Source organism: Eretmochelys imbricata, chromosome 25 (genome assembly GCF_965152235.1).
Source record: "Eretmochelys imbricata isolate rEreImb1 chromosome 25, rEreImb1.hap1, whole genome shotgun sequence".
NCBI lineage: Eukaryota > Metazoa > Chordata > Testudines > Cheloniidae > Eretmochelys > Eretmochelys imbricata.
The window spans coordinates 1,883,060-1,954,725 of record NC_135596.1 but is presented as its reverse complement, the minus strand read 5'-3'; the positions used below and the strand labels follow the sequence as shown (position 1 = coordinate 1,954,725).

Genomic DNA, 71,666 nt, shown 5'->3' with positions numbered 1-71,666 from the left:
CACCAGAGAGCATTCCATAAGTGGAAAGAACTTGACATGAGACTAGGGTTAAAGGCCACCATAGATTATCAGCACCAAGAGAAGATTGCATTAGAATCTCTTTACTGGCAAAATGATCTGAAAAGGCTCATTGCCATTGTGAGAATGCTTGCTCCCCAAAACCTAGCACTGCATGGCACTTCAGATCAGCTGTATGTGCCAAACAATGGAAACTTCCTAAACTTCCTAAAATTGTGGAGCTGATGGCAGAGCTTGATGCTGTACTCCAGGAGCATCTAAGAAGAGTCACCACCCAAGAAATGTACACACACCACTACCTTGGAAAAACAATGCAAAATGAGATCATACAGTTATTGGCAACAAAAGCCAGACAGAAGATTGTGACAGATCTGAAGTCAGCAAGATATTACTCTGTTATTCTGCACTGCACACCTGACATCAGCCATGCGGAACAAACAACTTTAATGGTGCGTTTTTTAACAACAACAGAACCTAGTGAAAATGTCCCTGCAATGGTGACTGTCCGAGAGCATTTTCTAGAATTTATTGACATTGATGATACTACAGGAGCTGGTGTGACAAATGTGCTTCTTAAAAAGCTGGAAGAGACGGGAATTGCGATGGCTGACAGGAGAGGTCAGGGCTACAATAATGGTGCCAACATGAGAGGAAAGAACAGAGGAGTGCAGACATGGATCCAAGAGTTAAACCCTGGAGCTTTTTTTCTCCCATGCAGTTCTCATTCATTGAACTTGGTGGTCAGTGATGCAGCATCAGCTTCTAGTGAGGCTGCTGAATTTTTTAATGTAATTCAAAGCATCTATGTATTTTTCTCTGCATCAACTCATCGATGGCAAATTTTGAAGCAACATCTGGGGACATCCTCTCTGACACTGAAACCACTGAGTGCCACATGATGGGAAAGTCGAGTGGAGGCAATAAAGCCTATCAAACACCAATTTGGGAAGATAGATGATGCCATAGTTGCCATTATGGAGGATAATGCTATGACAGGAACTGTTCGTGGGAGAACAGTGGCAGAGGGAAATGGAATCACCAGAAACATACCTAACTTCAAATTTCTGTGTGGCTTAGTGTTGTGGCATGACATACTGTTTGAAATAAATGTTGTAAGCAAGAGACTCCAAGGTGTTGACCTTGATATATCTGGAGCAATGGAACAACTGGACAAAGCAAAGTCATACCTACAATCTTACCGGTCAGATGAGGGATTTCAAAACATTCTGGAGAGTGCACAGAGGTTGGCAGAGGAACTTCACACTGAAGCTATTTTCCACCCATTCAAGAATGCAAGAGTCACCGAAGAAGACGACATTTTGATTATGAGGCATGGGATAATCCCATAAAAGACCCCAAACGACAATTCAAAGTTGAATACTTTAACCCAGTGCTAGATTGTGCAATACAGTCAGTTGAAGAACGTTTCATGCAGCTCAAGGAACACAGCAGTATATTTGGGATGTTGTATGATATTCCAAAACTCCTCACTATACCTGAAGAAGACCTATACCAGCAATGCAGGGAACTAGAGACAGCGTTGATGACACATGATGACTTGTGCGATATTGATGCAAGTGATTTAGGTGATGAACTGAAAGCCCTTTCAAGACACATTTCAGAAGGATCAACTCCAAAGCCTGTTCTGGGAATATATGTGCACAGATGAGATGACCACCCTCTTTCCAAATGCTTTTGTTGCTCTGCGCATAATTCTAACACTCCCTATAACAGTTGCCAGTGGAGAACGCAGCTTCTCCAAGCTGAAGTTAATAAAAACACAACTATGTCCACAATGACACAGGAGAGGCTGCTCGGCCTTGCAACCATCTCCATAGAGCATGAGCTGGCCCAGACTGTAGACCTTCAGCAGGAAGCAGTTCAAATCTTTGCAACCAAGAAGGCACGGAAAGCACCACTTTGATTATTCAAACAGATACAAATGCCAATGTTTACTATGCAGACAAGAAAAGTTACATTTGCTGTTCAGGCGTTTGAAAGTGAAGTGTTCCTTAAAATGTTTGAACAAGGCATTTTAAATTGTTAGTTCTCCTTTATTGGGGTAGGTGCAGGGCAGTACCATGAGAGGAGTAGAGCAAGAAGAAGGCAGAATTGAGACCTTTCAAAGTTTTGGCCCAAACAGGGCATGGGGGCATCATATGAGCTCCCCACCTCAGGTGCAAAAATGTTGTGGGCCAGCCCTGCTCTTTGCCTCACAATATTATGCAAGACACAATGGGTAGCTATAACCATTGGGATATTTTTCTCACTGAGATCCAATCTAGTGAGTGGAAACAGCCAGTATCCCTCCAGTCTACCAAAAGTACATTCAACTTTCATTCTGCACCTGCTGAGCCAGGAGTTTAATCTTTCCTTGGTGCCATCAAGATGGACAGTGTACAGCTTCATGAACCAGGGGAGCAAGGGGGAGGCTGGGTTCCTCAGAATCACTGTTGGCATTTCCATATTGACAATGGTAATCCAACGGTCGGGAAAAAGGGAGCTGCAAGCAGGGACATTGTGTTCTTAAAGGTGCAAGCATAATGCACCTTCCCTGGACACTGGACGGGTGGACTTTCCCTGTGAGGATCATGTACCTTCCCTGGACACTGCTCTGAGGTTGTACTGTGAAGTCTCTCTCTCAGGTGCTGGACTGGCTGGTTCTTGTGCATGTGCTCAAGGTTTAACTGATCACCTTATGTGGAGTCAGGAAGGAATTGTCCCCATATCAGATTGACAGTGACTTTGTGGGGGGTGCACCCTTCACACCATATTCCCCAGAACATCACCTCTTTATTAACTAGGTGGCTGGTGGATGGGTTAGGTGTAAATCCTGAAGTTCTGAGGGTCTGCAAGACCGCTGTGATGTGCTTTATATGTTCGTTCCAGGACTTGATATAGATGACAATGTTATCTATGTATGCAGCTTCATACTGGTTGTGCGTTCAAAGCACCTTATGCATTAGCCTCTGGAAGGTGGCTGCTGTATCTTGTAGGCCAAAAGACATTGTCTTAAATTGGTACAAACCAAACGGAATGTAGAAGGCTGTCTTCTTTTGGGACTTTGGGGTCAAGGAGATCTTCCAGTAACCTCTGGTTAGATCAAGGGTGGTGATATAACTGGCAGCCCCTGACCTCGCTAACAATTCATCAACCCTTGGCCTCGGGTGTGGGTTGAACTTTGAAATCGCATTAACTTGTCAGAAGTCGATGCAGAAAAGCTGGACCAATTTTGGTACCAATACTATCGGGCTCAGCTGTTCACTGTGCAACTCTTCAACTACCCTGGTGTCCAATATAGCCAGTAGTTCCTTCTGCAGTGTTTCCCACATCTCTCTCAACCAAGGTAAAAAACTCTCTTTTTTTTCTGGCTCAGTCTCTGTGGTGAAACATCAGGTGAATCTGTCCAGGCAGTTTGGAAAAAGACCACAGAGAAGGATAGAGTGAATTTTCAGATCAGCCACTTTTGTTCCATCTGCAGGTCCTCTCCCACCAGAACTTGATCAGAACTGGGGGACAAAGGGGCCTGTGGCCCAAGTTCTGGTTCCGGAGGAAATGGCATTACCAGGAGTCCCTGTTGATCTTTCCAGGCCTTTAGCAAGTTGACATGGTACACCTTAGTGTCCTTCTTCTTGTCTGGCTGGTGGATCTCATAGTTTACCAAGCAGATTCGTCTGATCAGTTCAAAGGGGCCCTGCCATCTGGCCAACAGTTTGGATTCTGAGGTGGGGAGCAGAAGTAATCCCCAGTCCCCTAGTTGGAACCCCTGAGTGTGGGGTCTCTTGTTGTAGGCTTGTGCTTGCCCTTGTTGTGTGTTCACTAGATTCTCTCTCTCGAACTCTTAAAAAACTCTTTAAAATCTCCAAGGATGGAGATTCCACAACCTCCCTAGGCAATTTATTCCAGAGCTTAACCATTCTGACAGTTAGGAAGTTTTTCCTAATGTCCTACCTAAACCTCCCTTGCTTCAATTTAAGCCCCTTGCTTCTTGTCCTATCCTCAGAGGTTAAGAAAAAAAATTTTTCTCCTCCTTTTTGTAACAACCTTTTACGTACTTGAAAACTGTTATCATGTCCCCCTTCAGTCTTCTCTTTTCCAGACTAAACAAACCCAATTTTTTCAATTTTCCCTCCTAGGTCATGTTTTCTAGACCTTTAATCATTTTTGTTGCTCTTTTCTGGACTCTCTCCAATTTGGCCACATCTTTCCTGAAATGTGGCACCCAGAATGGGACACAATACTCCAGTTGAGGCCTAATCAGTGCAGAGTAGAGCAGAAGAATTACTTCTCGTGTCTTGCTTACAATACTCCTGCTAATATATCACAGAATGATGTTTGCTTTTTTTGCAATAGCGTTACACTGTTGATTCATATTTAGCTTGTGGTCCACTATGGACCCCCACATCCCTTTCCACAATAGTCCTTCCTAGGCAGTCATTTCCCATTTTGTATGTGTGCAACTGATTGTTCCTTCCTAAGTGGAGTACTTTGCATTTGTCCTTATTGAATGCCATCCTATTTACTTCAGACCATTTCTCCAGTTTGTCCAGATCATTTTGAATTTTAATCCTATCCTCCAAAGCACTTGCAATCTCTCCCAGCTTGGTATAGTCCGCAAACTTTATAAGTGTACTCTCTATGCCATTATATAAATCATTGATGAAGATATTGAACAGAACTGGACCCAGAACCGATCCCTGCAGGACCCCACTCGTTATGCCCTTCCAGCATGACTGTGAACCACTGATAACTACTCTCTGGGAATGATTTTCCAACCAGTTATGAACCCACCTTATAGTAGCTCCATCAAGGTTGTATTTCCCTAGCTTGTTTATGAGAAGGTCATGCAAGACAGTATCAAAAGCCTTACTGAAGTCAAGATATACCACATCTACTTCTTTCCCCCATCCACAAGGCTTGTTACCCTGTCAAAGAAAGCTATCAGGTTGGTTTGACATGATTTGTTCTTGACAAATCCATGCTGTTACTTATCACCCTATTATTGTCTAGATGCTTGCAAATTGATTGCTTAATTATGTGCTCCATTATCTTTCCGGATACAGAAGTTAAGCTGACTGGTCTATAATTCCCTGAGTTGTCCTTATTTCCCTTTTTATAGATGGGCACTATATTTGCCTTTTTCCAGTCTTCTGGAATCTCTCTCATCTTCCATGACTTTTCAAAGATAATTGCTAATGGCTCAGATATCTCCTTAGTCAGCTCCTTGAGTATTCTAGGATGCATTTCATCAGGCCCTAGTGACCTGAAGACATCTAATTTGTCTAAGTAATTTTTAACTTGTTCTTTCCCTATTTTAGCCTCTTCTGATCCTATCTCATTTTCACTGGTATTCACTATGTTAGACTTCCAATCAGCACCAACCTTCTTGGTGAAAACTGAAACAAAGAAGTCATTAAGCACCTCTGCCATTTCCACATTCCCTGTTATTGTTTTTTCTCCTTCATTGAGTAGCGGTCCTACCCTGCCCTTGGTCTTCCTCTTGCTTCACTATCCCTTTCCCCTTGCAGAATGTTTACTTGTTACCCTTTATGTCTCTAGCTAATTTCCTCTCGTTTTGTGCCTTGGCCTTTCTAGTTTTGTCCCTACATATTTGTGTTATTTGTTTTTATTCATCCTTTTTCATTTGACCTAGTTTCCCCTTTTTGTAGGATTCTTTTTTGATTTTTAGATCATTGAAGATCTCCTGGTTAAGCCAGGGTGGGGTCTTGCCATACTTCCTGTCTTGGAGATAGAAAGAAACAATTCAAAGTTGTTGGTGATGTTCATGGACCAGCTGGAGACGGTGGAACACCAATTCTGTGCCCAATAAACAAGCACTTACTGGTGGAATAGCATTGTTATGCAGGTTTGGGATGATGAGCAGCAGGTACAGAACTTTCAGATTTGCAAGGCTACGTTCCTGGATCTGTGTGCTGAACTCACCTCAGCCCTCCAGTTCAGGGACACCAAAATAAGAGCTTCACTGACAGTTGAGAAGTGACTGACATTTGCACTGTGGAAACTTACAATGCCAGATTGCTACTGGTGAGCCAGAAATTACTTTCCAGTTGAGAAGTTGTCATGCAAGTGTGCAGGGCTATTAATCGTCTCCTGCTCTCAGGACTGTGACTGTGGGCAACGTGTAGGGCATAGTAGATGGTTTTGCAGCAGGAAGTTCCAAAATTGCAATGGGGGCAATAGATGGCACGCATATCCCTATTTTAGAACCAGATCACCTTGCCACTGAGTACATCAACAGAGAGGCCTACTTTTCTATGGTTATGCAAATGCTGGTGGATCACCAGGGATGTTTTATTGACATCTGTGTGGGCTGGTCAGGGAAGGTGCATGACGCATGCATCTTTAAGAACACAGGACTGTTCAGAAAGCTGCAAGCAGGGACTTTCTTTCCCAACTGGTGGATTACCACTGGGAATGTTGAAATGCCAATAGTGATCCTGGGCGACCCAGCCTAACCCTTGCTCCACTGCTTCATGAAGCCGTACACCAGCTACCTCAACAGCACCAAGGAGCTCTTCAATTACAGGCTCAGCAGGTGCAGAATGACAGTTGAATTAGCCTTTGATCATTTGAAGGGTCACTGGTGTTGTCTACTTACAAGATTGGACCTCAGTGAGAAAAATATCCCAATGATTATAGCTGCCTGCTGTGTCCTGCATAATATCTGAGATACAAAGGAGGAAACATTTATGTCGGGGTGGAGGGGAAGGTGAAGCAGCTGTCTGCTGAATTTGAACAGCCAGATACAAGGGCTAGAAGAAGAGCTCAACGTGGAGCTATACAGTTTAGGGAGGCTTTGAAAGACTAGTTTAATAGTGAGCCAGAGTTAACCATCTCACTTAGCCTTGAAAGAGAACTTGATATGAGAATTGGCAAAACCTCTATAACCTTTGACAAATTTAACTTTGTGTTCAGGATTAGCAACTTGTTATTCCAGATATGTGAGGTATCTGTTTATCAAACTTGTGTCCTCAGTATGCCCCTTTGTGACTGTGAAAACTGGGTCATGTACTCCAAGCAAGAGCAGAGATTGAACAGCTTCCACCTTTGCTGTCTCAGAAAAATTCTTGGAGTCACTTGGGACCAACGGATCACTAACAATGAGATCCTTGAGAGAACTGGCCTACAGTCTATGCAGACTATGCTGGATGCTTACAGGCTTCGCTGGCTGGGCCACCTGGAGTGTATGCCTCAGGATCATCTACCAAAGGTTGTACTCTACGGCCAACTCTAGAACTGCAGAGGAAATCCAAAGCTCCAATACAGCAACAAGGTCAAACAAGGTCTCAAAAAATTCAGCATTCCCAGTGACACCTGGAAAGCACAGACACCAGCTTTCTCCGCACCCCGGGGGTGCTCAACCCCCCACTCTGACCCAGGCCCCGCCCCCTTCCCCCAAGTCCCCGCTCCGCCTCTTCCTGCTCCCGCTCTGACCCAGGCCCCACCCCACCCCTTCCTCCAAGTCTCCACCCCTGCCCCACCTCTTCCCAACCCTGCTGTGCCCCAAGCCCCACCCCCACCTGACCCCTTCTCCCAAGCCTCCCCCCTGCCTCTTCCTGCCCCCACTCCACCTCAGGCCCCGCCCCCACCCAGCCCTTCCCCCAGCAGAACAGCTGATCGCAGCAGGCGGGAGGCGCTGGGAAGGAGGGTGAGGAGTTGATCAGCCAGGCTGCCGTTGGGCAGGAGGCGCTGGCGGGGATGGAGGAGCTGGCTGCCAGTGGGTGCTCAGCACCCACTAATTTTTTTCCATGGGTGCCTGGAAGAACCCTGCCCACAACCACTCAGTCTGGAGAAGCCAGATTAAGGCTGGTTTAGTCATCACAGAGAGCCAGGCTGAAGCCTGCAGGCGAGCCAGGAAGCAGAGTGTGCTCCAACCTCCGTCTGGTGAGTGGACCTGTACCCACTGTGGGAAGGTCTGCTGCTCACTCATTGGCTCTTCTCCCAATGTCAAGTACCATTGACTGACTGATTTTGTCTTGTTCCCTTTCGTCTGTCAAGATATTGGATGGCCTTAGAGTAGTGTGTGGTGCTGTAGTGTGCTCTACTTGGCCTTGCTCTTTTGTAGATCTTCTAGTGATTTCTGTGTAGGTAGGAATCTAACATTGTGAATGATGTTACGGGTTCTGTGACACTGTGCAGCAACAGGAAATTGATTACTGTCAGACTTGGTCATCGCCACCCAACATATGGTGTGAACTACTGACGAAGAATTATGTTCCAAAGTAGAATTTTATTCTGTAACATGAACCAGGCAAATAAAAAAAACATTTAGAACTTAGTAATACTTAATAAATGAAGGGAACAGAACTTATGAAGGGGAAAGAAGAGTCATTTCCATTTCAGGTACGCATACACCAACCATGGCTTTCACAGGTCAGCGTATGTGAAGCTATTATTTTCTTGAATGTCCTCTCATGTGGAGTGGTAAAAGTAAATATGGCAGGCGAGCAGCTTGGCTTAACAGTGAAATCCTTGCTAATCTTAAACACAAAAAAGAAGCTTACAAGAAGTGGAAGATTGGACAAATGACCAGGGAAGAGTATAAAAATATTGCTCAGGCGTGCAGAATTGAAATCAGGAAGGCCAAATCACACCTGGAGTTGCAGCTAGCAAGAAATGTTAAGAGTAACAAGAAGGGTTTCTTCAGGTATGTTAGCAACAAGAAGAAAGTCAAGGAAAGTGTGGGCCCCTTACTGAATGAGGGAGGCAACCTAGTGACAGAGGATGTGGAAAAAGTGAATGTACTCAATGCTTTTTTTTGCCTCTGTCTTCACAAACAAGATCAGCTCCCAGAATGCTGCACAGGGCAGCATTCTGGATGGGGAAGAGGTGACTAGCCCTCTGTGGAGAAAGAAGTGGTTCAGGACTATTTAGAAAAGCTGGACGAGCACAAGTCCATGGGGCCGGATGTGCTGCATCCAAGAGTGCTAAAGGCGTTTGCGGATGTGATTGCAGAGCCATTGGCCATTATCTTTGAAAACTCATGGCGATCGGGGGAAGTCCCGGACGACTGGAAAAAGGCTAATGTAGTGCCAATCTTTAAAAAAGGGAAGAAGGAGGATCCTGGGAACTACATGCCAGTCAGCCTCACCTCAGTTCCTGGAAAAATCATGGAGCAGGTCCTCAAGGAATCAATTCTGAAGCACTTAGAGGAGAGGAAAGTGATCAGGAACAGTCAGCATGGATTCACCAAGGGCAAGTCATGCCTGACTAATCTAATTGCCTTCTATGACGAGATAACTGGCTCTGTGGATGAGGGGAAAGCAGTGGACGTGTTGTTCCTTGACTTTAGCAAAGCTTTTGACATGGTCTCCCACAATATTCTTGCCAGCAAGTTAAAGAAGTATGGGCTGGATGAATGGACTATAAGGTGGATAGAAAGTTGGCTAGATTGTCAGGCTCAACGGATAGTGATCAATGGCTCCATGTCTAGTTGGCAGCCGGTATCAAGTGGACTGCCCCAAGGGTCGGTCCTCAGGCCGGTTTTGTTCAATATCTTCATAAATGATCTGGAGGATGGTGTGGATTGCACCCTCAGCAAGTTTGCAGATGACACTAAACTGGGAGAAGAAGTAGATATGCTGAAGGGTAGGGATAGGATACAGAGCTTCTAGACAAATTAGAGGATTGGGCCAGAATAAATCTGATGAGGTTCAACAAGGACAAGTGCAGAGTCCTGTACTTAGGACGGAAGAATCCCATGCACCGCTACAGACTAGGGACCGAATGGCTAGGCAGCAGTTCGGCAGAAAAGGACCTAGGGGTTACAGTGGACGAGAAGCTGGATATGAGTCAGCAGTGTGCCCTTGTTTCCAAGAAGGCCAATGGCATTTTGGAATGTATAGGTAGGGGCATTGCCAGCAGATCAAGGGACGTGATCATTCCCCTCTATTCGACATTGGTGAGGTCTCATCTGGAGTACTGTGTCCAGTTTTGGGCCCCACACTACAAGAAGGATGTGGAAAAATTGGGAAGAGTCCAGCGGAGGGCAACAAAAATGATTAGGGGACTGGAACACATGACTTATGAGGAGAGGCTGAGGGAACTGGGATTGTTTAGTCTGCGGAAGAGAAGAATGAGGGGGGATTCAATAGCTGCTTTCAACTACCTGAAAGGGGGTTCCAAAGAGGATGGATCTAGACTGTTCTCAGTGGTAGCGGATGACAGAAAAGGAGTAATGGTCTCAGGTTGCAGTGGGGGAGGTTTAGGTTGGATATTAGGAAAAACTTTTTCACTAAGAGGGTGGTGAAGCCCTGGAATGGGTTACCTAGGGAAGTGGTGGAATCTCCTTCCTTTGAAGTTTTTAAAATCAGGCTTGGCAAAGCCCTGGCTGGGATGATTTAGTCGGGGATTGGTCCTGCTTTGAGCAGTTTCATACTTGAGCTCTGAGCAGTCATACTGCTCCCTTACATACAGTGCAACTCCCCCACCTTTTCTGCCCTGCCTGTCCTTCCTGAACAGTTTATATCCATCCGTGACAGTACTCCAGTCATGTGAGTTATCCCACCAAGTCTCTGTTGTTCCAATCACGTCATAATTCCTTGACTGTGCCAGGACTTCCAGTCCTGCCTAACACTAGGAGGGAATGAAACGCAGATAGCAGCTCTACTCTCTTGGTTGTTCCAGCACCTCTTCTAGCACAATTGAAAATGATCAAATCAAAAGATGTGTCCTGCTGCTTGGGGGTTACATCCATGTAATTTCATAGTAAACAGCATACTTACCAGAGGTTCCTCCCCCTGCATCAGGCTCGCCTGTGCTCAACTGTCAGGATAGGCTGGTCTGTGGTGGTGTCAAAAACAGGTCCTGGCTTGCTGCACAGCTGGATCTCCTGGTCGCCTGTCCCCCATACTCCTCCTGCTCTTTCTCATCCATGTCCTCCTCCTTGCTGTTCATGGCAAGAGCCTGTGACTGGGGCTCCTCAGAGGTATCCATAGTGCTCTTGTGGGGTGGAGTCTCCACTGAGGATGGCAGGCAGCTCTTTGTAAAAGTGGCAAGTCTGCAGCTCCATAGCAGAGCAATTGTTGGCCTCCTTGGCCTTCTGCTACATCTGCCGCAGCTACTTGGCTTTCATGCGGCTCTGCTGCTGGTCCTGTGGTAGCCCTTCTCCTGCATCCCCTGAGCAATTTGCTTATAGATATTCACATTTCTATGGCAAGATCGGAGCTCTGCCTGCACAGCCTCTTCTCTCCACTGGCCCAGGAGATCCACCACCTCCTGTGTAGTCCAGACAGGAGTGCGTCTGGAGTGTGCAGCCGGCATAGTCAGCTGGGAAGTTACAACAGTCGAGAGCTGCTAGGTGTGCTCACCAAGCCAGGCAACCAGGAAAAGAAACCTCAAAAATTCACAGAGCTTTAAAGGAGAGGGACGGCTTCCTGTCCACCTGACCCCTGGGCAACAGCATTCACATCGGTAACCAGAGTAGTCATGTGGGGCATTGTGGGACACCTCCTGGAAACCAGTAACAGTCTATGTCAGTAACGCAGTGTCTACACTGACACTGCGTTAACTAATTACATTGACCCTGACTTTATGCTGCTTGGGGAGGTGGTGTTATGAAGTCAGCGTAGCGAGGCACTTACATCAGCAGGAGCCAAATTTAAGTGAAGCCAATTCCAGAGCTAGGTCAAGGTAATCTGCCGTGTGCCGACCTAACCATGTGGTGTAGACCAGGCCTTTGTCTCCTAGTACCCAGCTGGAAATGTTTTTCAGGAGGGGAAGCTATAAAAAGGAGGGACAAACACCCCAAGGCACTCCCCTCTCTCTCCCTGCCCATCGTATTCACCCTGATGAGACAAAGGAAGCATTTGTTGGACTCTATGGGAGGGGTCCTGACCTGAGAGTTTGGTCCATAATCTGCTGAAGCATGTGGTGTGAAACTTTGCTTGAATCTAATATAGTGAAGTTATATGCAGTGTAGTTGTAGCTGTGGCAGTCCCAGAATATTATAGATACAAGGTGGGTGAGGTAATATCTTTTATTGGACCAACTTCTGTTGGTGAGAGTCACAAGCTTTCAAGCCACACAGATCTCTTCTTCAGGTCTGGGAAATTTACGCCCAGAGTCACAGCAAAATGCAAGATGGAACAGATTGTTTAGCATAAGTAGTTAACACATATTGTAAGGGGTCATTCAAGTAGAGTGGGCTATAGTCTTATGACCACATGGTCATCAGCAAGTTGGAACCTTTAGATCCACCACACAGACCTCTGTGACTTGAGCTAATGGAGTAACTGGTAGCAGTGGAAGGTTGTCATCCTCTATATGGCCCAGCACTCGAGGGGAATGGGACCCTTTGCCAGTGGGTTTCACAGAAATTTGCTGGCAGCGGAGGACAGTGAGACTCAGGGATCTTGGGTTCCATTCCAGGCTCTGGAGGGACATGTGCTTTTGTGGGCACAGACTCTTCTGCCCCTTCCACTCAAGCTTGACCCCTTCTGCCCCATCCCCTGCAATCTGTCCTTGTCCTAGTTCTACCTCTTCCCCAGCCTGGCTGCTGATCTCAGTCCCATTCTAGTCACCACTCTTCACTCCTCAGGCTTCTCATCCAGTCCCAGTTTCCTTTCCCAGACAGTCCCAGTTTCTGCCTCCCATCTCTTCCTCTAATCTGTCTCTTTTTGTCTCCTGGCCTGCAGTCACTCCCCATCCTGTCCACGTTTCCCATCCCCAGTGGCTCCCAGTCTCCCTCTCTGAGCTCCCTGTCCAATCTCAGTTTCACCCCCCGCCAACTCTTTGTCCCCATCTCTTTGCCCAGCCAGTCCTCATCCATGTTGCCTGGGCCTAGTAAAGGGATCGTTGAGAGCACAGGAGAAATAGGTTCCCTGCTTTCAGTTCCTGTGCACAGATCTGGAACTGGCCCCAGCCCACAGCAACCAAGAGTTGCAATTGCAGGAAAAGGCCTGTTCAGCCTCACAGAATATCGGGGTTGGAAGAGACCTCAGGAGGCATCTAGTCCAACCCCCTGCTCAAAGCAGGACCCATCCCCAATTTTTGCCCCAGATCCCTAAATGGCCCCCTCAAGGATTGAACTCACAACCCTGGGTTTAGCAGGCCAATGCTCAAACCACTGAGCTATCCTTCCCCCACGAGGGCCATGTTCTGTATGGATGAAATTTTCAGGGGATTTAACTTCAAAGCTCTAGCCACCCTCTACTGAGCATGTGTAAACTGAAATTTTTCAAAGGCTTGTGATTTGGCAAGCTGAAAAGTCCCAGTCTTATTAATCTCTCCTCATACGGAAGCCGTTCTATATCCCTAATCATTTTTGTTGCCATTTTCTGAACCTTTTCTGATTCCAATATATCTTTTTTGAGATGGAGCAACCACAGGTGCATGCAGTATTCAAGATGTGGCCATACCATGGATTTATATAGAGACAATATGATATTTTCTGTTCTATTATCTATCTATTATCTCCAAAACATTGGGGTCTTAGACTTCTTAAAGAAAAGGTCACCAGAATTTTTTGACATGGGGAAAACAACATATTTTCACTAACCTTGTTTTTCAAAAAGGTGGCAGCATTTTGGCTGACATTTTCCAAAAAATTCAGCCTGAGGTAGACACTTGGCATATAAAATTTAATCCAAAATGGTTCAAGTTTGACAAAGATATATGCAGCTGAAAACAGGGTCTTATGATGGGGAATGTTGGGCAACCTTAGCCTTGCCTATAACATCTGATCTGGGACTCAGCACTTCCCAGCATTAGAAGAAGAAGGTTGCATTTGGGGAGCCAGAGGAGCTTTAAAATCACTCTAACTGAGGACTAATTAAAAAGTGCAATTGTTCCAATTTTTCCAAATAGCAAGGAACATAATCTCACACAACAGCAGCACCGATGAGGGGGAATGAGTGGCTGGGTTGTGGAAGAGGCCAACAACTGAGCCACATGATAAAAGAAATTTTCTCATTTGGGGTGAATTTGTCATTTTGGACATAGATAAAATTTCACCTTTTCCATCCATCAGACTCTTTTCAGGGATAATAGTGTAATTGTGCATACACACTCACTCATACACACTTTGCAATCACACATGCTCATATACACATATTCACACACTTACACGTCATACTCAGATTCACACACAGACACATACACACTCACAAAACAATACAAATTTTAATTAAAGTTAAAAAGCACACACTCAATCCCAGTCCCACAACACGCAAACTCTCACGCACTCACTCACTGTCACTTTCAGGGAATCATGAAACTTTATAAAGTCAAGGAATGAGCTTGCACACTCGGTCACACTGGTGTAAATCAAAGTTAACTCCATTGACTTTTTTGGATTTGCTCCACATTTTCACTGGTGTAACTGAGAGCAGAAGTAGGTCCATTATTTGCCTCTCTAGAGAGAAAGAGGTGCTTTTGACCTTAAGATCTGTAAACACAAGAAAGGACTCCAGTGTGCCAGTGAAAATACAACCAGGAAGAATTCTTTCAGCTTGTTTTAGGGGTGAAAGAAGCAATGAAGATGTTTGTCTACACTACCGCGGTAAGTCGACCTATGCTACACAACTCCAGCTACGTGAATAACAAAGCTGAAGTCGACGTACCTTAGGTCAACTTACCACGGGGTCTACATTGCGGGAGATTGACCTCCCGTCGACTTACCTTACTCTTCTCCTCAGAGGTAGAGTACAGGGGTCAACTGGAGGGCAATCTGCTGTCGATTTGACAGATCTTTACTAGACCCAGTAAATGGACCGCAGGTGGATCGATCTCAGAGCATAGATCCCAGCTGTAGTGTATACATAGCCTCAGACATGCTGTTTGAAAGCTGTGCAATTGAAAAAAATCACAACTTTCCCACTCTGTGAAAGCTACAGAGGGCTTTTGCTTCTTTCCTCTATGTCCACGAAAATAACAGGGGCTGTTTTTCCTTATACAAAATTGTTTCTGCAACACCACTTTGGGAAGTTTGGTTTGCTCCCTGGGCTTCTCTGGAATCATCTGTATATTTAAAAAAAATATCAGCTGGATGGAGAAGGAGAAATCTCAGCATTGTCCAGCTCTCAAATTCTCTTGAAAAGGAGTGAGAATGTCCATCCAGTCTCAGGCACACCTAAGCCAGTACCTGCATTCCCCTCAGAGGGGCTGATGTTCCCCTGATGCTTGGGAGAAACAATAGAATTGTAGCTTTTAAACTAAAAGGAAAAGGAGTACTAGTGGCACCTTAGAGACTAACCAATTTATTTGAGCATAAACTTTTGTGAGCTACAGCTCAATTCATCGGATGCATTCAGTGGAAAATATTTTTCACTAAAGTACTCCTTTTCTTTTTGTGAATACCCTCCTAGTGAAAAAGCTTTTCCTAATATCCAACCTAAACCTCCCCCACTGCAACTTGAGACCATTACTCCTTGTTCTGTCATCCGCTACCACTGAGAACAGTCTAGATCCATCCTCCTTGGAACCCCCTTTCAGGTAGTTGAAAGCCGCTATCAAATCCCCCTCATTCTTCTCTTCCGCAGGCTAAACAATCCCAGTTCCCTCAGCCTCTCCTCATAAGTCATGTGGTCCAGTCCCCTAATCATTTTTGTTGCCCTCCGCTGGACTCTTCCCAATTTTTCCACATCCTTCTTGTAGTGTGGGGCCCAAAACTGGACACAGTACTCCAGATGAGACCTCACCAATGTCGAACAGAGGGGAATGATCACGTCCCTTGATCTGCTGGCAATGCCCCTACCTATACATCCCAAAATGCCATTGGCCTTCTTGGCAACAAGGGCACACTGTTGACTCATATCCAGCTTCTCGTCCACTGTCACCCCTAGGTCCTTTTCTGCCGAACTGCTGCCTAGCCATTCGGTCCATAGTCTGTAGCAGTGCATGGGATTCTTCCGTCCTAAGTGCAGGACTCTGCATTTGTCCTTGTTGAACCTCATCAGATTTCTTTATGGGGCTTTCCAGAACTGCTTCCCAATCAACCTGAGTAGTTATATCTGGAGGGCCAGGGGGGCACTGTCAAGGTTAGGGAGATTTCATGCTGCCTTCTGACTCTCCACTCTGCTTCTCTCCTCCCACAGACAAGAGCTGTGTCTTCTGGACCAGGAGCTTGATCTGATTATGAGTGAGCAGCGGGGCCATGTGAACAGCCTCTTCTTGAATGAGGAGTCAGCCAAGCGGCTCAGCTCCAACAACCGGGTGCAGCGCTTCCAACAGGCAGTGCAGGAGCAGGCAGCACGGGCCAAGAAGCGGATGCACAGCATCACCAAAGACAGCGCCAAGAGCTTCCTCAGGAGAAATGCCTTCGTCCTCTTCACCATCACTGCTGTCCTACTGGGTAGGGAGCCTGGGGCCTGCAGGGTGGTGCTGTGCTGCCTGGGGAGATTCATTAAGCTAGCACAAAGAGCGATTAAAGAAGTGTGCCGAGGTCAGGGTTCTGCCACAAGCACACTCTGTGCCCTTGGGCAAGTCCCTTCATCTCTCAGTGCCTCCATTATCAGGCATTGCATTGCAAGAGCATCTACAGATGCCTGTGAGGGATCAGGGTCCTATTGTACTGGACACTGTTCTCACCTGGAATGCAAAGCCGGGCTTCACCTCACAGAGTTGGCTGGCTCTGCACTAGGAATGTTTGCTGGTGTAAGGATGGTGGGCAGGGGTGATTCTTTACAACAGTTTGTAGAGGGAAAAAGTGCTCATTTAGATACAGTTATTCCAGCAAAAGGACTTATTTAGATCATTTCCCTTGGGGAACTGTACAGCTTTACTAGCTAAAAAGCCCTCTGCTGCTATAAGCTGTGTCTCCACTAAGGGGGTTTGCTGCTACTGGGAAAGTGAGGATAACAGAGAACCTCAGGCACAAGTCACTGCTCATGTGCAAAGCAGCATGGTTCCAGCATGCGGGGGCTTATAACAGCCAGCCTCAGGAGGGAACTACGGAAAGTGACACTAACCCTCCGCTGCACAAGGCTCTCTGAGAGCTTTACTGACAGTCCCTCAGGAAGCCTCCCAGCCCCAACAGGGTGAATCTCCCTATCCCCACTGCCCAGAGGGGAAACTGAGGCAAGGAGCAGTCCTGTAACTCGCCTTAGGCCAGCCTTAGGACATGGTAGAATCTCTATCACTTGGGTTCTTTAAATCAAGACGGGACATCTTTTTCTAAAAGATCCACTCTAGCTCAACCATTTCAATTGGCTCGCTGCAGAATCACGGCGTGAAATTTCTAGCCTGTGTGATGCAGGAGGTCAGATGGACTCTTCTAGCCTTGAAGTGTTTGCATTGGTGAGCTACATGGCTGGAAATACAACCCAGAAGTGCAGCAGGGAAGTGTAGAGAAGTGCTGTTCCCCCCTTGATGAGGGCTGGCTGGCTGATGCACTCTCATGGTGTGGCTCCTGTTTACCAGACTGGGAGCTCACTGTTTATATGAGCAGTATCCCTTGTAATAAGGGAGGGTCCCAGGAATCCTTATCCTGGGGAAAGGGCCATTCTCCATGCCTGGCACGTTCCTGCTCACCGAGGCAATGGCTAACAGGACAGACCTCTCACAGGGGGCTGTGTTTAACCCTTTGATTGCACAGATTCATCCCCTCCCAAATCAGCATCTTACCTCAGCCTTTAATTTAGCTGTGGTAGCACCCCAGAGATCTGACACCCATCGAGGTGGCTCTGAGCTCTCAGCGCCTGCTACCCAGGAAGAGCTGGGCCAATGATGGCGCTAGCAAGCTATAGGGAGCGGAGGAGGAGGTGCCTTGCATCACTGTAGTGCAACCCCTCTGGCCTGCCGTAGGGAGCGGCACTCCCAAGCTGAAAGGCAGCTCAGCTGAGGAAACGGGGTGCCACCATTTGGGAGAAATAATGGAGGAAACTGGGGGGAACCCCTCCAGCTTGAGGAGTGGTTTGGAGGGCTCTTCTCCCACAGGGGAGGGACGCCCTGTTATTTGGCCTGAGCCTCAGTAACTCTCCTGGGGAAGGATCGCCAGGTTTGGCAACCCAGCAGCATCAGGCTGCAGTGCTCATTGTTCCTAGGGACCTGGCTTCACTGCCATGTCTCCAGGGGGCTTGCACCGCTCTCCAGGCCACACTCGTGATACTAAACAGTATTCTGGCATCTCTGGAAGAGCCAGTGACTGAAGGACCAATTGGCCCTGTGCCCATTGCAGGAGGAAAAGGACAGTGTGGGAGGGCCCAGAGCCCCCCATAGGCCCAATGTGCATGGTCGGGGATGGGTCCAGGAGGGAGGACCCTTAGCCTGCCATTGGCCTTATGCACACGGGGGGGGGGGGGGGCAGGCAGGAGTTAGCAGAGGAGGGCCCAGTGCCCGCCCTAGATCCTGTGCACATTGCATGGCCGCAGGGGCAGGGGGCACAGGGATGCCAGCCAACCCTCCAGGATTGTCCTGGCATGTCCAGGAATTAAAGATCAATCTTTAATTAGAGATTGGGTCATGTGATGAAACCTCCAGGAATACAGTAATTCCTCACTTAACATTGTAGTTATGTTCCTGAAAAATACAACTTTAAGCAAAACAATGTTAAGCGAATCCAATTTTCCCATAAAAATAAATGTAAATGGGGGGATTAGGTTCCACAGAAATTTTTTTCACCAGACAAAAGACTATATTATATTTTACACACACACACACACACACACACACAAAGTTTTAAACAAACAATACTGTACACAGCAATGATGATTGTGAAGCTTGGTTGAGATGGTGTAGTCAGAGGGTGGGGTATTTCCCAGGGAATGCCTTACTGCTAAATGATGAACTAGCACTTGGCTGAGCCCTCAAGGGTTAACACATTGTAGAGTGTGAGGCTACATTAACAACAAGGCAGCACGAATGGAGGGATGGGAGACAGAGACACAGACACACACCGTGTCTGTATGTGTGAGAGAGAGATGCGCATTTCCCCTTTAGGTACGCTGACCCCACTCTTAAGTATGCGGCCTTGTTAAGTAGATCAGCAAGCTGAGACTGCAGCTGCTGCCAGGAGGCTCCCTCCATTCTGAGCCCTGTCATGCCATCCCCCGCACCCTGCTCTATGGAAGATGGGTTAAGCGGAGTGCAGGAGCAGGGGGACACCCTGACATTAGCCCTCCCTCTTCCCCCCCCCCCACAGCAAGCAGGAGGCTCGGGGAGCAGTTCCAAGGCAGACGGCAGGAGCAGCACATGGGAGTGAGGGGAGGGACAGGGAACTTACAGGAGTGGGGAACTGATGGAGAGCTGCTGCTCCACCCTGGTTCTAAGCCCCCAGCAGCTAGCTGCAACGGGCTGCTCTTTCTGCAAGCAGTGGACAAAGCAGGTGGCTGCCAAACAATGTTACAAGGGAGCATTGCACAACTTTAAGCAGCATGTTCTCTAATTGATCAGCAACAAAACAACGTTAACAGGGATGACTTTAAGTGAGGAGTTACTGTATGTCCAATCAAAATTGGCAGTCCTAGGCAGCAGGGGAGGGCCCAGTGCCTGCCATAGACCCGGGGTGCAGGGAGCAGCAGGGCCCTTCGTTGGGCTGGTGTGCATGAGGAAGGCAGCAGGGCAGGACCCAGGGCCTACACTACAGGTGCTGTCGCTTTCAGTAGGACTTGGAGGTATTGCTGGGGCAGACACCATCCTGTTTCCCTTCTTATCCCTTGTTTCTCAGGGATCATTTTGGCCTTTGCGCTCCGACCCTACAAGATGACCTATCGCCAGATCAAGTATTTCTCCTTCCCAGGAGAGCTGCTGATGCGGATGCTCCAGATGCTGGTTCTTCCCCTCATTGTCTCCAGCCTGGTCACGGGTGAGGGACCTTTCCTGGTGCTTGCAGCCATCTGCATCCTACAGGTCATGCAGCACCCTGCAAAGATGCTGCCAGCCAATGACCCAGCTCCCGCTGCAGGTCCAGGCCTTGGCTGGGGCTATGGGAAGTGGGATTGACCTGTCTGTCCCCTGGCTGCCTTGGTGTGGAGGTCAGGGTGGCAGAAGGTCTTACACCTTTCTGAGAAGGGTGAGGAGCAAGCCTGGTGGTCCTGCCAGCCCTCAGGCACCATGATCCAGGCCCTGCAATCCTGATACTTAAAGATGCACTGGGGGGCAGGGAGGGGCTGGAGGTATTCATTTGCCTTCAGGCATTAGGAGGAAGTGCCCACCCCTGAAGTGTGTGTGTGTGAGCATTGCAGGGTCACATTGCACCTGAGATAGCCAGGCAAAACTGTGGGTTGCCCAATGGCTGCTTGGAGGGGGCTCCCTTTCCCCCTCCGCTAACACAGCAGCTATTCCAGCCCCTCCAGCCCCCTCCCCAATCACTGTCCTGGCTCCTTATCCTCACTGCCCACCTGCTCTGCCTCATCATTCACATCCCTCCTCCCCACCCCCCAAGGGCCCCCAAAGGCTCCTGTCTCCAGACCCCCTGCCCCCACCTTGACCAGCCCCCACCTTTCACTCCCTTCTCCTTTATCCTACCTCCTCATTTTCTGTCACCCCATTTCTCTGCACCCCCTAGTCTCCTCATGCTTCTCGTCTGCCTCCTATGCCCCACAAAGTTTGCTTTCTGCCCCCACATTTCCCTACATACCCCAAAGCCTGCCTCCTACATCCCATATTCCTCTGCAGCCTCCAAAATCTGCCTCCTACACCCCCTACTCCTCACAAAGTCTGCCTCCTGCACCTCACTTTCCTCTGCTCCCACATCTCTGCCCCCCATACTCTGCCTTCCAACCCCCCCATCTCCCTGTGCCCCAAACCCTGCCTTCCAACCCCCCCATCTCCCTGTGCCCCAAACCCTGCCTTCCAACCCCCCCATCTCCATGATTCCTCCTCTTCAATCCATAGTCCCCTGCACTCCCACAGCCTTCTTCCACACCCCCTTAGAGCCCCCAAAATCTGCTTCCTGCATCCCACATTCCCCTGCACCCTCAAAATCTCCCTCCAGCCCCTCACCCCACTAATGTAAGAGGTAGATGCTCTTGTCTTGTTTTGTGTGTGGCTGCCCAGGCATGGCCTCGCTGGATGGCAAAGCCTCTGGGAAGATGGGGATGCGGGCCGTAGTCTACTACATGGTGACCACCATCATCGCGGTCTTCATCGGCATCCTTATGGTGATCATCATCCATCCAGGCAAAGGGTCCAAGGACAAACTGCACCGGGAGGGCAAGATTGAGCAGGTGCAAACAACTGATGCCTTCATGGACCTGGTGAGGTGAGCGAACAAGTTGGTGTGTGGTAAGAACATGCACCTGTGATACGATCACCATCCTGCACTGAAAGCCATTCAAACCCCTGCACTGCACATGGAGAACATGCTCTGAATAAGCTATGAAAGGAGACCGAGCCGCTGACTTCAGAGTTCCCTGGGAGTGCTCGACCCCCCCCCTGCTCTGCCCCAGGCCCTGCCCCTACTCCACCCCTTCCCCCAAGGCCCCACCCCTGACCCACCTCTTCCCAGCCTCTTCTCACCCCATTCCACCCCCTTCCTCATTCTGCCCCGCTCCTCCCCTTCTCCCGCCCAGCACCTCCTGCACGCCGCTGAACAGCTGATCACCAGTGGGTAACATAAAATGAGTATCTGAGAAACTATATACTCACACCATATATACTGACATGCAGAAAAACCTGAAGTGTTAGTCCTCATCCTCACCATCATCATCACCACTAGTGGCCATTGTCCTGGCATCTCCCAAGGCATGCAGGCTGGGATAAAACTTTTATAACAGGTTATGCTGACACCCCTATGCCTAATGCATATTCAGTAGGGGTTTCAACCCCTTTTCCTTATCTGTATTTCCTCACCTAGTAATGCTGAGGTGCCCTTCTCCCATACGTTAGTAGGCCTTTTACCTCAAGTTCATTAGCATATACTTCAGTTAGTTACCATGACCTTCCGGTGGTCAGACATCCGCTGATGTTCCTAACTTAAAAATATCTAAAGCTGATATCAACTGGCATCGTGTGGTCATCTATCAGCAGTTGGGTTATTACAGCATTCTATCGTGTGATCTCATGATCTTGGTTTTGGTCCCCCCACTACGGAAAGGATGTGGACAAATTGGAGAGAGTCCAGCGGAGGGAAACGAAAATAATTAGGGGACTGGGGCACATGACTTATGAGGAGAGGCTGTGGGAACTGGGGTTATTTAGTCTGCAGAAGAGAAGATTGAGGGGGGATTTGATAGCAGCCTTCAACTACCTGAAGGGGGTTCCAAAGAGGATGGAGCTGGGCTGTTCTCAGTGGTAGCAGATGACAGAACAAGGAGTAATGGTCTCAAGTTGCAGTGTGGGAGGTCTAAGTTGGATATTAGGAAACACTATTTCACTAGGAGGGTGGTGAAGCACTGGAATGGGTTACCTAGGGAGGTGGTGGAATCTCCATCCTTAGAGGTTTTTAAGGCCCGACTTGACAAAGCCCTGGCTAGGATGATTTAGTTGGTGTTGGTCCTGCTTTGAGCAGGGGATTGGACTAGATGACTTCCTGAGGTCTCTTCCAACCCTAATATTCTATGATCTAGAGTTGCTGCTGGTTAGCTGTTTATGCTAAGGCTTTTTGAGCCTTATCTCTTGATTAGTTTAGCTAAACTATTGTCTTTTTGGCCTTGAGGCTTGTAGGATCATTGGAGCTCACATACAGTAAGAGCATAAGAATGGCCATGCTGAGTCAGACCAATTGTCCATCTTGCCCAGACTTCGTCTTCCACCAGTGGCTGGTGCCAGATGCTTCAGAGGGAATGAACAGAACAGGGCAATTTATCAAGTGATCCATCCCCTGTTGTCCAGTCCCAGCTTCTGGAGTCAGAGATACAGGGGCACCCAGAGCAAGAGGTTGCATCCTTAGCCATTTTAACTAAGGGCCACTGATGACCTATCCTCATGAATTCCTTTTTGAGCCAAGTTATACATTTAGCCTTCACAACATCCCCTGACAATGAGTCCCACAGATTGTCTGTTGTGTGATTTTATAGACCTCTATCATATAGAATCATAGAATATCAGGGTTGGAAGGGACCTCAGGAGGTCATCTAATCCAACCCCCCGCTCAAAGCAGGACCAATCCTCAATTAAATCATCCCAGCCAAGGCTTTGTCAAGCCTGACCTTAAAAACTTCTAAGGAAGGAGATTCTACCACCTCCCTAGGCAACGCATTCCAGTGTTTCACCACCCTCCTAGTGAAAAAGTTTTTCCTAATATCCAACCTAAACCTCCCCCACTGCAACTTGAGACCATTACTCCTTGTCCTGTCCTCTTCTACCACTGAGAGTAGTCTAGAACCATCCTCTCTGGAACCACCTCTCAGGTAGTTGAAAGCAGCTATCAAAGGGGGGTCATTCTTCTCTTCTGCAGACTAAACAATCCCAGTTCCCTCAGCCTCTCCTCATAAGTCATGTGTTCCAGACCCCTAATCATTTTTGTTGCCCTTCGCTGGACTCTCTCCAATTTATCCACATCCTTCTTGTAGTGTGGGGCCCAAAACTGGACACAGTACTCCAGATGAGGCCTCACCAATGTCGAATAGAGGGGAATGATCACGTCCCTCAATCTGCTCGCTATGCCCCTACTTATACATCCCAAAATGCCATTGGCCTTCTTGGCAACAAGGGCACACTGTTGACTCATATCCAGCCTCTCGTCCACTGTCACCCCTAGGTCCTTTTCTGCAGAACTGCTGCCTAGCCATTCGGTCCCTAGTCTGTAGCTGTGCATTGGGTTCTTCCGTCCTAAGTGCAGGATCCTGCACTTATCCTTATTGAACCTCATCAGATTTCTTTTGGCCCAATCCTCCAATTTGTCTAGGTCCCTCTGTATCCTATCCCTGCCCTCCAGCGTATCTACCACTCCTCCCAGTTTAGTATCATCCGCAAATTTGCTGAGAGTGCAATCCACACCATCCTCCAGATCATTTATGAAGATATTGAACAAAACCAGCCCCAGGACCGACCCCTGGGGCACTCTGCTAGATACCGGCTGCCAACTAGACATGGAGCCATTGATCACTACCTGTTGAGCCTGACAATCTAGCCAACTTTCTACCCACCTTATAGTGCATTTATCCAGCCCATACTTCTTTAACTTGCTGACAAGAATACTGTGGGAGACCGTGTCAAAAGCTTTGCTAAAGTCAAGAAACAATACATCCACTGCTTTCCCTTCATCCACAGAACCAGTAATCTCACCATAGAAGGCGATTAGATTAGTCAGGCATGACCTTCCCTTGGTGAATCCATGCTGACTGTTCCTGATCACTTTCCTCTCATGTAAGTGCTTCAGGATTGATTCTTTGAGGACCTGCTCCATGATTTTTCCGGGGACTCAGGTGAGGCTGACTGGCCTGTAGTTCCCAGGATCCTCCTTCTTCCCTTTTTTAAAGATTGGCACTACATTAGCCTTTTTCCATTCATCCGGGACTTCCCCCGTTCGCCACGAGTTTTCAAAGATAATGGCCAATGGCTCTGCAATCACAGCCGCCAATTCCTTTAGCACTCTCGGATGCAACTCGTCCAGCCCCATGGATTTGTGCACGTCCAGCTTTTCTAAATAGTGCCTAACCACCTCTTTCTCCACAGAGGGCTGGCCATCTATTCCCCATGTTGTGATGCCCAGCGCAGCAGTCTGGGAGCTGACCTTGTTTGTGAAGACAGAGGCAAAAAAAGCATTGAGTACATTAGCTTTTTCCACATCCTCTGTCACTAGGTTGCCTCCCTCATTCATTAAGGGGCCCACACTTTCCTTGGCTTTCTTCTTGTTGCCAGCATACCTGAAGAAACCCTTCTTGTTACTCTTGACATCTCTCGCTAGCTGAAGCTCCAAGTGCTATTTGGCCCTCCTGATTTCATTCCTACATGCCCGAGCAATATTTTTATACTCTTCCCTGGTCATATGTCCAACCTTCCACTTCTTGTAAGCTTCTTTTTTATGTTTAAGATCCGCTAGGATTTCACCGTTAAGCCAAGCTGGTCGCCTGCCATATTTACTATTCTTTCGACACATTGGGATGGTTTGTCCCTGTAACCTCAACAGGGATTCCTTGAAATACAGCCAGCTCTCCTGGACTCCTTTCCCCTTCATGTTAGTCCCCCAGGGGATCCTACCCATCCGTTCCCTGAGGGAGTCAAAGTCTGCTTTCCTGAAGTCCAGGGTCCATATCCTGCTGCTTACCTTTCTTCCCTGTGTCAGGATCCTGAACTCAACCAACTCATGGTCACTGCCTCCCAGATTCCCATCCACTTTTGCTTCCCCCACTAATTCTTCCCGGTTTGTGAGCAGCAGGTCAAGAAAAGCTCTCCCCCTAGTTGGCTCCTCTAGCACTTGCACCAGGAAGTTGTCCCCTACGCTTTCCAAAAACTTCCTGGATTGTCTACGCACCGCTGTATTGCTCTCCCAGCAGATATCAGGAAGATTAAAGTCACCCATGAGAACCAGGGCGTGTGATCCAGTAGCTTCTGCGAGCTGCCGGAAGAAAGCCTCATCCACCTCATCCCCCTGGTCTGGTGGTCTATAGCAGACTCCCACCACGACATCACTCTTGTTGCTCACACTTCTAAACTTAATCCAGACACACTCAGGTTTTTCTGCAGTTTCGTACCGGAGCTCTGAGCAGTCATACTGCTCCCTTACATACAGTGCAACTCCCCCACCTTTTCTGCCCTGCCTGTCCTTCCTGAACAGTTTATAACCATCCATGACAGTACTCCAGTCATGTGAGTATCCCCCCCACTTTGTTGTATCTTTTCTAAACTGAACAATTCAAGTCTTTTTAGTCTGTTTAAGCCATTCCAGTTCCCCAATCATTTTTGTTGCTCTTCTAATATATATCCTTTTTGAGATAGGGCAACCAGGACTGCATGCAATATTCAAGGTGTGGGCATACCAGGGATTTATATAGTGGCATTGTGATATTTTCTGTCTTATTTTCTCTCTCTGTCTTAATGGTTCCTAATACTATGTACCTTAAGCAGATGTGTTCAGAGAACTATCCATGACTCTAAGATCTCTTTGAGAGGTAACAGCTAATTTAGACCCCTTAATTTTGTATATAATGGTTCCTAACATTGTTAGATTTTTTTTTTGACTGCCACTGCACACTGAGCAGATGTTTTCAGGGAACTATCCACAGTGACTCCAAGTCACTGGGAACAAGTGACAAGTCACAAGTCACAGGGAACTATCCACAGTGACTCCAAGATCTTCTGTGTTAACAGCTAATTTAGACTCCATTTTATATTAGGGCTGTCAATTAGTTAGAGTTAACTCACACGATTAACTAAAAAAATTGTGATTAAAAAAATTGCAGTTAATTGCAGCTTTAATTGCACTGTTAAACAATAGGATACCAATTGAAATTTATTAACTATATATTTTCAAATATATTAAATTACAACACAGAATACAAAGTGTACAGTGCTCACTTTATATTATTTTTATTAAAAATATTTGCTCAGTAAAAATGATAAAGAAATAGTATGAGGTGAATTGAAAAATACAAGTACCATAATGCAATCTCTTTACTGTGAAAAGAGATTTACTTTGCATTTATCGACATTAAATTATCATTATCGACATTAAATTTCATCTGCCATTTTCATAGATTATCAGGGGTAGAAAGGACCTCAGGAGATCATCTAGTCTAACCCCCTGCTCAAAGGAGGACCAATCCCCAATTTTTGCCCTAGATCCATAAATGGCCCCCTCAAGGATTAAACTCACAACCCTGGCTTTAGCAGGCTAATGCTCAAACCACCAAGCTATCCCTCCTCCTGGTTTTGTTGCCCGGTCACTTGGTTTTGTGAGATCCTTTTGCAGTTCTTCACAGTCTGCCTGGGACTTCACTATCTTGAGTAGTTTTGTATCATCTACAAATTTTGCCACCTCACTGTTTACTCCTTTTTCCAGATCGTTTATGAATATGGTAAATAAGACTGAGCTCAGAACAGACCCCTGGGGGCCACCACTATTTACCTCTCTCCATTCTGAAAACTGACCATTTATTCCTACCCTTTGTTTCCTATCTTTTAACCAGTTACCAACCCATGAGAGAACCTTCAGTCTTATCCCATGACTGCTTATTTTGCTTAAGAGCCTTTGGAGAGGGACCTTGTCAAAGGCTTTCTGAAAATCTAAATACACTAGATCCACTGGATCGCCTTTGTCTGCATGCTTGTTGACCCCCTCAAAGAATTCTAGTAGATTGGGGAGGCATGCTTTCCCTTCACAAAAGCCATGTTGACTATTTCCCAACAACTTATTTTCATCTATGTGTCTGACAATTTTGTTTTTTACAATAGTTTCAACCAATTTGCCCAGGACTGAAGTGAGGCTTACTGGCCTGTAGTTGCCAGGGTCACCTCTGTAGCCCTTTCTAAAAATTGGCGTCACATTAGCTATCCTCCAGTCATTTGTTACAGAAGCTGATTTAAATGATAGGTTACAGATGACAGTAGGCTTGCAATTTCACATTTGAGTTCCTTCAGAACTCTTGGGTGAATACCATGGAGGTCCTGGAGACTTATTACTGTTTAGTTTATCATTTTGTTCCAAAACGTCCTCTAATGACACCTCAGTTTGGGACAGTTCCTCAGATCTGTCACCCAAAAAGAATGGCTCAGGTTTGGGAATCTCCCTCATATCCTCAACAGTGAAGACTAATGCAAAGAATTCATTTAGCTTCTCCGCAATGGCCTTATTGTCTTTGAGTGCTCCTTTAGCATTTTGATCGTCCTGTGGCCCCACTGGTTGCTTAGCAGGTTTTCTGCTTCTGATGTATTTTTAAAAAATTTTGCTATTACTTTTGGAGTCTTTGACTAGCTGTTCTTCAAATTCTTTTTTGACCTTTCTAATTATATTTTTGCCAGAGTTTATGCTCTTTTCTATTTTCCTCATTAGGATTTATTTTCCTCTTTTTAAAGGATGCCTTTTTGACTCTTTCTGCTTTTTTTACTTTGTTGTTTAACCACGGTGGCTCTTTTTTGGTTCTCTTACTATGTTTTTTAAATTGGGGTATACATTTGAGTTGAGCCTTTCTTATGGTGTCTTTAAAAAGTTTCCACACAGCTTGTAGGGATTTTACTTTTGGTACTGTACCTTTTAATTTCTGTTTCACTAACTCCTCATTTTTGTGTAGTTCCCCTTTCTGAAATTAAATGGTACAGTGTTGGGCCACTGTGGAATTTTCCCTGCCACAGGGATGTTAAATTTAATTATATTATGGTCACTATTACCAAGTGGTCCAGCTATATTCAGCTCTTGGACCTGATCCTGTGCTCCACTTAGGAATAAATCAAGAATTGCCTCTCATCTTACGGGTTCCAGGACTAGCTGCTCCAAGAAACAGTTATTTAAGGTGTCAAGAAACTTTATCTCAGCATCCCTTCCTGAGGTGATATATACCCAGTTAATATGGGGATAGTTGAAATGCCCCATTATTATTATGGAGTTTTTTATTGTAATAGCCTCTCTAATCTCCCTGAGCATTTCAGAGTCACTAACACCATCCTGGTCAGGTGGTCTGTAATATAGCCCTACTGCTATATTCTTATTTTTCAAGCATGGAATTACTATCCATGGAGATTCTGTAGTACAGTTTAGTTCATTTAAGATTTTTATTTCATTTGATTCTACGCTTTCTTTCACATATAGTGCCACTCCCACACCAGCACTCCCTGTTCTGTCCTTCCAATATATTTTGTACCCTGGTATTACTGTGTCCCATTGATTATCCTCATTCCACCAGGTTTCTGTGATGCCTATTGTATCAATATCCTGCTTTAACATGAGGCACTCTAGTTGACCCATCTTATTATTTAGACTTCTAGCATTGGTATATAAGCATTTTAAAAACTTGTCATTTTTTGGCTGTCCCCTATTGCATGTCATAATTAAATGGGACTTTTTTTCATTTGACTGTTTCTCATCAGAGCCTCCCTGTATTTTATCATTTTCCATCCTCTCCATCCTCCCCTAAGGGATGTCCAAACCACATGCAACTCCGCACCTGTCGGCTTTCCTCCAGCCCTTAGTTTAAAAACTGTTCTGCAACCTTTTAAATTTTAAGCGCCAGCAATCTGGTTCCAGTTTGGTTTAGGTGGAGCCCATCCTTTCTGTATAGGCCCCCCCTCTCCCAAAAGCTTCCCCAGTTCCTAATAAATCTTAACCCCTCCTCCCTACACCATCATCTCATCCACACATTGAGACCCATGGATTGAGACCCTGCAGTTCTGCCTGTCTAACTGGCTTGCCTACTTGTACTTTTACACTTGACTTGCCAGAGTTTATGTTCATTTGTATTTTCCTCAGTAGGATAGGATTCCCAATTTTTAAAAGATGTCTGTTTGTCTCTAACCACCTCTTTTGCTCTGTGGGTTAGCCATGGTGGCATTTTTTTAGTCCTCTTACTGTTTGTTTTTTTTTCATTTGGGGTATACATTTAGTTTGAGCCTCTATTATGGTATTTTTAAAAAGTTTCCATGCAGCTTACAGGCTGTTGCGACTGTTCCTTTTAATTTCCATTTAAGTAACCTCCTCATTTTTATGTAGTTATCCTTTTAGAGGTTAAATGCTGCTGTGGTACGTTTCTTTGGTGTTTTCCCCCCTACTAAGATGTAAAATTTGATTCCATTATGATCGCTATTACCGAGTGGTTCAGCAATATTCACCTCTTGGACCAGATCCGGTGCTCCACTTAGGACTAAATCAAGAGTTGCTTCTCCCCTGTGGGTTCCAGGACAAGCCTCTCCAAGAAGCCACCATTAATAGTGTCTAGAAATGTTATTTCTGCCTCCCAGCCTGAGGTTACATGTTCCCAGTCAATATGGGGATAGTAGATGTTCCCCATTAATATTGTTTTGTTTTTTAGCTTCTCTAAGCTCCCTAAGTGTTCACAGTCACCGTCACCATCCTGGTCAGGTGGTTGGTAGTATATTCCTACTGCTGTACTCTTATTATTCAAGCACAGAATTTCTATCCATAGAGATTCTATAGTACAGTTTGAGCCATTTAAGATTTTTACTATATTTGACTCTATGCTTTCTTTCACATATAGTGCCACTCCTTCACCAGTGGAACCTACTCTATTGTTCCTACATATATTGTACCCTGGTACTACCATGTCCCATTGATTATCTTCATTCCACCAAGTTTCTGTGATGCCTATCATGTCCGTATCCTCTTTTAATACCAGGCACTCTAGTTCACCCATCTTACTATTTAGAATTTTGCATTTGTATACAAGCCCTTATAAAATCTGGCAATATTTAGTTGTCTGCCTTCATGGGTTGTAACTGAATGGGACTCTTTCATTTGACTGTTTCTCCTCAGTTCCTACCTGTACTTTATCAGCTTCTATCCTCTTCTCTTTACTAGGTTATGGAATATCCCCTTTAATAAATCCTTCCCTAAGGGATGTGTCTGTCTGAATTGTGTGTCCTCCTCACCTGTCAGCTTTCCCCAGTCCATAGTTGTAAAAACTCCTTTATGACCTTTTTAATTTGACATGCTAGCAATCTGGTTCCATTTTTGTTTAGGTGGAACCCATCTTTCCTATATAGGCTCCTCCTTTCCCAAAAGATCCCCCAGTTCCTAATAAATCTAAATCCTTTCTTCCAACACCATCATCTGATCCACACATTGAGACCCTGCAATTCTGTCTGTCTAGCTGGCGCTGCACGTGGAACTGTAAGCATTTTAGAGAATGCTCCCATGGAGATCCTGGACTTCAATCTCTTACCTAGCCACTTAAATTTGTCCTCCAGGACTGCTCTCCTGCCTTTCCCTATGTCACTGGTACCTACGTGTGACATGACCATTGGCATCTCCCCAGCACTGCACATAAGTCTGTCTAGATGTCTCAAGAAATCTGCAGCTTTCACACCCATGAGGCAATTCGCCAGGCAGTTCTCCTAGTCATCACAAACCCAACTGCTTATATTTCTAATAATCGAATCCCCTATTATATTACCTGTCCTTTCCTAGTAACTCCATCCCCTCCCGTGTCCTCAGTGTGAGAGGTTACCATGACATCATCTGGAAGGAGGGTCACGGGTATGTGATTGTTTCCCTCCACTGTAGTTTGATGTTCTCCTTGCCTGAGACTTTCACCCTCCCCAACAGCACAGAGGCTGCCAGATGGGGGCTGGGCCTGCTTTGCTGTGTCCCAGGAAGTCTCCTCTGTGTACCTCTCTGTTTCTGTCAGCTCCTCCAGTTCAGCCACTCTGGTCTCCAGAGCCTGTAAGCAGTCTCCGAGGGCAAAGAGCCATTTGAATTGCATGCACACATACACCACCTGCCCACTGCGCAAGGTACATCTGATAGCCCCACTCTGCTGCTGGACTTCTGCCTGTGTCCTTTTTATTCTGGCTGGGGCTTTTTGTTTGTGTGTATGGCTGGACTCTGAAAGGCTCTCTATAGAAAGCTGGAGTTTCGGTTCCAATACACCAGTGGTTCTCAAACTTCTGTTCTGGTGACACCTTTCATATAGCAAGCCTCTGAGTGCGACCCCCCTTATAAATTAAAAACACGTTTTTATATATTTAACACCATTATAAATGCCGGAGGCAAAGCGGGGTTTGGGGAGGAGGCTGACAGCTCACGACCCCCCATGTAATAACCTCGCAACCCCCTGAGGGGTCCCAACCCCCCGGTTTGAGAACCGCTGCAATACACTGAAGGAGGGAGAAATCCCTAGTCATGAGGCCGAGCAGTTTCTCTATCATGGGTCACCATATTTCAGCAGAGCATGAGGAGGGGTCTCCGGGATACTGCAGGGTTTGGTCTTAAGACTGGAGTCATGGTTACAGGGCGAGCTACAATTTACATCCCTTTGCAGACCCTGCCGAGTGAAATCCTTGTCTCCTGCCAGGCTGGACCCTGCTACTCCCCACTCTGGGGCTGGCTCTCTGGCTGTAGCCCACCATCAGTTTCTCCACCATGATAACACAACAGGCTCAGCTAAATTTGGCACCTGCAAAAAAACTTCCCTCTGGGAGCCTTTGACCCACAGTTGATTAAAGTGACCCCAAAACAGCCTTCAAAACCAGTGTACAGTTCATTCACACAAAGGCATCTAGCAAGCAGAGAAAAGGGTTACCACAGCTAAAGTCTATACACATCTGGGCTCAGCTAAACTTTGTCCTCTCTTTGCAAGTATGGAGGAGAGACAGACAGCCCCGCACCATTCTCTTAGCATCTTACCCAGTCACCCCCCTTCTTCCTTGCTAGGCAGGGTCTTTAACGGTTCAGTGTCCTTTTGATCATAGGCTCTGGCCTGGAGAAAGGTGACATTTCCCAATTAATAGCTCCCCCACTGTTCTCTGAAGGACCCCTGATATTCTCTCTGGACGTATCTTAGCTCTGTCACCTTCTCATGTCATGTTTGTTCTCCCTAACAGCCTCCTTTGATGTAACTCTGTGTAGGCAGACAGAATAATATCAAGCAGGTAAACTGAGGTGCATATCATATTCATAAAAATAATACAGATATGTTCCTCGTTCTCCTCATCCAGTTGTATCGAATCTCTTTAATCATGCTTGGGAAGAGAATAAAGAGCTTCTCACAAAATACCCTGAGGCTATGAAATCCTCATGGAGGGAGCTGCAAATAGCAGGGGTGAGAGAAAAATGCAAAGGGGAGATTGAAAATAGGGTCAGCAATACCCGGGGAAAGATAATCTGAGGCAGCCCCTTTCCCCGCACAGACACAGGGACAGTTAGGAAGCAGGAGCTACTGAGAAAAACTAGGGCCTTACTCTCCCTTGCCCTGTACCTTGTGCAGTCTTTACACCAGTGCAAGGTAGAAACATAGGACTGGAAGGGACCTCAAGAGGTCATCTAGTCCAGTCCCCTGCACTCATGGCAGAACTGAGTATTATCTAGACCATCCCTCACAGGTGTTTGTCTAACCTGCTCTTAAAAATCTCCAAAGATGGTGTCAAGGTTCCTCCCCCACTCTGAACTCTAGGGTACAGATGTGGGGACCTGCATGAAAACCTCCTAAGCTTACTTTTACCAGCTTATGTTAAAACTTCCCCAAGGTACAAATTAATTTTATCCTTTGTCCTTAGAATAACCACTGCCACCACCAAACTCTAACTGGGTTTACTGGGAAACGTAGTTTGGACACATCTTTCCCCCCCAAAATCCTCCCAACCCTTGCACCCCACTTCCTGGGAAAGGTTTGGTAAAAATCCTCACCAATTTGCATAGGTGACCACAGACCCAAACCCTTGGATCTGAGAACAATGAAAAAGCATTCAGTTTTCTTACAAGAAGACTTTTAATAGAAATAGAAGTAAAAAGGAGTAAAGAAATCACCTCTGTAAAATCAGGATGGTAGATACCTTACAGGGTAATTAGATTCAAAACATAGAGAATCCCTCTAGGCAAAACCTTAAGTTACAAAAAAGATACACAGACAGAAATAGTCATTCTATTCAGCACAATTCTTTTCTCAGCCATTTAAAGAAATCATAATCTAACACATACCTAGCTAGATTACTTACTAAAAGTTCTAAGACTCCATTCCTGTTCTGTCCCCAGCAAAAGCAGCATACAGACAGACACAGACCCTTTGTTTCTCTCCCTCCTCCAAGCTTTTGAAAGTATCTTGTCTCCTCATTGGTCATTTTGGTCAGGTGCCAGCGAGGTTACCTTTAGCTTCTTAACCCTTTACAGGTGAGAGGATTTTTCCTCTGGCCAGGAGGGATTTTAAAGGGGTTTACCCTTCCCTTTACATTTATGACAGATGGAGATTCCACAACCTCCTAGGCAATTTATTCCAGTGTTTAACCACCCTGACAGGAAGATTTTCCTAATGCCCAAGCTAAACCGCCCTTGCTGCAATTTAAGCCTGTTGCTTCCTGCCCTGGCTTCAGAAGCTAAGCAGAACAATTTTTAGTATGTGTAAAGTCCTACTATTCTGATGTGGTAGCAATTTACACCCACTTCACACTCCACTTTGCCCTGGTGTAAATGGCTTACAAGGCACAGGACACTCAAGAAACCAGCCAACAGGGCTTAGAGCTGACAGCGAATTAGACATGAATTTGCACTTAGGGCTTGGCTACACTTACATTTTATAGCGCTCTAACTTGCTGGCTCAGGGGAGTGAAAAATCAGCCCCCTGAACGTAGCAAGTCTGAGCGCTTTAAAGCGCTAGTGTAGAGGGCTGGGAGCCGCTCTCCCAGCGCTTGGGGCTAATCCCCTCGTCAGGGTGGATTACCAGGAGCGCGACCACACTTGCACTTCAAAGCACTGCCGCAGGATATGGCTGCAAAAGATATGGCTGCAAAAAGCCCAGTGCAGTCTGATGCTGTATGATACAATGGCATCATGTCCCAGTGCATGGAAATCATAGGGCCTTTCTCGATGGCTCCAGCGTGGTACGCCTGGAATATGGCCTTCAGTTCTGTGCATCCTACTACTAGAAAGGCAGTGATGAAAAGGAGGGAGTTCAGGTCGGCTGGCTGGGACCCAGGATTCCCATTCCACAGGAAATTCCAAAATTAAAAAATATTGTTCCGCATTGAAACAAAAACTCAAAATTCTGACATTTTCCATGGAGTAGGAGGAGTCCAGAATTTTCATTTAAAAGAAAAGGGAAATAACATTCTGGGTCAACTTCTTCTAAACACAATGAGACTCCCTGAACTGCTTGGAGCTCTGTCTGCCTGCGGGGCAGAGGGGGGGCTACTGAGAAGCCAGGAGCTTGTAAGTGCTCACAGCCCTGGAGGAATGATGGATGAGATAGAGAAAGGCACCATTTGGGCTGAGATACAGTGAGATGTATCAGTCAGGGGAACTCATTTTGCAGGAAGCAGTGGAAGCTGCGCAGCTTGGGACACTTAAAATTGGACTGTGCCAGAGAATGGAGATGGAGATGATGGTCTGGTCTTTTCCTTCTCTCACTTTGATGATCTTAGGACCCTATCCATAGCTGCATAAAACCTAGCTCACACAGATCAGCCTCCCAGGGCCATATGCTTCCCCTTAAGAGCACAGCCACGTTTAAATGTTTCAAGCCATGGGGCTAGATCAATTCCTTGCTTGGCTGCATCTGGAAGGGCGCTGAATAACCTGAAAGAAAACTCAGTGCTATTGGCATTGAGCTCTTACTAACCTTGACTATCCCGACTACAGCCAGTGCTTAACCGTGAGTATCAGGCAATGGGCCTGCTCACCTGGCTCTCAGCCAGATGGCAGCGTAACCTTCTTCTTGTTTTATCTGCTTCAGGAACATGTTCCCGCCGAACCTAGTAGAAGCCTGCTTCAAACAGGTACGGACACCGGTTCCCCATGCCTGCTTCTTCCTGCCCAGCACTCTGATTGTCCTTTATGCCTGTGCAGAAGAGGTTGCATTCTGAACTGCCCCCCTCTAGAGATGCAGGGATGGGTTTAGGCCACCTTTGAACCTCCCAGAGTGCACTGCTCCAATGACCACTGCAGCCACCAGTATAAATCAGAGCAGCTCCCAGGTAGCCTTACCCAGTTGTCTATAGATTAGTAAACAGCCTGGAATTGCTGGAGCACAGACTGTTCTGGCCACTACCCTTCCTGCTCTTGTCTTGCTCCTCTCAGGGGCCTGCCAAGGGGCAGTGTGGGGCCTTATATGCCAGCCCTGTACTGCCTGTGAACAAGGGGAGCTCCCGCAGGGCTGTTCCCCTGCCCCTTTACAGCACCTCAGGAGCAATATAAAGGGCCCATAGCACAAGTATGAATATCTGGCCCAACGGTAACAGTTGGGTGTAAAATGACACCAAATGGGATTCCCCATTCACAGTGCTAGCCATTGCACCATCCCCTGAGGAGCTGAAGAAGAGACTTCTTTCCCTGAGTGTAAGTAGCACAGCATCTGGGTCGCTTGGTAAGCTGGTCCCATTCAAACAATATGTGTTTTAATACAGCCAAATGCAAAGTCAGACCTCTAGGAACAAGGAATGCAGGCCACACCTACAGAATGGGGGGCCGGACCCTGTATCCAGTGACTCTGAAAAGGATCTAGGGGTCATAGTGGACAAGCCATGGAACACAAGCTCCCGGTGCAATGCTGTGGCAGGAAGAGCTAATGCGACCCTTGGATGGATAAATAGGGGTGCAGTGAATAGGAGTCGGGAGATGTTTCTACCTGTGTTTAGCAGTGGTGAGACTGGCCCCAGAATGCTGTGTCCAGGTCTGGGATCTAGATTTTTTAAAGGATGTTTCAAAAATTGAGAGGGTGCAGAAAAAATCCACACAATTCATTTGAGGCCTGGAGAAAATGCCTGACACTGAGAGACTTAAAGAGTTCGCAAAAAGAAAAGGAGTACTTGTGGCACCTTAGAGATTAACCAATTTATTTGAGCATAAGCTTTCGTGAGCTACAGCTCACTTCATCTGTTGCATTCAGTGGAAAATACAGTAAGGAGATTTATATGCACACAGAACATGAAAAAATGGGTGTTATCATACACACTGTAAGGAGAGTGATCACTTATGCCATCATGTGCCAGCAATGCCCCTCTGCCATGTACATTGGTCAAACTGGACCGTCTCTACGTAAAAGAATAAATGGACACAAATCAGATGTCAAGAATTATAACATTCATAAACCAGTCGGAGAACACTTCAATCTCTCTGGTCACTCGATTACAGACCTAAAAGTCGCAATATTACAACAAAAAGACTTCAGAAACAGACTCTAACGACAGACTGCTGAATTGGAATTAATTTGCAAACTGGATACAATTAACTTAGGCTTGAATAGAGACTGGGAGTGGATGGGTCATTACACAAAGTAAAACTATTTCCCCTCTCTTCCCTCCCCCCCTCCCCCCCCCCCCCGTTCCTCAGACATTCTTATCAACTGCTGGAAATGGCCCACCTTGATTATCACTACAAAAGGTTTTCTCTCCCCCCCACCCGCCCCCTGCTCTCCTGCTGGTATTAGCTCATCTTAAGTGATCACTCTCCTTACAGTGTATATGATAAACACCCATTTTTTCGTGTTCTGTGTGTATATAAATCTCCTCACTGTATTTTCCACTGAATGCATCCGATGAAGTGAGCTGTAGCTCACGAAAGCTTAGGCTCAAAAAAATTTGTTAGTCTCTAAGGTGCCACAAGTCCTCCTGTTCTTTTTGCGAATACAGACTAACACGGCTGCTACTCTGAAACCTTAGAGTTCGATCAGCTACCCAGGGAAAAGGTGGATTCTCATCTCTTGATGTCTTCGGTTCTTGACCGGATGCTTTCTGGAAATTCTGCATTGGCTAAACCCAATTTATTGGGCTCAACGCAGGGGGAACTGGGTGAAATGTAAGGGCCTTTGCTTTACAGGAGGTCAGGTCTGATGATCTAATGGTCCTTTATAGCCTTACGCTCTATGATCTAGACGTCTGTGAATCCTTGCACTGAGCCAGGGAATTAGGCCCAAACAGTTGTCAGCCAAGTCCCTGGGAGTTCAGGCTCAGGCCCTGTGGAGAAGAGCAGGGTTATTGTGCAGAGGCTTGTGGGCACGGCTGACAATGGTGTATCATTTCAGTACAAGACGCAATACAGCACCAGGGTCTTCGCCAGAACCATCCTCCGCAGCAGCAATGACACAGCAGGGACCACGGCCAGCTCACAGGCTTCCATGCCCGAGAATGTCACCGGCACCCTGGAGAACGTCACACGCACCCTTAGGAGCCTCCAGGAAGTGCTTAGCTTCGAGGAAACCATCCCTATCCCCGGCTCTGCCAACGGGGTGAATGCGCTGGGCCTGGTGGTGTTCTCCGTGTGCTTTGGCCTGGTGATTGGCAGCCTGAAGCAGAAGGGACGGGCCCTGCAGGAGTTCTTCAACTGCCTCAACGAAGCCATCATGAGGCTGGTGGCCATTATCATCTGGTGAGGAGCAGGGTGGGTGGGGCAAGGAGACCTGATGAGAGATGGGGGTAATTTTAAAGGTGAGATACACAGGGAAAATAAATGGGTGTGGCCCCCATTTTGCTCCTTAGTGCCTGGATGGGATTTTAATTCACAAGTGTGTGTTGGGTTTTGTTTGTTGTTTTTATCATAGATATATCAAGGAGGCCAGGACATGACTTCCTTGATGCTGCTTGAGGCCTCCTTGGAGGACCAGAGAGCTGAAGTGGGGGGGTCACTAAGACGTTACCTAAAGGGGCAGGCTGTGAGTGTGGCACACACAGAGCTTTCCTCCCAGCTGTTTTCCAGGAGTTTTAGTTAATGTTGAATGGTGTTGGGCCAAGTACCAAACCCTGGGGAACACCAGTAGAAACATCCCCTTTCGGTGAATCCACACTGACAACTACTTTGTTTTTAATCAATTGAACATAATCAATTGTTCTGTTGAGATTGTACAGTGCTAATTTTTAATTAGAATATCATGTGGTACTAACTCAAATGTCTTACCAAAGTTTAAGTATATTATATCTATGCAGTTATTTTTATCAACCAACCTTGTAATCACTTCAAAGAATGAAATCAGTATTGTTTGCCAAGACGTATTTTCCATAAAACTATGTTGACTGGCATTAATTGTATTCCTGTTCTTGGATTCTTTATTGATTGAATCCTGTATCAGTTTTTCCATTATTTTGCCTTCATGGCTAACTGACCTATAGTTACCCAGGTCATCATACCTGCCTTTTTTGAATATTGGCACAGCATTAGCACTCTTCCAGTGATCTGGAATTGTCCTGGTTTTCCAAAATTTATGAAAAATTAACATCAGCAGGCCAGAAATATCCTCAGCCAGCTCTTTAAGCACTCTAGGGTGCAAATTAACTGGGCCCGCTAATTTAAAAATATTTATCCCTGGTAGATATTAGCATCCTCCTAATTTACTAATCCGGTTGAAAGGATTTCATCATCCCTATGTGATATGAGTACATCATCCTGCCTCTTTCCAAATACAGAATAGAAATACTTATTGAACCAGGGGCAGCGGAACAATGGGTGTGGGGGACTAGTGCCCCCTCGAGGGAAATATTTGGGGGGGGGTCTCATGTATGTTTCTGCCCCTTCCAATGTTTCCCCCCAAAATATCTCATGGAAATGACGGTGGGATTGGGAAGAGGGGCTGGAGCTTCCTCTGAGATCAGGTTGGCCACGAGGAGCAGGTAGGAACACCAGTTCTGTCCCTGCCTTCCAGCCTCCATGGGTCCTGGTAGAGACACTTGGCCCAGAGAGGGGCAGGAACATATGTGCCAGCTGTCAGAGTAGGGTGAGGGATGGGAGGAGCACAGGGCACTGGTCACCAGCTACCAAGGAATTGCTGTAGGAATGCCAGTAGGAACTGCTGGGACACCCTTTCCCAGCCTGTTGCCAGCTGCCCCTCTCCCATCCCTCCCCCCACCAATTCTCAGTAGCTCCCCTCGCTCCCCCTCCTATCCATCTGCTGCCTGCCCATTCACAGTGAGCTTCCGTACTAAACTCTTCTGCCTTTGTGCATCGTTATTAACGTTTACCATGTCCGTCTAGTAGTGGGCCTATACCATTGCCTGGAGTCCTTTTTTTCCTAATATACTTAAATTTCTTCTTAATATAAGACCAGCAATACTGGGTCCGATCAATGGTCCATCTAGCCCTGGATCCTGTCTTCTGACTGTGGCCAATGCCAGACGCTTCAAAGGAAAGGAACAGAACAGAGCAATGATTGAGTGATCCATCCCCTGTCGTCCAGTCCCAGTTTCTGGCAGTCAGAGGCTTAGGGACACTCAGAGCATGAGGTTCTTGTGTTATGTGAAGGGGTAAATAAAGCTTCCTTATCCACTTTCACTACACCAGTCATGATTTTTTAGACCTCTATCATATCCCTCCTTATTGGTCTCATTTCCAAGCTGAACATTTCCAGTCTTTTTAATCTCTCCTTGTATGGAAGTTGTTCCGTCTCAACCGTTTCTGTTGCCCTTTTCTGTACCTTTTCCAATTCCAATATATCCTTTTTGAAATGAGGCAACCAGAACTGCACATAGTATTCAAGGTGATGGCCTACCATGGATTTGTATAGTGGCATTGTGATATTTTCTGTCGTATTATCTCTCCCTTTCCTAGTGGTTCCAGACATGTCTGTTAAATTTTTTGACTGCCACTGCATATTGAATGGATGTTTTCAGAGAACTATCCACAGTGACTGCAAGATTTCTTTCTTGAGTAGTAACAGCTAATTTAGACCCCATCATTTTATATGTATAGTTGGGATTATGTTTTCCAATGTGCATTACTTTGCATTTATCAACATTGATTTTATCTGCCATTTTGTTACCCAGTCACCCAGTTTTGTGAGATCCCTTTGTAGCTCTTCACAGTCACCTTTGGACAACTATCTTGAGTAATTTTGTATTGTCTGCAAATTTTGCCACTTCCCTATTTACCCCCCTTTCCAGATCAATTATGAATATGTTGAACAACTCTGGTCCCAGTACAGATCCCTGGGGCACACTGCTATTTACCTCTTCATTCTGAAAACCATTTATTCCTACCCTTTGTTTCCTACATTTTAACCAGTTACTGATCCAGGAGAGAACCTTTCTTCTTACCCCACGACAGCTTACTCTGTTTAAGAGCCTTTGGGGAGAGACCTTGTCAAAGGCTTTCTGAAAGTCTATGTGCACTCTGTCCACTGGATCACCCTTGTCCACATGCTCGTTGACTCCCTCAGAGAATTCTCATAGATTGATGAAGCATGATTTCCTTTTACAAAAACCTTGTTGACTCTTGCTCAACAAATTGTCTTAATTTATGTGTCTGATAATTCTGTTCTTTACTGTAGTTTCAACTAAGTTGCCTGGCACTGAAGTTAGCTTTACCAGCCTGTAATTGTCAGGATCGCCCCTGGAGCCCTTTTTAAAAAGGCGTCACATTAGCTACCCTCCAGTCATCTGGTCCAGAGGCTGATTTAAGCGATAGGTCACAGACCACAGTTAGTAGTTCTGCAATTTCACATTTGAGTTCCTTCAGAACTCTTGGGTGAATACCATCTGGTCCTGGTGACTTATTACTGGTTAATTTAACAATTTGATCCAAAACCTCCTCTACTGACATCTCAATCTGCAACCGTTCCTCAGATATGTCATCTAATAAGAATGGCTCAGGTGTGGGAATCTGCCTCCCATCTTCAGCAATGAAGACTGATACAAAGAATTCATTTAGCTTCTCCACAATGGCCTTGTCTTTCTTCAGCGCTCCTTTACACCTTGGTTGTCTAGTGGCCCCACTGATTTTCTTTAGCCCTGCCAGCCATGGATTTTTCCCTGAAGTCTTTACTTTCCTTATTAATTTTCTACCCTTTGTTGTATTTATCTATTCCCCTTTTTTCCATTCGTTATATTATGCTTTTCTATTTCTAATTGCTGCCTTCATGTCCCCATTGAACCATGGATGGGCTTTTAGCCAAAGTTGTCCTCTTTCGTGTGGAGTTGTGGCTTTGGGGCATCTAATGAACGCTTCTTAGAGAACTCGCCATTGTAATCCACATTTTTCTGTCTACATTTTTTCTCGCAGTCAATTTTGCTCAGACTTTTTCCTCAGTGTTGGGGAATTAGGCTGGGCCTGTCCTCTGTTTACCCGTATTGAATGTAACCAGATCATGATCACTGGTCCTTAGACAACCACCAGCTCCCAACCCTGTGATTAATTCATCTGTATCCAGTATAGCATTCCTTCATGTTGGATGCAATACCTTTTGTGTTAGAAAATTATTTTCTATATTTTTTAGAAACTCTAACAATGTTTTACTGCTGGCTGAATGCAACCTCCAGCATATGTCTCCCAGATTGAAGTCCCTCATAACAACACAATTTTTCTGAACACACAGTACAGACAGAAGTAACTCATGCTGTTCTCTGGTTTGATTCAGTGGTCTGGGCTTTGCTAATAGCACTTTGATCCATATGCATACAACATCCCTAGGTCTGAGTCATTGATACCTCTAACACATTACCTCTTAGTAATGGTGTCTTTTGCCCACTCAAATCTTTCTAAACAGGTTATAAGCAGTGATTCTAACATTCCAGTCATGTGAATTGTCGCACCAGGTTTCAATAATATCGAATTTCTTCTCTATCAATGAAAATTTCCAATTCCTCTTGCTTGGTACCCAGACTCTTAGCTTTGCATTAAAACAACTGAAAAATTTCTTCTCTTCTCATTCTTTGCCACATCAGTTCAATTTGTTCCCAGCATACTGCATTTGAGTTTGTACCACATTTGCCTTCTTAGTATCCTCCCCTTGTGTTGCTAGCTTAATGTCCTCCTGGCTCCTCCAGCTAGTCTCCAAGAGCATCTCTTTGGATGAATGGGCCACTTCACACCTCTCAGATAGATGTGCAGAGCCTCTTCCCTGAACACTAGGACCAGATTTGGGGCAGGGACTCTGCATCTCAAATCTTCTGCCTCCAGCTGGTTCATGCACTTCTCTCAGCCCCACTACCTTCCTTTCTCAGAAGCCCTCCAAGCTTACCAGGGCATGGAGTGGCAAGAAGGAGAGTGGAGCTGGTGTGTAGTGTCCAGAGCAGTGGGTGGGCTAAGAGCTGCAGGGGATGTCAGACTGCAATGGCATAGTGCAGAGAATGTTGGAGATGGAGCGGCATCGGAGCAGTGGGGAGGAATCTGAACAATTGCAGGGAATATGGGGTTTTGGAGCGGTGGGGGTATTAGAACAGTGCATTGAAGAGTGGAGAAAAGGAGGGGGTCAGAGCTGTGCAGAGGGGGATGCTGGAGAGGTTTTGTCAGTCTCCCAAAACTCTCACATCCATTGCCCCCCAAGTTTGTCCACCTCTTCAAAAAAAGTCCCCACTGACTCCATGCTAGTCCCTGAACTGCTGCTGCATCCTCACCCCTGCACCCACAACTCCTCAATGTGGGTCCTGTCCTGATGCCTGCCTCTCTGTGGGAAGGAGGGTGAAGCAGGGTGTGCTGGAGAGGCGGAGACAGGAAGCGATGCAGGGGCAGCAAAGGGACTAATATGGAGCAATGTGTTCTGTGGCCAGGGTAATCGTTGCCTCGGAGCCAGAGACAGTGGAGAGGGTGGGAGTACATGGGGGTGCAGAGAAAATATTGTTTTTAAAAGCAAAGAAATTAAACGCTCAAAAGCCATAATGCAGTGTTACGATTGGCCAGCTGTGCCCCATGTTCTTCCAGAGAGTGGAGAGAGACTAAACAGAAACCTCTGAAAACTAGGAAATACAAAATTAAGATACATGCTGTGATGGGTTGGATCACAGAACCCCTTTGGGGCTGGCCACTGATGTGCCAAGACTACTTCTGCCCCGCCTTTCCTGCCAGCTTGGGACTCCAGAACCCTGCCTGGTTGTGCCAGACATGCTTGCCGGCTACAAACACAGGCCCAGGTCTGAACCACGTCCACAAACTGAAAGCAGCTTAAGAAGTGTTCCTGTCTTTAACACTCAGATGCCCAACTCCCAGTGGGGTCCAAACCCCAAATAAACCTGTTTTACCCTGTATAAAGCTTATATAGGATAAACTCATAAATTGTTCACCCTCTATAACATTGATAGAGAGATATGCTCAGCTGTTTGCACCCCCCCCCAGGTATTAATACATACTCTGGGTTAATTAATAAGTAAAAAGTGATTTTATTAAATACAAAAAGTAGGATTTAAGTGGTTCCAAGTGATGACAGACAAAACAAAGTAAATTACCAAACAAAATAAAATAAAACACGCAAGTCTATGCCTAATACAGTAAGAAAACTGAATACAGATATAACCTCACCCTCAGAGGAATTCCAGTAATCTTCCTTTTACAGACTAGTCTCCTTCTAGTCTGGTTCCAGCAATCACTTACACCCCCTGTAGTCCCGGTTTCTTTCAGGTATCCTTTGAGGTGGAGAGGCTATCTCTTGAGCCAACTGAAGACAAAATGGAGGGGTCTCCCAGGGGTTTAAATAGACTTTCTCTTGTGGGTGGACACCCCTCCCTCCCCCTGTGTAGAATCCAGCTACAAAATGAAGTTTTGGAGTCACATTGGCAAGTCACATGTCCATGCAGACTGAGTTCCTTACCAGCCAAGCCACATTCCTGGGAAAGCTCAGATGTGGATTGGCATCTCCACATTCATTGTTGGCTTAAGTGTTTCTTGATTGGGCACTTACTGAGAATAGTATTTTCTCAGGAAGCTGACCAACTGCTTCACTGAGGCTATTTAAAATTAAACAAGTACATAGCCAATATTTATAACTTCAAATACAAAAATGATACATGTATACAGATAGGATGAATGTATTCAGTAGATCATAACCTTTGCAGAGAGATGTTACATGGCATATGTAGCATAAAACATATTCCAGCCATGTCATATTTACATTCATGAGCATATTTCTGTAAAGCATTATGGGGTGCATCGTCACACATGCCACAACCCTCGTTAAGTTGTTCCAATGGTTAACTACCCTCATTATTAAAGATGTGTGTCTTATTGCTAGACTGAATTTATCTGGCTTCAGCTTCCAGCCATTGAGACATGTTAGACCTTTCTCTGCTAGAGTGCAGAGTGCTCTGGTATCAAATTTCTGTTCCCGTGTAGGTACTTTAAAAATATGTATTGTTTGCCTGTGCCCAGCTTCCCAAGCAATCCAGATCGCCCTGAATCAATGTCCTGCCTTTTTATCCAGATACTCCTGTATTGAGACTAATAACTTGTGACTGACTACAGCACCCTCCAGAAGGGTGATCAGTCTGGATTTGTGGAGATCAAGAGGTGAAGAATCCACCACTTCCCTTGGTAGTTTGTTAACCTTTAACCCATTCCCAGTGGTTGTTACCAGCTCCAGAATTGTCACAGTTAAGGTTGCATTGCAGGGCTGGCATTTACCTTAACTTTGTATTTTCTGATTTTCAGAGGTTTTGGTTTAGCCACTGTCCACATTCTGGAAGGGCAGGAGGCACCACTGAGCAACTTTAACTCTGCAGTAATGAAGTTTTGGGGCATTTAATATATATTTGCCCCTTGAGCTAAAAGTGTTGCTGGTAGCAGTAGTAGGCTGTTATCCTCTGTATGGCTCAGCCAATAGAGGGGTGTGTGACACACGTTTTATCAGTGGACAATACATTGCTTGCAACACAGCAGTAGAATACTGAGTGTCAGGACTCCAGGGTTCTGTTTCTGAGCCTGGGACAGGGGTGGTTAGAGCAGTTGCTGCAGCCCAGAGAGCCAAGTGCATAGGTTCAGCAGACTCTACTTGAAAGGAAGAGTGACTGAATCTTGGATCTGGGTATTAGAGATCTGGCATCTGTTCCTAATTGCCAGGAGTCCTGTTAGCTGTAAAATGGGGGGATGATACCGGTCTTCCTAAGGTAGGGGTCTGAAGCCGTGCCCAGCGAAAAGGGCTGTGAACTCAAAAAGTGTTGCATCCAACATGGGGGAAGTCTATATTAGACCTTGTCTTGACAGCTAAAGAGGAACTGAGCACAGAACTAAAAATGAATGGTAGCTTAGGCACAAGTGATCATGACTTATCACATTTATAATGTACAAACAGAATGGAGTCCAGTGATATCAATACTTGGTGCTTTAAAAGGGCCAGTTTCACAAAGCTGAAAACAATTATGAGCCAAGTCAGCTGGGAGGAAGAATTGAATCAGAACAAAGTGAATGACTGTGAATTAAGGCCACTTTATGAGGCTGTGTCTACACTACAGACCTTACAGGGGCACAGCCCTATCGCTGCAGCGGCACCGCTGTAAGGTCTCCTGTGTGGCTGCTCTCCCACCAGAATAATTAAACCACCCCAACGAGTGGCAGTAGCTCTGTCGGCAGCAGAGCGTCTCCTGCCAGCAGAGCGCAGCCCACGCCGACGCTTTTGTCTGTGAAACTTACGTCTGTCTGTCAGGGGGTGTTTTTTCATACCCCGGACTCAAAGTTTTACCGACACAAGTGCTAGTGTAAACATAGCCCTAGTTGCCCCAAAAGCCTCAATCCCCCTGTCGAGGAAGAGGCCATATTGGTTAACAAAGGACATTTTGATTAAAAATCTAGGTGGTTGTAAAATTAACACGGTGCACACTAAATGGATTAAAAACTGACTAACTGATAGGTCTCAAAATATCCTTGTAAATGGGGAATCATTGCGTGGGTGTGTTTCTAGTGGGGTCCCACAGGGATCAGTTCTTGGCCCTATGCTACTTAACATTTTTATCAATAATCTGAAAGAAGACATAAAATCATCAATAATAAAGTTTGTGGATGACACAAAAATTGTGGGAGTGGTAAATATGGTAGAGGTCAGATCTGGATTGCTTGGGAAGCAAAATATACTTTTAATACAGCAAAATATACATGTGTACATCTGGAAACAAAGAATGGAGGCCCTACTTCCGGGATGGGGAACACTATCCTGGGAAGCAGTGACTCTGAAAAAGATTCAGGGGTCATGGTAGAGGTGGACAATCAGCTGAACATGAGCTCCCAGTGCAACGCTGCACTCCAAAGGTCTAATGCAATCCTTCGGTGCATAAGCAAGGGAAATCTCAAGTAGGAGTAGAGAGGTTATTTTACTTCTGTATTGGCCCTGGTGTGACTGTTGCTGGAATTCTGTGTCCAGTTCTGGTGCTCACAATTCAAGAAGGATGTTGGTACATTTGAGAGGGTTCAGAGAAAAGCCATGAGAATGACTAAAGGATTAGAAAACATGCTTTGTAGTGATAGACTCAAGGAGCTCAGTCAATTATAACAAAGAGAAGGTTAAGGGGCAAGTTAATTACACTCTAAATACCTACATGGGGAACAAATATTTGATAATGGGCTTTTCAGCCAAGCACAGATCTAACACTATCCAATGGCTGAACATTGAAGATAGCCCAATTCAGATTGAAAATAAGGCACACATTTTTAATGGTAAGATTAGTTAACCATTGGAACAATTTTCTATGGGGCATGGTGGATTCTCCATCATAAACAATATTTAAATCAAGATTGGATTTTTTCTAAGGGGCCTACTCTAGGAGTTCTCCTGGGGTAGGTCTCTGGCCTGTGCTATCCAGGAATTCAGACTAGGTGATCACAATGGTCTCTTCTGGGCCTTGGAAGCTATGAATAGGTGACAGTATTGACTGGAGATTCTGAGCCTTGAACTCCTGACACTCCTGGCTCCTAGCTCAGGGCACCCTCGGCTGGTGGGTATTTTGTGGGGAAGGGACCCTCAGACTGTTGAAAAATGGAGATTGAAGGAGGCAGATCTGTCTTACAAAATTCAGAACCCCAAACTCATGGACCACTAAAAATGTTGATCGAAAGCCAACTCTGGAGTCAGGACTCCTGGTTTTTATCTTCCTCTCTGCCACTGGGTCACTCTGTGATGCTGGGCAAATCACATAACCTCTGTGTGACTCAGTTTGACCATCTGTTCAGTCCTGTGATGGCTTTGCATGGAAGGATTAATAGCATAGTGTTTCCTTTCACGGGTGGGATGTGGCGTTTTCCCTTTCCCATGAATTGATGGAATGTGCTGGACTGGCAGGCCGGGTCTCTCTGCTGAGACTATTTTCTGTGATGGTGTCTGTTGGGAAATGGCCGCTTGTCCACTGCATTGGGACCATCATAGTGATTCGGAAGGGAAGGCTCCTTGCAGCACCTGCAACACTGAGCCACCTCCTTAAACAGCAATGCACCAAGTCAAGCTAGTGAGTACAGCTTGTGAGGAGCCTGTTCTCCCTGTTCCTGGCTCATGCGGGGCTAGAACCAACAACTCCCTCCTCTGATCACTGACATCAAAGTTATTTGGCTTCTAAATGCTTTGCTCTCATGCATGCCCAGCTGAAGGAAAGGGCACATTCAATGACTGCAACCTGAGTTGCAGGAGATTTCTACTATGCAAGGGCCAGGGTGAGTTGGGGAGAGCTATGGTCAAGGGAGCTGCCAAGGGGCACAGGGGCAGACAAGTCCCTAAAAGTCTGGCACATTATTCAAATCAGGTCAAATCTCCCAAGGACAGGCTGCCTCCGGGGAGCCCTAGCTGCTGCCTCCTGCTGGGAATGTGCTTTCACGCTGAGGCCGGGAGGGGCAGAGGAAAGCCAAGATGCCTGAACTGTTCCAAACTTTCCACATGGCTGAGTGTGAGCCCTGAGCCTCTTGAATACGAACACTTGAATGGGAGTCCCTAGGGGTGAGCCCTGAGCCACGAGTGTAAGCCTCAAAGCCACAGTCTGAGCTCTGACTGGGAGCCGGGAGTCCTGAGTGGGACCCTGAGTACCTGAAGGGTGTGTCCATGGAGGCATGGTTCTCTTTTATCTTTCCCTACTTTTACCTTCCTGTGACCGCCTCCATCTCAGCACTAGGGCGCCTCCCGCTGAAAGGCAGCCCTGCACTCACTGGATGGATCAGAGCCGGGAGCTCTGCACCCGCGGGATGGATGGGAGCTGAGAGCCCTGTGCTCATGGAATGGGATCTGGGAGCCCTGTGCTCGTGGGATGGGAGCCCTGCACCCGCAGGATGGATCAGAGCTGGGAGCTCTGCGCCCGCAGGATGGGATGGGAGGCGGGAGCCCTGCGCTTGCGGGATGGGATCAGAGCCGGGAGCCCTGCGTTCTCAGAATGGTATATCGGAGCCGGGAGCCCTGCGCTGCCAGGATAGGATGGGAGCTGGGAGCCCTGTGTTCACAGGATGGGATTGGAGCTGGGAGCCCTGCACTCGCGGGATGGGATCGGAGCTGGGAGCCCTAGTTAGGAAGTTCTGTGGGGTGAGACGGGAATGGAGGAGCAGAGAGGGCAGGTCCCAACGCAGGAGAGGATGTAAGGGCTGATGCAAACATACTTCAGACAAAATGTTTCCTGACCAGCCTCTCCTTTTACTTCTCTGCTTGGACCCAAGTTCAGCATTGCTAGCAACATTTGCTCCCCTGAGTCCCACCGATATTTCAAGAAGGGTTTACATGAAAATATCTGCATAGTCAGTGTTTCCATGATGCTCCTGCCTGTACCTCGTCCTGAGTTAATACTGCCCTCCAGGTGGAGGGGCCTGGCTGGGAGGGGACAGAAAGGGATTTGGAGAGCCCGTCATGCAGAGGCCAGTGCCATCACAGAGGGGTGGATTTCAGTGGAGGAGCAATCCCACCCAGTGCCCCAGCCTGTGCAGCCAGCAGGGGACTGAGGCCATTGACAGACAGACATTGCTTGGTCATTTGAATCCACAGGTCAGCTCTCTGCTGTCCCTGCAGCTTCCAGGAGGGGGCAGCCAAAACCCTGTCTGGCGACTTCATGCGTGGCCTGTGTCTTTGGGTGCCCCAACCTCCTGTGACTCTGTACAGCGTGGGAGAGCCGATGCAGTTATGTGCGATTCTGGAGGCCAGTTCTAAGCCCTGGTCCCTGTGTTCTGTGACAGGTACGCCCCAGTCGGGATCCTATTCTTAATCGCTGGCAAGATTCTGGAGATGGACGACTTAGCAGTGATGGGGGGCCAGCTGGGAATGTACACGCTCACCGTCATCGTGGGGTTGCTCATACACTCCCTGTGTGTCCTGCCGCTGCTGTACTTCATTGTCACCCACAAGAACCCATGGGTGTTCATCACAGGCCTTCTGCAGGCCCTCATCACCGCACTGGGCACCTCCTCAAGGTATGCTGCTTCCCCAGGCAGACTGCGCTGGGCAGGGGCACAGCAACCCGTGGGCAGGGTTGCCAGGCATCTGGTTTTCAACCGGAATTCCCAGTCGAAAAAGGACCCTGGCGGCTCCGGTCAACACTGCTGACCGGGCTGTTAAAAGTCTGGTCAGCAGCACAGTGGGGCTAAGGCAGGCTCCCTGCCTGCCCTGGCTCCGTGCAGCTCCTGGAAGCAGCCAGCATGTCCCTGCAGCCCCTAGGCACAGGGGTGATCAGGGAAGCTCCGTGCACTGCCCTTGCCCCGAGCGCCAGCTCCGCAGCTCCCGTTGGCCAGGAACCACACCAGTGGGAGCTGTGGGGATGGTGCCTGTGGATGCGGGCAGTGTGCACTGTGCAGAACTGCTCCGCCAGGGGTCAGACATGCCGGCCACTTCCAGGAGCAGCATGGAGCCATGGCAGGCAGGGAGCCTGCCTTAGCCCCACTGCGCCGCCGACTGGGAGCCACCTGAGGTAAGCGCTGCCCAGCTGGAGGCCGAACCCTCTGCCCCAGATCAGAACCCACTCCCACCCCCTTCCTCCCTCCCGGAGTCTGCACCCTGCACCCCTTCCTGCACCTCAACCCACTGCCCCAGCCCAGAGCCCCCTCCCACACCCTGAACCCCTCATTTCTGGCCCCACCCCAGAGCCCACACCCCCAGCCCAGAGCCTGTACCCCCTCCCACAGCTCAACCCTCTGCCCCAGCCCAGTGAAAGTGAGTGAGGGTGCGGGAGAGCGAGCGATGGAGGGAGGAGGGCTAGAGTGAGTGGAGTGTGGGGCCTCAGGGGAGGGGCAGGGCAGGGGCGTGGCAAGGGTGTTGCTGATGAAGGGTTTTGTGCAATTAGAAAGTTGGCAACCCTACCTGTGGGGGAGGGCTGGGGAGCTAATTAGACATCATGGGACACATGCTCAGAAGCTCTCGTTATTCTCAGTGAGTGCTGAACTCTTGCCACCGCCAGGCTGTGGGGTGGGATTCCCAGCTTCTTGCCCTAGAACCCAGTCCCAAGCCCAACAAAGTCCCATGGCCTTCTTTGGCCCTGGATTGGAGCTGTGATCATGAGGGCAGGCTGCCTCCGTCTACGTGCATTAGTGTATGTGCCAGCCACCAAGGAGGCGAACGTATCTGTCTGGGGAGGAGATGGTGGGGACTTAGCCGCTGGTCCTGGACTGAGTCCTGGACTCAGGGCCCAAACTCATATACCACTGGCCTGGCCTGGGGGAGACTGCTCAGCCTGCCACTCACACACACATTCACAGACACGCTCACACGTGCTCTCATACACACACATGCGCTCTCGCACACCCGCTCTCACACGCACTCACACCCATGCACTCACATGTGCTCTCACACACTCACACATACACACTCAGACAAGGCTGTCTAGTCTTTCTCAGTGACTGGGGAGAAGGGCCTCAAGACCCTTGTCTAAGACTGGTGCAAAGAAGCTCAAGATGGTGCCACCCTCCTGCAGTACAAACAGCTTTCTGCGGAACCTGCTGCGAGGCCCCACTCCTGGCCTGACACCGTCACTCCCAGCCAGCAGCAGGGCTGGGAGTCCTGACACTCTCAGGCAGCTTCAAAGTGCACTATACCACCAAGAGACCCACTCAGTCTGCACTCACTCCCAGCAGCCACTTCTGACCTCCCCCTCTACACCTTGCAGGGCAAGAAAGCAGGGATGTAGGATAATAACAAACCAGGGAAGGGCCAAGCATGCTGGAGTGCGTGGCCTTTGCTATTTCCTAGAGGAAGGCAGCATGGTCTGGTGGTTAGAGCTCTGGGAGTCAGGAAACCTGGGTTCTGCTCTTGGCTCTGAGCTTAACTCTCCATGTCACTTTGGGCAAGTCCCTTTCCACCTTTCTGCCTCACTCTACAATACAGAGGTTCTTGGAGGCACCATGCCAGGGGCCAAGCCCTTGGTCCTTCCCCACAGCGTAGGCTCCAGTAGCCTTCAGGGTCTATTGCTGAGTGAGTGGGGTCACAAAACGCCTCCGGCCAGGGCCCCCTCCCTGGCGCAGAGGTTGGGTGTGGCTCTTTCATGGTGTTTGGGGTTTCCTTTCAGCTCGGCAACGCTCCCCATTACGTTCAGGTGCTTGGAAGACAACAACGGGGTGGACAAGCGCATCACCAGGTTCGTTCTGCCCGTAGGCGCGACCATTAATATGGATGGCACAGCTCTATACGAGGCCCTGGCAGCCATCTTCATCGCACAAGTCAACAACTACGAGCTCGACTTCGGGCAAATCATCACAATCAGGTGACTGGGCCCAAGAACCTGTGCCATTCAGAGGGAGTCAGGCATCGGGGGTCTTGCAGGGCTTGACGGCTGACCCCAAAGGGATCGGGCACCGGTTCTGCTTTGAAAAGGGACTGAGAAGAGGGGGAAACAACAAATTCAGAGAGGGCCCCACTTTTGCCAGCCATGTTCTGGGAGGCGGTTCTGCCCCAGGCCAGAGATCAGGCTGTGGTTTTCAGACTGGGGTACATGAAGTCTCTCCCCATGGTGAGCAGAATGAGCCCATGAGAGCCAAGCAGCAAAGGTTGGGGGTTGGGGGATTGAGGGTGGAGGGGACTCTGACAATGACCGCAGTTTGCAGTGTTGTTGCAACCATGTTGGTCCCAGGCTATTACAGAGATAAGGTGGGAGAGGGAATATCATAGAATCATAGAATCTCAGGGTTGGAAGGGACCTCAGGAGGCCATCTAGTCCAACCCCCTGCTCAAAGGAGGACCAATCCCCAGGTAAATCATCCCAGCCAGGACTTTTTCAAGCCTGATCTTAAAAACCTCTAAAGAAGGAGATTCCACCACCTCCCTAGGTAACGCATTCCAGTGTTTCACCACCCTCCTAGTGAAAAGGTTTTTCCTAATATCCAACCTAAACCTCCCCCACTGCAACCTGAGACCATTACTCCTTGTTCTGCCATCTGCTACCACTGAGAACAGTCTAGATCCATCCTCTTTGGAACCCCCTTTCAGGTAGTTGAAAGCAGCTATCAAATCCCCCCTCATTCTTCTTTTCCGCAGACTAAACAATGCCAGTTCCTTCAGCCTCTCCTCATAAGTCATGTGTTCCAGTCCCCTAATCATTTTTGTTGCCCTCCGCTGGATGCTTTCCAATTTTTCCACATCCTTCTTGTAGTGTGGGGCCCAAAACTGGACACAGTATTCCAGATGAGGCCTCATCAATGCCGAATAGAGGGGAACGATCACGTCCCTCGATCTGCTGGCAATGCTCCTACTTATACATCCCAAAATGCCATTGGCCTTCTTGGCAACAAGGGCACACTGTTGACTCATATCCAGCTTCTCCTCCACTATAACCCCTAGATTGTTTTCTGCAGAACTGCTGCCTAGCCATTTGGTCTCTAGTCTGTAGCGGTGCATGGGATTCTTCCGTCCTAAGTGCAGGACTCTGCACTTGGCCTTGTTGAACCTCATCAGATTTCTTTTGGCCCAAACCTTCAATTTTCTAGGTCCCTCTGTATCCTATCCCTTCCCTCCAGCATATCTACCTCTCCTCCCAGTTTAGTGTCATCTGCAAACTTGCTGAGAGTGCAATCCATGCCATCCTCCAGATCATTTATGAAGATATTGAACAAAACCGGCCCCAGGACCAACCCTTGGGGCACTCGGCTTGATACCGGCTGCCAACTAGACATGGAGCCATTGATCACTACCCGTTGAGCCTGACAATCAAGCCAGCTTTCTATCCACCTTATAGTCCATTCATTCAGCCCATACTTCTTTAACTTGCTGGCAAGAATACTGTGGGAGACCGTGTCAAAAGCTTTGCTAAAGTCAAGGAACTCCATCCACTGCTTTCCCCACATCCACAGAGCCAGTTATTTCATCATACAAGGCAATTAGATTAGTCAGGCATGACTTGCCCTTGGTGAATCCATGCTGACTGTTCCTGATCACTTTCCTCTCCTCTAAGTGCTTCAGAATTGATTCCTTGAGGACCTGCTCCATGATTTTACCAGGGACTGAGGTGAGGCTGACTGGCCTGTAGTTCCCAGGATCCTCCTTTTTCCCTTTTTTAGAGATGGGCACTACATTAACGTTTTTCCAGTCTTCCGGGATCTCCACCGATAGCCATGAGTTTTCAAAGATAATGGCCAATGGCTCTGCAATCACATCTGCCAACTCCTTTAGCACTCTCGGATGCAGTGCATCCGGCCCCATGGACTTGTGCTCGTCCAGCTTTTCTAAATAGTCCCGAACCACTTCTTTCTCCACAGAGGGCTGGTCACCTCCTCCCCATGCTGTGCTGCCCAGTGCAGTAGTCTGGGAGCTGACCTTGTTCGTGAAGACAGAGGCAAAAAAAGCATTGAGTACATTCACTTTTTCCACATCCTCTGTCACTAGGTTGCCTCCCTCATTCAGTTAGGGGCCCACACTTTCCTTGACTTTCTTCTTATTGCTAACATACCTGAAGAAACCCTTCTTGTTACTCTTCACATCTCTTGCTAGCTGCAACTCCAGGTGTGATTTGGCCTTCCTGATTTCACTCCTGCATGCCCGAGCAATATTTTTATACTCTTCCCTGGTCATTTGTCCAATCATAGAATCATAGAATATCAGGGTTGGAAGGGACCTCAGGAGGTCATCTAGTCCAACCCCCTGCTCAAAGCAGGACCAATCCCCAACTTCTTGTAAGCTTCTTTTTTGTGTTCAAGATCAGTAAAGATTTCACTGTTAAGCCAAGCTGGTCACCTGCTATATTTACTATTCTTTCTCTACATCAGTCTGGTTCGTCCCTGTAACCTCAATAAGGCTTCTTTAAAATACAGCCAGCTCTCCTGGAGTCCTTTCCCCCTCGTGTTATTCTTCCAGGGGATCCTGCCCATCAGTTCCCTGAGGGAGTCAAAGTCTGCTTTTCTGAAGTCCAGGGTCAGTATTTTGCTGCTCTCCTTTCTTCCTTTTGTCAGGATCCTGAACTTGACCATCTCATGGTCACTGCCTCCCAGGTTCCCATCCACTTTAGCTTTCCCTACTAATTCTTCCTGGTTTGTGAGCAGCAGGTCAAGGAGAGCTCTGCCCCTAGTTGGTTCCTCTAGCACTTGCACCAGGAAATTGTCCTCTACACTTTCCAAAAACTTCCTGGATTGTCTGTGCACCGCGGTATTGCTCTCCCAGCAGATATCAGGGTGATTGAAGTCTCCCATGAGAACCAGGGCCTGCGATCTAGTAGTCATACTGCTCCCTTACATACAGTGCAACTCGCCCACCTTTTCTGCCCTGCCTGTCCTTCCTGAACAGTTTATACCCATCCATGACAGTACTCCAGTCATACGAGTTATCCCACCAAGTCTTTGTTATTCCAATCACATCATAATTCCCTAACTTTGCCAGGACCTCCAGTTCTCCCTGCTTGTTTCCCAGGCTTCTTGCATTTGTGTATAGGCACTTGAGATAACTTGCTGATTGTCCCTCTTTCTCAGTATGAGGCAGGAGCCCTTCCCTTTCGCATCCTCCTGCTTGTGCGTCCTCCCGGTATCCCACGTCCCCACTTACCTCAGGGCTTTGGTCTCCTTCCCCCGGTGAACCTAGTTTAAAGCCCACTTCACTAGGTTAGCCAGCCTGCTTGCGAAGATGCTCTTCCCTCTCTTAGTTAGGTGGAGCCCGTCTCTGCCTAGCACTCCTCCTTCTTGGAACACCATCCCATGGTCAAAGAATCCAAAGCCTTCTCTCTGACACCACCTGCGTAGCCATTCATTGACTTCCACGATTCGTCGGTCTCTACCTGGGCCTTTTCCTTCCACGGGGAGGATGGACGAGAAGACCACTTGCACCTCAAACTCCTTTATCCTTCTTCCCAGAGCCACGTAGTCTGCAGTGATCCGTTCAAGGTCATTCTTGGCAGTATCATTGGTGCCCACGTGGAGAAGCAGGAAGGGGTAGCGATCTTGATGAGTCTCGGCAGTCTCTCCGTCACATCGCGAATCTTAGCTCCTGGCAAGCAGCAGACTTCTCGGTTTTCCAGGTCGGGGCGGCAGATAGATGACTCAGTCCCCCTGAGGAGAGAGTCCGCGACCACCACCACCCGCCTTCTCCTTCTCTTGGGAGTGGTGGTCGTGGAACCCCCAACCCTAGGACAGTGCATCTCATGCCTTCCAATCGGCGGAGTCTCCTTCTGTTCCCTTTCCTCAGACGTAGTCCACTCTCTGCATTAGTAGCTGTGGGGAGAACATGAAAACGGTTGTTTACCTGTATCTGCGTTGCTGGTACATGGACGCTCCCCTTTCTTCTTCTGGAGGTCACATGCTGCCAAATTTCTTCACCGTCCGTCTGTCCCCGCTGCGCAACCTGCTCTGAATCTTCAGAATGTTGTGTCCTTAGAAGCCTATCCTGACATCTGTCCAGGAACTCTTCAGTTTCTCTTATGCAACGCAGGGTCAATACCTGTTGCTCCAGACCTTGAACCTTCTCTTCCAATATGGAGACCAGCTTGCACTTCGTACAGACAAAGTGGCTTCTGTCCTGTGGAAGAAAGACAAACATGGCACATCCAGTGCAGGTCACAACAGCTGAACGCTCACCATCCATATTACCTTCCTTCTACGAGTTTCCTCAGGAATTTTAGTAACTACTCAGAGAAGACAGCAAGATGTAAGCCTCAGTGGGCTCTCCCCAGGTGAACTCCCTCTGTTAACCTCTCTGCTGTTCGCTGCTCAGCTGGTTCGCAGCTGACTGGCTTTTTATAACAGTCAGGCCCACTCAGAGCTCACCTGGAATATATCTTTCCTTGGACCAGCTTCTGTTGGAGAAGGAGACAAGCTGGGCCAGCCCTGAAGAAGAGCTCAGTGCAGCTTAAAAGCTTGTCTCTTTCCCCGGCAGAAGCTGATCCAATCAAAGCTATTCCCTCCCACGCCTTGTCTCTGCAGCAGGAATGTTCGCTAATCACTGAACTCGGTGAGCAGGTTGTAAACTGAACTTCCCTGATCGATGTTACCTGTGAAAAGGGCCAAAAGCCCAAACTATAGCTTGAGGGTCCCCAGATCTCAGCTCTGCCCTGGAGTGCCCGGGTAGATGGCGAGTTACAAAGCAAGCAGCCAGCATGCCTGCGCTGGAACAGGCAAACTCACGGGAACACTTTGCAGTTATGACTGAATGTCCCAGCGGGGGCGGAATTCCTAGGCATTCCTGGCTGCTCCATCCCTCAGAGCCCTGAAATCTCCCTTTGAAATGGGTAAGTGCAGGGGAGGGCACATACTGCTGCTGGGACACAGTAGACCAGACTATGGATGCAGGAAGCAGCCTGCGTTCATGGCCATTGCAAGTGTGCACTGTGCTGCATGCCTGACCAGCCACTGCCCACGGGGATGGCAGGAGCCTGCCTGGTGACCGAGGCCAGCTGTTGAGCTTGCGGCTGATGGGATTTGAGCACCTTTGTGATACACTGAATTTGTTGCTCGCACTACTTGCCTCTTTGGGTGACACTGGCTCTGTGAACTGGCACTGGACTAGATCAGAGCATAGGAGAACTCCTGCCTTCCTCAAAGGCTGCAGGAGGGTTCTTCACCCCACAGCAGGGGCTGGGAGTTTGACTCCCCCAGGCTAGGTTGTTCCATTCAGTCCCAGCTTGGGTGGATTGTGCTGTGGCTCTTGTCTGTAGAAAGGGATGAAATAGCACCAGGACCTGAGCAGTCCTGCACTTCGTGGAGTTTGAACTCCGCACCAAAGGTCATCGCTCCAGCCCCTCTACAGGCTGCATGTTTATATAATCACACATCTTTCCAGCTGCTGACCAGTCTCTGTCCATAAGTCCCTTCTGAGCCATTTCTCACCCTGGAATCATAACCCAAAGCCAGGGAAACTGGGATGTTAGATGAGGTGGGATCTGAGTTACTATAGAAAATTCTTTCCTGGGTATCTGGCTGGTGAATGTTGCCCATATGCTCAGGGTTTAGCTGATAGCCATATTTGGTGTCGGGAAGGAATTTTCCTCCAGGGCAGATTGGAAGAGGCCCTGGAGGTTTTTCACCTTCTTCTGTAGCATGGGGCATGGGTCACTCGCTGGAGGATTCTCTGCTCCTTGAAATCTTTAAACCACAATTTGAGGACTTCGATAGCTCAGACATAGTTGAGAGGTTTATTTCAGGAGTGGGTGGGTGAGATTCTGTGGCCTGCATTGTGCAGGAGGTTGGACTGGATGATCATAATGGTCTCTTCTGACCTTAGTATCTATGAATCTATGAAACTGCTTCCCTTCAGGGCCTGCCTTAAAAGTTGAGACCCTTTCAGGTATGTCTACACTGCCATTAGACACCTCTGGCTTCCCCATGCCATAGAACAGGAGTGGGGAACCTATGGCCTGTGGGCCGGATCTGGCCCGTTGCTTAATTTCATCCAACCCGTGTATCCCATAGGCTGGGGAAGGTTGTGACTCCCCAAACAGCCAGGCGTGGACCACACTCCACCCTGCCCAGGCCCTCTCCCCGCCTGTTCACTGCCATGCAGCGTGCAGCTCCTCCAGTCCCCCTGTGCTCCAGCCAGAGCTCGGAGGGCTGCCCGCCTGCCCTCCTGGCACTCTAGGTCTAGGCAGACCTGTGTGCTGCCTGACTTCCAGGCGCTCCAGGCCTGGGCAGTGCTGGGGCCCATGCCATCTGCCCTCCCGGCACCCCTCTGGGGCTGGGAGGCTAGCGTGGGGCGGGGTTTGGGGCCGGTGGTCATGGGGTGGTGTGGGGGCCACAGGACTCTGGCAGGGAGGTGGAAGGGGCGTGGCTGGGGGCTTTGGATCAGACCCTTGCTTTTTACTATTATGTGACCCGCGACTGATTGTTTTCTGTGGGTCAGTGGTCCGTGGTAGAAAAAAGGTTCCCTACCTCTGCCATAGAACATACGAACGGCCACATCGGGTCAGACCAACGGTCCATCTAGCCCAGTCTCCTGTCTTACGACAGCGGCCTGTGCCAGGTGCCCCAGAGGGAATGAACAGAACAGGCAATCATCAAGTAATCCATCCTCTGTCGCCCATTCCCAGCTTCTGGCAAACAGAGGCTAGGGACACCAGTTTCTCTGAAATGGCCTTATCATCCTTGAGTGCTCCTTTAGCATCTTGTTCGTCCAGGGGCCCCACTGGTTGTTTAGCAGGCTTCCTGCTTCTGATGTACTTAAAAAAATTTTGCTATTAGTTTTTGAGTCTTTGGCTAACTGTTCTTCACATTCTTTTTTGGCCTTCCTAATTATATTTTTACACTTTGCTTGCCAGCCTTTATGCTCCTTTCTATTTTCCTCACTAGGATTTAACTTCCACTTTTTAAAGGATGCCTTTTTGCCTCTCACTGCTTCTCTTACTTTGTTGTTTAGCCACGGTGGCTCTTTTTTTGATTCTCTTACTATGTTTTTTAATTTGGGGTATACATTTGAGTTGAGCCTCTGTTACAGTGTCTTTAAAAAGTTTCCATGAAGCTTGCCGGGATTTCACTTTTGGTGCTGTACCTTTTAATTTCTGTTTAACAAACTTCCTAATTTTCATGTAGTTCCCCTTTCTGAAATTAAATGCTACCATGCTGGGCTGCCGTGGTGTTTTCCCTGCCACAGGGATGTTAAATTCAGTTATATTATGGTCACTATTACCAAGCAGTCCAGCTATATTCATCTCTTGGACCAGATCCTGTCCTCCATTTTGGACTAAATGAAGAATTGCCTCTCCTCTTGTGGGTTCCAGGACTAGCTGCTCCAAGAAGCAGTCATTTAAGGTGTCAAGAAACTTTATCTCGGCATCCCGTCCTGAGGTGACTGTCAATATGGGGATAGTTGAAATCCCCCATTATTATTGAGTTTTTTTGTTTTTATAGCCTCTCTAATCTCCCTGAGCATTTCACAGTCACTATCACCATCCTGGTCAGGTGGTCAGTAATATGTCCCTACTGCTATTTTCTTATTATTCAAGTATGGATTGCTATCCATAGAGATTCTATGGTACAATTTGGTTCATTTAAAATTTTTACTTTATTTGATTCGATGCTTTCTTTCACATATAGTGCCACTCCCCCACCAGCATGATCTGTTCTGTCCTTCCAATATATTTTGTACCCTGGTATTACTGTCTCACTGATTATCCTCATTCATCAGTATTGTAGGCAGAGATATTACCATCTCCCTATTCCTACCCCATGTTCCCATTTATACATCCAAACAAGCTGTGATATCTGCATCCCTATTATCTGGGAAAGTTTCCTTCTAAGGGTATGTCTACACTGCAGTTAGACACCCTGGGCTGGCCTGTGCCAGCTGACTCCAGACTGCTGCGGGGCTGCAGGGTCCTAGACCCTGTGCTCCAACCCAGGTCCAGAAGTCTACACTGCAATTAAACAGCTCCTTAGCCCAAGCTGTGTGTGCCTGGGTCAGCTGTTTAAAACAAACAAAAGGAAGCATTTCTTCACACAACGCACAGTCAACCTGTGGAACTCTTTGCCAGAAGACGTTGTGAAGGCCAAAGCTATAACAGGGCTCTAAAAAGAGCTAGATAAATTCATGAAGGATAGGTCTATCAATGGCTACTAGCCAGGATGTGCAGGGGTAGTGTCCCTAGCCTCTGGTTACCAAAGACTGGGAATGGGCGATAGGGGATGGATCACTTGATGATTACCTGTTCTGTTCATTCCATCTGGGGCACCTGGCATTGGCCACTGTTGGAAGACAGGATACTGGGCTAGATGGACCTTTGGTCTGACCCAGTATGGTTGTTCTTATGTTCTTGATGAGACCTTTACTGGACACTGTGTCCAGTTCTGGCCTCCATGCCTGAAAAAGGATGTTGAAAAATTGTAGAGGGTTCAGAGCAGAGCTACAAGAATGATTCAAGGTCTGTAGAACCTGCCTTGCAGTGACAGCCTAAAGAAGCTCAATATATTTAGCTTATTGAAGAGAAGGGTAAGAGGTGACTTGATCACGGTCTGTACGTTCCTACCCGGTGAGAAGATTTCTGATCGCAGAGAGCTCTTTAATCTTATAGATTCATAGACATAAGGCCAGAGGGGTGCGTTTTGCCCATCAGTTCTGACCTCCTCCATAATTCTGGCCACAGCTTCTGGGTTAACGAGAGCAGATCCTTTAGAAAGACGTCCAATTTTGATTTAAAGACTGCAAGTAATAGAATCCACTACGTTCCTTGGTAAGTTGTTCCCATGGTAAATTACTCTCAATATTAAAAATTGTTCCTTATTTCCAGTTTGAGTTTGTCTAACTGAAACTTCCAGCCATTGGATTTTTTTCTACCTTTGCCCACTAAGGTGAAGAACGGGTATTGTTTCATATTCTCTGTGTATATATAAAGTCTGCTGCAGTTTCCACGGTATGCATCTGATGAAGTGAGCTGTAGCTCACGAAAGCTCATGCTCAAATAAATTGGTTAGTCTCTAAGGTGCCACAAGGACTCCTTTTCTTTTTGCGAATACAGACTAACACGGCTGTTACTCTGAAACCTCTAGTATTATATATTTTTTCCCCATAGAAGTAGTTACAGACTCCACATCACACATGCAGTGCAGGGTTTGGATGATGGCAGTAAATAAGGCAGGGGCTACGAACTGACTGAGGAATACTGAACAAGCTGCCTCCGTCACTGAGCACTGTCCGTCCTTTGTGCTGAATGAGGTGCAGTCCTGTGGAAACATAGTGCATGGTTGTAGGATTAAGGAATGTACCATAATGCCTAGACACAAGGTGGCAGCACTAGGTTTGCACAGGCCACCAGAGATCTGCCATTTCCTACCTTTGCAGATTTAACGTTTTAATATAGTTTTTTTCATGCAATTAAAAAATAGAATAAAATAAAAATAAGTGTGGAACCAAATTTGGGGCTTGAACCTGCTCCACTGATGCCAAAGGCAAAGATCTTGGCGGCTTCAGCGGGAGCAGAAGTGTACACTGATTGAATGAAGACCTGCCCCTTTGCAGGGCATGGCCCACACCTTTCTTTCTCCTGCTGATCACTGTGCTTCCTGTCCTCCCCAGCATCACTGCCACTGCAGCCAGCATTGGAGCGGCAGGCATCCCGCAGGCAGGCCTGGTGACCATGATGATTGTGCTGACATCGGTGGGGCTGCCAACTGAGGACATCACCCTCATCATTGCGGTGGACTGGTTTCTGTAAGTGCCCTGCACAATGGCGAGCTCTGCTCCAGCTGCAGAGCCAGGTCCTTCCTGCTATGTGCGGGAGTTTGCTGTGCTCAGTGCCTGGTCCAAACAGCACAGTGAAGGCTCTAGGACCACCTTGTATCACTAGGCTTGCAGCCTACTCCTTTACATGTGGGGTCCAGCCAGGGCTCCTCAGCACATATCCCAGAGACTCCAGGCACAAGTGACCATGTTCAGAGCAGCTGGGTCACTGAGCAGAGTAGGCTCCATTTGCTCTAACTGGCCAAGTCCTAAAGACTTTTCCTAGACCTTCAGGACCAGCTTGTCCCCAAAAGGTGCAGGCCTGCATTGGGGCAGTACTGCACGCAGGGAGCTTGGGAAGGGATTGTGTCTCAAGGAGGCACAGGGCTCCCTGGGGGCAGGAGTGTGGCATCAGCGCCAGAATAGGGAGGGCCAGGGGGCCATGATCCTCCCACTTTTTGAAAGTGGACAGATTAGCCCTGCCCCCACCTCCAACCCTGCTCCTCTTCTTCCCCCTAAAGCCCCACCCTCTGACCAGGCTGCCAGCTGGAGCCCGGCTGAGGAGCCTGGGCAGCGGGGGGTGCCATGCCACTGACCCTCCACCTGATTGGGGTGGGGGGGACCAAGAGAAGCCCCCAGCCCATGTCCCTGCTCCTGGGCCCCCAGCCCAGGGCAGGTGGAGGCTCCTCATTGCTGCCTGGCCACACGGCTCTTACAATGGCCGGGCTGCGGCTCTGAGGCCCTAGCCCCTGGCCGGAGCCAGGTCAGAGTAATAGCCATGCAGGCAACTGTGGGGAGCCACAAACCCTCCACCTGCACCGGGGGTTGCTCTCGGCCCCCTCACACTGGGCAGTTGGAGGGTCTACGGCTCCCAGCCCGCTCCGGGTTCCAGCATGGCCGGGGGCGGGGCAATGGAAGGAGCGGGGCTCCTGCCCCCCCACTTTTGGGACGGTTCCACGGGGGCTGGGGTGTGGCCCTGGCAGACAGCAGCAATATTTGTGTATTCTGCGTTCATTGTGATGCAGACTGAAGCGGGTCACGCTAACTATGGGCATTAAAAATTAACACAGGAATAGACTGAAAGAGCAGCTCCCAAGTCTAGGATTGCGTTGGTAAGAAGAAAATTGACCAGGGCTGCAGGCAAATGGCTACGGGTGAGTGCCAGAACGTGCACCCCTGCAACACAGAGCAGGGGATGGAGGCTGGCGAAGGGTCTCAGGCCTGGAGTTGGCTGAGGAAGGCGAAGGAAAATAGGGAGCTGATGAAATGATGTTGGCTGTTGTGTTTAAATGATTACACCGTATAAGGGATCAGCTGCCTCCTGAGCACCCCCTCATGGCCAGAGGTCATGCTGCAGCAGCCTGCTTCTGTTCCTTTCCTTGGGTCCTTTCATAACTCACTCAGTTAACTGGTGCTGAAGCGTTTTCTGCTTGCTGCTTCACAGGGTCGGGTTAGAGCAAGGCAGGGCGTAGGCTGGTGCTAGGGTGACTGTAGCAGGCCCTCAGAGCTGTGTTTGCACAGTTCGGGGGTCATCCCCCAGCAAAGCTCCACCTGCTCCTACGTGCACAGGCCCAGCACCCTCCCTGTCCCCTCTGAACCCCTGCCCTCACACAACGCTTGGCCCACTCACGTCATGCAAGTGCTTAAACATTCCAAAACCGAGGCAATTCATGCACGAACCCCTCTGCTGGGAACCAGTTCCAGCTGCCACACATGCAAGTTACCTGACAAACCACAAAGGCAAGGAAATGAAAAGTTAAAGCACCTAGCAGGACATGCCCTCTACTCCACCCACAGACACACACCTTTTCATTACCGTACGCCACGTGGCGCAGCCTTAACCCAGAGGGATTCCATCCTCCTACCCCCACATTTTGCAACATATGTAACATATAGTGTCATCTCTATAGCAGGTGTAGTCAAGTCAGAACATGACACAGGCTCGATCCACCCTCTGGGCCCCTGCTTGTCAAGAATCAGTTTTCATCCCTTTCATTCCTGAACTGGTACTGTGATAGGCGTGCATCCTACATAATGTGGGGGCACCTAGCCCACCCCAATCGTAGAGTACACACCAGGATCAGCAGGGACAATCTGATTGTCACCAACACAGAGGCCAAGAAGGGGGTTTGTGTGGGGTCATAAGAATTACAAGTAAGCAGAGCAAGTTCAAGGATAAATGACTTCTGCCTAGATGTGCCTCCCACAGTCAACCGAACTGGAAGAATAGGAGCTCAAGGTGAAACGGTGAAGAAACAGGTCCTATTGGCAACAGTGCTCGTGGGGTAGGTGGCTGCCATCCCTGAGTACAGTCCCATCCGTGCCAGTGGGTGTAGAGGGAGTGTACCAGTCAGTGGCTTCACTCCTCACTCCATGGTTTTGTGTCAGGTGTGTTTTGTGTGTGGCCACTTTAATTATTTCACAATTACCTTTTTGTGTGTGTATAAATAAGTAGAACGATGACATAACAGCTACTGGCAAAGAAACCAGAGCAATTTAGTGGGAAATGATTTTCAATCATATTATGTCAAACTCTTGGTGGGGGCAGTTTGGTTGGTTGGTTTTGTTCAGGCTCATTTTAAAGCACAGTTCTGCTCAGAGACAGCTTGGTGGGGTGTAGGGTGTCCTTGTTTGTCTTTCAGTGAGTCCGAATCCAAAGCCAGCTGCCAGCTCTGAGCCCTGTGGGACAGGCTCTGTTCCACCATCACCAGTAGAAAAGGTTCTGCAGGCCAAATTACCCCTCCAGGAGAGCTGTGGGGCCCCGGTGCTTGGAGCAGGACTGCACAAGTGTGAAGTGATGGGAAGTTCTGTCAATGCCAGGCTGCAGTTCACTCTATCTCAGCCCAGCTGGCTCTGCCAGATGAAAACCAGTCACAAGTTTTTTGAGACCCTTAAAGGCAGCAGAACTGAGAGCGATGCACAGAGCCTGATTTCCCTCTCACACCAGTTGTAAACTGAGAGCAATCTCTTTGAAACCGGTGGAGCTGTACTGGTCCTGTTGACATTCCAGGGAAGTGTCGGGCGGAAGTGAGAGGCGGGGGTAGATCAGTTGAATAAGAAGGACTCTTTTTAAAATCACTTCTCTGAGTCAAACCGAACTTCAGGTGTCCCAAGTCGGGGGGGGGCATTCCGTAGCTGCCTAGATCTGCCTTAGGAAGATTTTCAGCACAAATTTCATTTTGACCCTTTGTCTAAAGCACCAGGCACTAGAGCTGCTTGAAAAATGGGGAACATTTCCCTGAAAATGTTTGTGGAAAATGTGTCCCTTTTTCTGTTGAAATTCTGACAGTTTTCAGCTAGCTCTGGTACCAAAAAGTGATGACATTTCCCTGAAAGACTCATCCTGTTTTTCATGGTCACTCTTCTCTGCTGCTTTCCAGGGACCGTCTGAGAACCACCACCAATGTGCTGGGGGACTCCCTGGGAGCTGGGATTGTGGAGCACCTGTCTCGGCATGAGCTGGATGCACAGGACAGCGAGCTCGGGAAGTCTGTGATTGAGGAGAATGCGAAGCCCTACCACCTGATCTACCAGGCGAACACCCACAAGCACCGCAGCAGTGAGACAATCATGTGACGCCAGGGAGCAGGGTTCAGATTGAGCCTTTAAAAAGGTCAAGACTTTCAGTGGCGGGGGATGGAGAAAGAGCCAAGCAGAAGCAAACTCTCCTCCCCCTACACACATTTCCCCATGCAGCCTCCCAGTCTCCCTCTTTTAAACCTAAGCTACAGAGAAAACAAAGATTTAACCCTTTCTTTACCTAGACAGTTAGATGTTCATTGTGACCCTCATATAAGAGAAGCAGGACTGAGAGGTCCTGCCTTTGTGGTCCACTTCCCCACCCTGGACTAGACTAGGAGTGGGAGGATGATAGTGTTTAGATTAGTAACTGTTCCTCCTCTGCACTTTGAGGCAGAAAACTGGAGCAGCCTCTGTCTCCCACTTCTAGACATTGTCTGAGGCACCAGGTGTTTCATTAGCATCTTTCTTCAAATTTTTATCTGCCTTTCTTTGTATGCTTGGCATATGAAGGGTTAAGGACCAAGACAATAGGCAGCAACTGGCTCCTAGAATTAGTTGGTATTTTGCAGTAACCAACTAGGATTTGGTTGCTTCCATGGTACTTACCTGTTACTATATAGCAGCATTTTTCTTGTGAAGTCCTGGCTTTCTAGTTTCTATTGTGATCCAGGAATCAGACCTGAGTATGTTACATTCAAAGGTAGAGTTGGCCTAGCACAGGGGTGGCCAATCTGGGGCTCCGGAGCCACATGTGGCTCTTCAGAAGTTACTAGGCGGCTCCTTGTCTAGGCCCCGACTCCGGGGCTGGACCTACAGGCGCCAACTTTCCAGTGTGCTGGGGGGTCCTCAATGCTCAACCCCTGGCTCCGCCACAGCCCCTGCCCCCACTCCACCCCTTCCCACCCCTCCCCTCAGCCTGCCGTGCCCTCGCTCCTCCCCCCTCCCCCTGCAGAGCCTCCTGCATGCCACGGAACAGCTGATCAGGAGGCGCTGGGAGCGGGGAGTGGAGCTAATGGTGGCTCTTTGGAAATGTACATTGGTAAATTCTGGCTCATTCTCAGGCTCAGGTTGGCCACCCCTGGCCTAGCAGCTCCCCTGGTTCTCAGCTAAAGCATTACCCAACCAACAACTGAAGCTAGATTAGTGATTTGATTGTCACTGTGGCTGCATAGAAGCATTGTCACAAAATTCTTAATGTCCTCCTGCAGAGATGCAGAGCCAAACAGCAGGTCAGGCTCCACAGGTCTGAGGATCACCACTGGGAACCCGGTTTACATTAGCAAGGGGCACACAAGGAATCAGGGGGGAACCGCCAGAAGAACTCCCCGACTTCTCAAGTGGCAATTATATTTATATCAGAATAGCAGCAGTGACATCATAGCAACCCAGGGTTCCTGAGGGCCTATCTCATGCAGTATCCTGACAACCTTGTTACAGGCAGCTCTTGGGGCTGCATGGCTTTCAAGGGGCTGGGAGTCTGTGGACAATATGGACATTCTGACTTTTCTTTTACTCTTTAGTTTGGGACAAAATATCATTACCTGTGAATATGGGCCAGGCTGGCAGAACCAGGAAGGGGTTGAATGACTTCTGTTCATCTGAAGAAGCTGCTAGAGGTGGGCACACGAGCACAGAGAAAGAATTGATTGGCATTGGTTAAGGCATCTAGCAGTCTGTAGGTACTCCAGGACTTGGATGGGAAATCAGGCTTCTTCTAAAGGTCAAGAGGGTCGAGGGATAGCTCAGTGGTTTGAGCATTGGCCTGCTAAACCCAGGGTTGTCAGTTTGATCTTTGAGGGGGCCATTTAGGGATCTGGGGCAAAAATTGGGGATTGGTCCTGCTTTCAGCAGGGGGTTGGACTAGATGATCTCCTGAGGTCCCTTCCAACCCTGTTATTCTATGATTCTAGGGGGTCGTGTCACTCCTCAAAAGTTGCCTTGATAGCCAGTAGCTCCTTGTCCAGACTATCATAGCTTTTTTCTGCTAGGGTTAGCTTCTGAGAATAAAAGGCACAAGGGTGGAGTAGGGGTGGGGGGCATATTGAGTTTGGCAAAGTTTGAGGTGTGGACCTCGATTGTAAATGGTTTAATGGGATCTGAGTGAATCAGGATGAGTGCTGTGGTAAACTTCTGTCGATCAAAGGCCAACTGAGCCTCTGTGGACCAGGCAAACTGGGGCAAACCATTAACCATGCTGCCAGGCTAGAGAATCCTTTAATAAATTGCCTGTAGAAACTGGCGAACCCCAGGAATTGCTGCATCCTGCTACCTCCTTAGGCACGGCCCAGTTGGATAGTGCTGCCACCTGACATGGGTCCATGGTGTGTCCCGCATGCAAAATGATATATCCCAAGAATTCCACTGTGGCTTTATGGAACTCAGTTGTTCTTCATGCTGGGGAGACAGGGCTGGACCTGATCAACTTGCATGGGTTTGGGCATTGGAGAAAGGACTGGTAAGGCAGGGCTGGAGCCAGCAGGGCTGGTGGATGCTGGGAGGACTATATATTTTCTTGGCAGCATTCGGTCAGGCAGTCTGTTGATCTTGATGCATAGGTCGACTAACCCATCCAGGTGGGTCAGTGATCCCACCCATGCCAGGTCATCTTTCATAGTGTCATTTTAGGCCAGGCTGGAAATGATAACTCTGGTCAGCCTCATTCCACTCAAAGTCTGCTGCCAAGCATTGGCACTCCAGGACCGTCTGCCATTCCTGCTGACACCTGAAGTGCAGCTTCAGCTGCACACTTGAAGATCACCACCATAGCTTGAATGAAGTCCGCACATTGTCCCAGAATGGCTCCAGGAATGGAGATGCCAAGCTAGGGCCTCCTCAGGAAGCAGCCTGATAATCTGTCCCACTCAAGGTTGGTCAGTGGGGTACATAGAATCATAGAAGATTAGGGTTGGAAGAGACCTCAGAGGTCATCTAGTCCAACCCCCTGCTCAAAGCCATCTAGTCCAACCCCCATCTCTGAGCGTATCGGAAATAGGAGCCAACACTGATTTAGGAACCCATGAAATTTGTTGTGATGGCCATTGAATTTGTCAGATGGGGGAGCTTAGACTCATGGAGAAGAGGGGCCAGAGCTGAAGGCAGTGTGGCTTGAGCTTGAAGGACTGCATTCTGCACATGCAGGCCAGCACCCTAGGCCGGCATGGTCTGTCGGACGCCAGCTAGCTCTGTCAGAGAGATATTGGCCTTTGTAGAGTCTGCACTCTCTGTCTCAGCTCTAATTCTCCTCTTGTTTGTATTGGGCTGTCAGTGACCAGAACACGGGTGGTTGGGCTTAGTGATGGGAGCAGGACTAGGGCCTAGTGGGTAGGGCAGGAGTCGGTACTGAGGAATCGCAGCCCAGGGTCAGAGCTGCTGTACTTGGAGCGAGACAAGGCTGGGGCCAAGGCAGGAGCAGGGTAGAGGCCAAGGGTGGAATAGGGCAGGAGCAGGGCTGGGAATAGCAGGCACAGGAGCTATTGCAGCCGTAGGCAAATGCTTTGAGTAGCTGCTGAAGTGTTGCTGCTGGGCATAAGAGCCAGTCTACTGACTTCTCCCACCAATCCGCTGACGCAGACAGACAGGCAGCCTGCACAGGCCAGCTGCACTTGTGAGGTTGCCAGAGACTGGCTTACTTGCAGGCCGTGGGTCCCAATAACCCCTCAGACACATGCGCTGAGTGAAGGGGTAGTTTTGCTAGGGCTGCAAATACCCTAGGTGCAGAGGCTCAAGCAGTTACAGTTCAAGGTGTGTAATAGCGGTTCCTGTTGGGGTCTGGCCAGTCCAGAGCCAGGGCTCTTTCAGCTTAGGGTGCCCTCTCCAGTCCAGTCTCTACTCCAGCAAACTGGAGCTTGCAGGTTTCCAGGCCAGGCTCAGTTAGTGTCTTTCATTGAGGCCTCTCTGCGCTGGCTCCGTGCCCAGCCATTGCTGCTCCCACATACGTCCCACACAGACCTGCACCCACCTGTGACATCTGGCAGTCACAGCCTGTTTCACACACAGCTGTCCACAGTTCCTTGGGCTTCTCTCCAGCTCCCTGCTGCCATACAGCTCCCCCTCCTAAACAAAGCCTGGCCACTTCTGGTTGAGGGTCTTACCTGGCCAGACGTAAGGGGACGTGTGGTGAGAAGGGGGCTGACGGGATTTGTCGTCCCCTGCTCTGCAGAGCCAGCACACTGCCTTTCATGGGAGCTGGGCAATCAGCACCTTGGGCAGGGCTTGGAAGCATTGGCAGCTTCAGACAGTTGGGTCTTATTTTTCTGATTTATTTTTGTAAGTGAAATATCTGCACAATTCTATCATTTGAAAGCAGGCTGCTGCTCCTCTGGCAGTAACTTGATTCATGTCCTGCTGGAGCGATTCTGTACTGCAGACCGGTCCCTCATGACAGTGGTAGACTGGCACAGTGCAGGCTGTAGGGCTCCCACTCCATTTTCTAAATCAGTGCCTAAATAAGGATAGCCCAGAAGAACTCTGTCGGAAAATCCGGTTCATTACACACATTTGCTATTTACACAGTGTGGTGGCGTGAACACCCATAGCTGAGCCATCTCCTGGTGGCTGTGCCAGGGCCTGTGAACTGCCATTTAACACAGTGAAGACCCAAGCTAAGGAAACTAGAATGTAACACCCCCAGGCTCCAACAAAGTCACAGACTGACAAGCCCTGACAAGGGAGTCAGGAAAGTAGGAGTTACAGTACCATCCCCTTCTTAACTTCCCCACCCAGAAGGTAGATTGATCATGCATGTGGGCTAGGGGACAGAGTACCAGACTAGATCTGCAACTGACCTGCTGCGTGTTCCTGGACACATCACCTTCCCCCTTTGTCTCAGTCTTCCCATTTGAAAAATTATTCTGACCCACCTTGGTAAAGCACTTGAGAAGTGCAGATAGAAAGTGCTATGTAACAATCACTCATTTTATAGAGGGGTAAAATTCAGCTTCACACAGAAACTTAGCTGCAGCCTTAACTATGGAAAGGCAGACACCTGACCAGAATTGGAATCTCCATCCTTAGAGGTTTGTAAGGCCCAGCTTGACAATCTGGGATGATTTAGTTGGTGTTGGTCCTGCTTTGAGCAGGGGGCTGTCAGTGGCTTTCAAACTTTTTCTGGTGACCCAGTTGAAGAAAATTGTTGATGCCCATGACCTAATGGAGCTGGGGATGAGGGCTGTGGGGTGGGTCCGGAGATGAGGGGTTTGAGGTGCAGGAAGAGGCTCCAGGTTTGGTGGGGGCTCAGGGCTGGGGCAGGGGATTGGGATGCGGGCTTACCTCGGTCAGCTCCTGGTCAGCAGCACAGTGGGGGTGCTAAGGCAGACTTCCTGCCTGTCCTGGCACCGCAGACCATGCTGCGCCCCAGAAGCAGTCAGCAGCAGGTCCGGCTCCAAGGTGGAGGCGTGCAAGGGGCTCCACGTGGCTCTCACCCATAGGCACCGCCCCCAGATCCCATTGTCCAGGAACTGGCCAATGGAAGTGTATGGCCGATGCTCAGGGTGGGGGCAGTGCGCAGGGCCCCGTGGCCCCCCCACCTAGGAGCCGGACCTGCTGCTGGCTGCTTCCGGGGTGCAGCGCAGTGTCAGAAGAAGTAGGGACTAGCCTGTCTGAGCTGGGCAGCACCACCGACGGGACTTAACGGCGACCCACAGTTTGAAAACCATTGGACTAGATGACCTCCTGCCGTCTCTTCCAACCCAAATCTTCTATGACTCTATGATAATTCTGAGTTAACATGGTAATTGGTAACAACCATTGGAACAATTTATTAACAGTTGTGGTGGATTCTCACTGGCAATTTTTAAATCAAGACTGGATGTTTGGCTAAAAGTTTTGCTCCAGCTCAATTCAGAAACCTCCCAAACCTTCACCCAAACTTCAAAAGCAAGAATGTTTGATTCATGGTGTGTCATGCTTTTTGTCATGCTCCACATTCCTTGATTCTGTACAGCTATGGAAGCTGCAGTAACAGCGCCAACAAGGCGGAAGGCTAGACTCTAGAATGAGAGAGTCATGTGACTGTATAAGCCCGATACGGGATACTGGGTGCATTTCTGGGCACAGTCCCAGCAAGCTCATTCCCTGCAGGAGACATTAACAAAGAATTTAGGAGAGGATGAAAGGTTTAGGCATTCAGGCTTGTCCTGCTGCTGAGGTGATCCTAGTAGAGATTTACAACAACCCTACATTGTATGAATTTCAGGGCCTCAAGAGACCATTATGTTAAAATAATCTGATACTCCTGCATAAGCACAGACCAGAGAATGACCAGGTGATTCCTGCATCAAGCCCATAATCCGTGGCTCAACTGGAGCAGATTCTTCTGCGCAGTCCTGATTTAGAGACTTCAAGGACTTGTCTTCACTGCAAAATCAACTCAAGTTATAATCTGAGTGTTGCTCCTAACTTGAATCCTGTCCACCCCCATACCTTTCACTCAAGAGCAGTGGTGTTTTTAACTTGCATTGACTGCCGCAGAAGAGGTATAGACTAAAACCTGAGTGAGTCTAATTTGCT

The 71,666-nt window shown here is 48.1% G+C and overlaps 1 protein-coding gene across 1 annotated transcript; it reads left to right on the top strand.

Moving 5' to 3' along the window:
- Window positions 1-16,113: 16,113 nt before the first annotated feature.
- On the top strand, window positions 16,114-65,213 carry LOC144280163 (excitatory amino acid transporter 1-like). Its single transcript, XM_077841962.1, has 9 exons — window positions 16,114-16,330; window positions 19,643-19,780; window positions 20,974-21,178; window positions 35,190-35,232; window positions 37,476-37,819; window positions 49,271-49,504; window positions 51,589-51,783; window positions 61,494-61,628; window positions 65,018-65,213. Exons 1-9 carry the CDS (start codon window positions 16,114-16,116, stop codon window positions 65,211-65,213), a joined length of 1,707 nt encoding a protein of 568 aa, XP_077698088.1.
- Window positions 65,214-71,666: the final 6,453 nt, after the last annotated feature.

Coding starts and splice junctions, on each gene's coding strand:
- LOC144280163 (XM_077841962.1), top strand. CDS start 16,114: ATGAGTGAGCAGCGGGGCCATGTGAACAGCCTCTTCTTGAATGAGGAG. Junction 19,781..20,973: donor TGTCTCCAGCCTGGTCACGG/GTGAGGGACCTT, acceptor GTGGCTGCCCAG/GCATGGCCTCGCTGGATGGC. Junction 49,505..51,588: donor GCACTGGGCACCTCCTCAAG/GTATGCTGCTTC, acceptor GTTTCCTTTCAG/CTCGGCAACGCTCCCCATTA.